The 72,089-nt window shown below is 43.2% G+C and overlaps 4 protein-coding genes across 4 annotated transcripts; 1 reads left to right on the top strand and 3 right to left on the bottom strand.

Moving 5' to 3' along the window:
• Positions 1–29,763: 29,763 nt before the first annotated feature.
• On the bottom strand, positions 29,764–30,735 carry LOC136120386 (olfactory receptor 7G1-like). The gene is given in 1 exon segment (XM_065873800.1): positions 29,764–30,735. A coding segment is annotated over 1 exon segment (972 nt).
• A 3,337-nt stretch (positions 30,736–34,072) lies between these two features.
• Positions 34,073–34,768, bottom strand: LOC136120385 (olfactory receptor 7G3-like). The gene has a single exon (XM_065873799.1). The coding sequence runs from the start codon at positions 34,766–34,768 to the stop codon at positions 34,073–34,075; it is 696 nt and encodes a 231-aa protein (XP_065729871.1).
• Positions 34,769–41,028: 6,260 nt separating this feature from the next.
• Positions 41,029–48,331, bottom strand: LOC136120384 (zinc finger protein 431-like). The gene is made up of 6 exons (XM_065873798.1): positions 48,179–48,331; positions 44,611–44,737; positions 43,214–43,309; positions 42,944–43,023; positions 41,368–42,471; positions 41,029–41,283 (listed from the first exon to the last, which is right to left on the bottom strand). Exons 1-6 carry the CDS (start codon positions 48,329–48,331, stop codon positions 41,029–41,031), a joined length of 1,815 nt encoding a protein of 604 aa, XP_065729870.1.
• A 13,893-nt stretch (positions 48,332–62,224) lies between these two features.
• Positions 62,225–63,163, top strand: LOC136119860 (olfactory receptor 7A10-like). The gene has a single exon (XM_065873115.1). The coding sequence runs from the start codon at positions 62,225–62,227 to the stop codon at positions 63,161–63,163; it is 939 nt and encodes a 312-aa protein (XP_065729187.1).
• The last annotated feature ends 8,926 nt before the right edge of the window (positions 63,164–72,089 follow it).

Raw genomic sequence — 72,089 nt, 5'->3', positions numbered from 1 at the left:
TGCGAAAGCTTTTTTAAAAGAAAAATACCAGTCTGGGGTGGAGTGCTGACATAGAACTGTTTTCAACACTTCCAGGCATTCAGATATGCTTGAGAGACCCTGATTTAAATGCCTTGACTCTTCATCCAATAAACATTTGTTGCATGTCCCTGTGCTGTATTTTGTGACAGGGACAAAATAGGTGCTTGATAGATGGGATAGAAATGTAGAAAATCAGACACCTCACTTTATCTCTCTCTCCCCACCTCCTGCCTCTCTCCGTCCCATCTCTCTCTCTCTCTCTCCCTTTCTTTCTCCATCCATCTCTCTCTTCTTTTTTTTTTTTTTTTTTTTGCGCTACGCGGGCCTTTGTAGTGGTCTCTCCCGTTGCGGAGCACAGGCTCCAGACACGCAGACTCAGCGGCGGCTATGGCTCACGGGCCCAGCCGCTCCGCAGCACGTGGGATCTTCCCGGAACCGGGGCACGAACCTGTCTCCTTTGCATCGGCAAGCGAACTCTCAACCACTGCGCCACCAGGGAAGCCCTCACTCTTCTTTTAAATTTTCCACTCCTCACGTCTGTCACCCCCCAGTGGAAAGTGGGAGGAGGAAGACAAAGAGGACAAGCTCTTGTTTACTCCCATCCTTTTCTCTCTGCATTTTCACTGACATTTGAGGCCTGAAACCGCCCGGAGGCCTGGAGTATATGAATGACTTCCTGGCACGCCTTGGGAAGACTTGAGTAGTTCTCACATTCTTTAATCCTCATCAAACAGGATTGGTCAAGAGGCTTACAACACTGAAGAAAGCCTCCAGATAACTTCCTGCTGTGAGACCACAAAAGCAGCCCTGGGGACAAAACAATAAAGCAGTATGGACTGGGGTGTGGGGAGGTTCCCTCTCCTTTGCATGCAGGGAGCAATCATTTTACTTTCAAAGACTGCAGAGGAGCAAAAAAAAAAACAAAAAAACAACCAAACAAAAAACATTGTGAGCTGGAACAAATAGAAACTTGAAGACAGAAATTTTCTGGCTTTGAGCCAAGGGCTGTGTTCCCCTCGGGCTGCTTAGAGCTGAGTCAGCTGGGGCTCCTTTGAAATGAAACTTGGTGTTAAAGATCCCAACTCTTCAAAGGCAGACATGACCACATTTACTTAGATAATTTCTCTCCCATTGGTTTTATCTGATATTTGAGCTCTGAAGTGGGAGCTTGAAGGCTGGGGGTATAAGCTGAGAAGCCCCTGGCCACCCCCAGCCAGACTTTCTGTTTTGTTATAAGCCATGTCCAGCTCGGAAAGGGCTCAGTACTGCCCTTCTCTGCTCAAAAATCTGCTACCCATCTGCGTATCCATCCAATAAATATGTACTGAGTGTCTCACATAGGCTAAATTCTATGCTAGAACCTAAGGATTATATCATTATTACTATCATAACAGCAAAAACAGCAGACACTTAAACGTATAGTCCCTATTCTGTGTCCCCTACATGTTCTAAGAGTTGTTTATTTAATCCTTATTGAAACTCTTCTATGTTCCTCTCCTTATGGAGGAAGAAACAGAGGTTCAGAGAGGCCCCATGTCACACATCTGAGCTGGGATTCCAGTCTAGGCTGTGGGGCCTCAGATGGGTGCCACTGTCATGGAACATATAAGTCTAGTGAGGGAAGAATAATCATTAAACAAACAAGGTAATTTTAAGTATTTAGGTGCTCTGAGGATTCTAAAACAGAGTATTTCTTTTATTTTTGTAAAAGAAGCCAGTCACACCTTGAATGATGAGAAGGAGCTGGCCCTGGGGGGAGAGAGAGAACACTCAGGCAGAGCAAAATAGCAAGTGCAAAGGCCCTGGTGCCTTGCTCCAAGTTGCAAAATTACCTCCTGGCCCTGTGGTCCAAACCTCTCCAGAAACAGCAAAGGCCAGTGTAGCTGGAGGAAGGGGCTAAGAGGCGGGAGAGCAGAAAGCAGGAGCTGGGCTTCCCTGGTGGCGCAGTGGTTGAGAATCTGGCTGCCAATGCAGGGGACACAGGTTCAAGCCCTGGTCTGGGAAGATCCCACATGCCATGGAGCGACTGGGCCCGTGAGCCACAACTACTGAGCCTGTGTATCTGGAGCCTGTGCTCCGCAACAAGAGAGGCTACGACAGTGAGAGGAGGCCCGTGCATGGCGATGAGTGGCTCCCGCTTGCCGCAACTAGAGAAAGCCCTCGCACAGAAACAAAGACCCAACACAGCCAAAAATATAAATAAATAATTAATTTTTAAAAATTTGCTATCTTAATCATTTTTAAGTACACAGTTCAGTGGCATTAAGTACATTCACACTGTCGTGCACCCATCGCCACCGTCCATCCCCAAAACGTTTTTCATCTTCCCGAACAGAAACTCTGTCCCCATTAAACACTAATTCCCCATCCCCCTCCCCCAGCCCCTGGCAACCCACCAGCCTACTTTTTGTCTCTGTGAATTCGACTCCTCTAGGCACCTCCTATAAATGCAATTGTACGATATTTGTCCTTTTGTGTCTGGCTTATTTCACTTAGCATACTGTCCTCATGTTGAAGCAGGTGTCAGAAATCCCCTCCTTTTTCAGGACTAATATTCCATTCTGTATTTATACATTTTATATACATCCATTCATCTCATCTGTTAACAGACATTTGGGTTGCTTTCACATTTTGCCTATTACGAATAATGCTGCTATGAACATGGGTGTACAAATATCTGTTCATGACCCTGCTTTCAATTCTTTTGGGTATATATCCAGAAGCAGAATTGCAGGATCTTACGGTAATTCTAGTTTTAACTTTTTGAGGAACTGCCATACCATTTTCTGTATTTTACATCCCCACCAACAGTGCACAAAGATTCCAATTTCTCTACATCCTCATGCATACTTGTTTGGGTTTTTTTTTTTGTATTTTATTTATGTATTTATTTTTATAGTAGGCATCTTAATGGGTATGAAGTGGGGGGCTAATTCTTTTCATATCATGTCATTTTGAATAAAGGTGCCCTGGATTCTACCGTTTGAGTCCTGTACTTGATCTTCCTTCCAACACAGACTGCTTTTTACTCATAGCCAATTTAGTCCAACTGTTCCCCAGAGCTGCATCTTTAAGCCTGCTTGACCTTTAGAATCCCCGGAGGATGCTTCCATTGTGAAACTCACAGAGTACCAGGCATTGTTCTGCCAGCCTTTCAGAGCCTTAGCTCAGTGCTTTTCTAAGTGGTCTCCGGACCATCAACATCACTAGAGACGCTGTTAGAAATGTCAGTTCTCCAACCCCACCCCAGACCTGCTGAATTAGAAACGTTGGTGGTGGGGCTCAGCCCTCTGTACTGTAACCCCCTGCCCCGCAGGTGACGCACCTACCATTTGAAATCTACTCTGTTACTTCATCAAATCCCCCAGACAAACTCATTTTAAGGGTGAGAAAACTGAGACTTGCATGGATGGTAAAAGAACTTGCCCAAGGTTCCTTCCCTGGAAATGTTTTTTAACTGATAGATTTACTTTTTTATTTTTTGATTGAAGGGTAGTTGATGCACAACGTTGTGTTAGTTTTAGGTATGCAGCAAAGGGATGCAGTTATATGTACATATATAATATATGTATTCTTTTTCAGATTCTTTTCCCTTGTAGGTTATTACAAAATATTGAGTATAGTTCCCTGTGTTATAGAGTGGGTCCTTGTTGGTTATCTGTTTTATATGTAGTTGTGTGTTTATGTTAATCCCAAACTCCTAATTTATCCCTCTCTTCTCCCTGGAAATTTGAGTTCAGCAAGTGGGAACCAAAAATCTGGATTTCAACACCTCCTTTTCCTCTTCTCCACCCCCTTGTACACAGGGGTGATTCTTATGTGGGCAAGACTGGGGCCCCATATCTCAGAGGAAGGCCTCTATGAGCTTTCTGGATGGCACAGATTCATACAGGTATTGGTTTTCATTTTCTGTTTGTGTGTGTGTGTGTGTGTGTGTGTGTGTGTGTGTGTGTGTTACGCAGGCCTCTCACTGTTGGGGCCTCTCCCGTTGCGGAGCACAGGCTCCGGACGCGCAGGCTCAGCAGCCATGGCTCACGGGCCCAGCTGCTCCGTGGCATGTGGGATCTTCCAGGACCAGGGAACAAACCCGTGTCCCCTGCATCGGCAGGCGGACTCCCAACCACTGCGCCACCAGGGAAGCCCTCATTTTCTGTTTTGTTTGCAGAGTTAAGACTGCCTCTGTTTATAAAGCAGACATGGACCCAGGCTGCAAAACAGTGATTCTTGAAGTGTGGTTCCCTGGATGAGCCTGACCAGCCATATCAGCATCACCTGATAACTTGTTAGAAATGCAAATTCCTGGGCCCCATTCCAGACTTGCTCCCAGAAGCTGTGTTTTAATAAGCCCTGTAGGTGGTACTGATGTGCCCTCCATCTGAGAACCACTGGAGTGAAAGTTCCTTCTTTCTCTCACCTCACATCCCTCTGAAACGTGGGTCATGGGGACCATGAGTGGGCAGACCCCAACCTCCCTCAGTTGTTCTTTGACTTAAACCTCATCACCTGGGGCTGGGATTCCCACCCTTTGTCTCAAGCCAAGCTAGTGCAAGACCCTCTCTGACAACAGGGCTCAACTGTAACCCCACCTTCTTGGAGAAGGTTCCCTCCCACCCCACACCCCTAGCTCAGCTACCTTTACTTTCCCAATGCCTCTGTTATGAGTTTAATTGTCTCCCCTTTGACATATGTCAATTTCATACATTGAAGTCCTAACCCTTAGGACCTCTCACAACTTGACCTTGTTTGGAAATATGGTTGGTGCTGATGTAATTAGTTAAGTCACAATGAAGTCATACTGGGGTAGGGTGGGTGTAACCAAGTAGGACCCTATGAAACCTTCCCAGCATAGACCCCCACCCATGTCCTCCACCTTCCTTTTTTTTTTAAAAACACTTCTTTTTTTTCAAATTTATTTTTATTTATTTATTTTTGGCTGTGTTGGGTCTTCCTTGCGGTGCGTGGGCTTCTCATTGCCGTAGCTTCTCTTGTTGCGGAGCACGGGCTCTAGGTGTGCAGGCTTCAGTAATTGTGGCTCATGGGCTCAGTAGTTGTGGTGCAGGGGCTTAGTTGCTCCATGGCATGTGGAATCTTCCCGGGTCAGGGCTCGAACCCATGTCCCTTGCATTGGCAGGAGAATTCTTAACCACTGCACCACCAGGGAAGACCCCGCCTTCCTTTTGTCTGTAGAAAAACTTTCGTCAAAGAATAAATTTAAAAAAAAAAAAGTAAATTTAATCAGAGAAGAGAGAAAACACAAAAAGAAAGGAAAACTGTCAAGCAAAACAAAATAACAATATTTTAGCCATCAAAGTCAAGGACCTTTATTTCCTCCTCCAGGGCTATAGATAATATTCTGTCCATATCCTTTGAGCTGTTTTGCAGATACTGAAACTCCCACCAGGTGGAAGAGGTTTACTGTATGTTGCCCACAGCACGTAGACTGGTTGCAACCAGAAGGTTGATGATGCTGACTCCCAGTTACCTCACCACCAACCAATCAGAAGAATGTCCATGAGCTGACCACGCCCTGCTCCCTGAACACTATAAGACTCCTCACTACCCCCTCCAGGGTGGGACACACAGTCTTGAGGGCATTAACCCAATGTGGCCCCCTTTGCTTGGCAGAGCGATAAAGCGACTTCTTCCTACTTCACCCAAAACCCTGTCTCCAAGATTTAATCCGGCATCAGTGTACAGAGGCCAAATTTTGGCAACGTGGGTCTCTAATCCAGTATGACTGGTGTCCTTATAGAAAAGAGAAATTTGGACCCAGACAGGCGCACATGGAAAACCATGTGAAGATGAAGACAGAGATGGAGTGAGGCTACCAGAAGCCAGCGAATGCCAAAGGTTGCCAGCAAATCACCAGAAGCTGAGAGGCATGGAACATTCTTCTTCAAAGCACTGAGAAGAAACCAACCTTGCAGACACCTTGCTCTCAGACTTCTGGCCTCCAGAGCTGTGAGACTACATTTCTGTCATTTAGGGCTCCAGTCAGTGGTACTTTGTTATGTCAGCCCCAGGAAAAGAATACAAACCTCTCATCTCTCTGCACTGTGCTTCTACTTTCCCTGTGCCATGGGCCTGCTGTGTCCTCAAAGCCTGCAGGGGTACATGGCAGGGACTCAACAAATAAAAGCCCAATGAGTGACTGAGTGACCCTCCCAGGGGAGGCAGAAAGAAGGTAGGACTGTGTTAAGGAAGAGGAATCTTGGACCTGGACCCACCTCCTCTGCTGTGTGGCTCTGGGAAAATCCTGATCCCCTCTGAACCTCAGTTTTCTCCTCAATAAAATGGGGCCTACAAACAGCTCATGCAGCTCAATATCAAAAAATAAACAATGACCCAATTGAAAAAAGGGCTGAAGATCTAAACAAACAGTTCTCCAAAGAAGACATACAGATGGCCAAAAACACATGAAAAGGTGCTCAACATCACTAATTACTAGAGAAATGCAAATCAGAACTACAATTAGGTATCACTTCACACCGGTCAGAATGGCCATCATCAAAAACTCTACAAAAATAGGGGCTTCCCTGGTGGCGCAGAGTCCGCCTGCCAATGCAGGAGACACGGGTTCATGCCCCAGTCCAGGAAGATCCCACATGCCGTGGAGCAGCTGGGCCCGTGAGCCATGGCCGCTGAGCCTGTGCATCCGGAGCCTGTGCTCTGCAACGGGAGAGGCCACAACAGTGAGAGGCCCGCATACTGCAAAAAAAAAAAAAAAAAAAAAATCTACAAAAATAAATGCTGGAGGAGGTGTGGAGAAAAGGGAACCTTCCTCCACTGTTGGTGGGAATGTAAGATGTTCTCCAGCCGCTATGGAGAACAGTATGGAGGTTCCTTAAAAAACTAAAAATAGAACTACCACATGACCCAGCAATCCCACTCCTGGGCATATACCCTGAGAAAAACATAATTCAAAAAGACACATGCACCCCAATGTTCATTGCGGCATTATTCACAATAGCCAGGACATGGAAGCAACCTAAGTGTCCATTGACAGAGGAATGGAAGAAGATGTGGTACATATATACAATGGAATATTACTCAGCCATAAAAAAGAACGAAATAATGCCATTTGCAGCAACATGGATGGACCTAGAGATTGTCATACTGAGTGAAGTAAGTCAGACACAGAAAGACAAATATATGATATCACTTATATGTGGAATCTGAAACAAAGGGTACAAATGAACTTATTCACAAAACAGAAGTAGAGTCACGGATGTAAAAAACAAAGTTATGGTTTCCAGAGGATAAGCAGGGGAGGGATAAATTGGGAGATTGGGATTGACATATGCACACTACTATATATAAAATAGATAGCTAATAAGGACCTACTGTATAGCACAGGGAACTCTACTCAATACTCTGTAATGACCTATACAGGAATAGAATCTAAAAAAGAGTGGATATATGTATATGTATAACTGATTTACTTTGCTGTACACCTGAAACTAACACAATATTGTACATCAACTATACTCCGATAAAAATTTTTTAAAAAGGGTCCATCAGATAAGCTGGTATCTCTAAGCTCCCTGTGTTATCATAAATCCTACTTGCTGCCTCCCCTGAAGCCCACATGGAAAATGTGGTTTCTTCTGGGTCCCATGCAGAGATGGTCCTATCCGTAACCCTCACCCCACTTGTGTGTGGCCTTCCCACTTCATAACAGTAACAGTCACTGCTCACTGACCTTTCAGGATGCCAGTCATCGTCTCCATGACCCCATCAAATCCTCCCAACCTGCCCTGCAAGCCAAGTGCTGCTGTCATCATCATGTCCGTTTTGCAGATTGGGAAAACCGAGCCTCAGAAGGCCAAGTCAAGTGGCTTCAGGAGTCACAGCGAGTGACTGGTGAAGGTGGGATTCAAACTCAAGTCTTTGGTTGCTGTGTTTTCCACCCCCAGGCAGACTAGACCTAGGTTAAAAGATGAATATTTATGGAGGGCCTATGGTGTGCCAAGCACTGTGAGGGGCACTGAGGGCAAATCAGTGCACAGTTCAAAACAGTTCACTGTCCTCATGGGGCTCATAAGCTAGAGGGGGATATAGACAAATAAGTGAATCAATAACAGTGGAATGTAAAGCCAGGTGGAGAGAAGGAAAGTAAAGGGGAGAAGGGGAAGGAGAGTGGTCTTTGTTGGTGAGATGTTTGGAAACAGGGAAGAAGGGATAGTTGGGTGGAGACCAAGCTGGAAAGGGAAATCCAGTGCAGTTGACACTCAAGGCCATCCAAGAATGAGCCTAGGCCTTTGGGTACCTATATCACCTCTCCCACCAGAGGACCAGCACCAAAGGCCCTTACCAATGGGCAGCAGGTATCTCAGCGCCAGCAGCACCAGGAGCCACTGCCAGCTTCCAGGGGTGCCCTGCCATGGGGCGGCCATTCAAGGCATCAAGAAGATGGGGGGGCCACTCTTGGCCCTTGGTACAGCCCGCCGGCTGAGCCCACAGACTTGTCCGGCACCTCCTCTCCAGGGCCAGGAGGCCAGGTGGCTGAGATCCGGCAGGTTTCAAATGTACCCAGTCATTTTAATCCCTGTGAGGCCAGGCAGGGCTGGGAAAGGCCCCCTTGCCTGTTCCCAGGCCCCGATTGTCTCCCTGGGCCCTTGGTTCAGCCTACCTGGGTTCTCAGGAAGACAGGGACTCATGCGCTTGAGGATTGCCTGCCAGGCTTGACCATGGGTGTCAGGGAAAGACCCCCTGGCATGCAGGCAGTACTTCCTCGGCCTGTTCCCCAAACCCAGGGCCACCTCACAATTTTCATGAGCCCCAGGCACTTTTGCTGCCTTATTGAGCCCCCTCATCCATTAAAAAATATATATATATATTTACAATAGCTTTGGTATAAAGGTAAGCATAATTCACAGTGGAGTTTATTCATTTTTATCCCCTTCTGATTTTAGAAGAAATGAAACATTTTTGTGAGCCCCTGAAAGGATCATGGGCCCCAGGCACTGCATTTTCTGTCCCTAAAGGATGAGTCAGCTCTGCCCAGACCATCAGTCCTGAGAAATGCTTCCTCAGAGGAAAGAAAGGGGTTGGATGCCTTTGAGAAATCCCATGGCCTCTTCTTAGAGGCTCAGAACATATATTAACAGCTCATAAAGGAGTGGACTCCTTAAATCCAGCACTTGCCAAAACTGTTTGACCAAAGACCAGTTTTAAGAACAGAGAGGTTGAGTAAGTTGCTAAGGTCACACAGCCAGTTTGAACATAGGTCTGTTGGGTGCCGCAGAACATGTACTTCATCACTGTCCTGTGCCACTACTTTCTGGCTGGAACAGAGCAGAAGAGTGTAGGCATCCTGTGTGATCTCAGGGCCCCAGGGTTGGAAGGAGAGATCCTGGAGGCAAAAGGGGCCAATAGGGGCAGCGGGCTGCTAGAATGAGTCAGGGAAGCGCAATTTGAGTCATAGTGGTGGGGCAGAGGGACGGGAACAGCCACTTGGTGGGTGGAGCAGAGTGGGCTTGGGGAGTGAGGGATGAGTAGGAGACAGGGGTGGAGCAGGGCTCCAGGATGGGAGTTCTGTTGGGCCGATGGCTGGTGGTAGCCCCCTGCTTCTCCTGGATCCATCCCCACACAACCTTGGATCTGGTCACTTAGTCCAACTTAAAAACTTTCAGTGATTTCTCATGACCCCAGGACAGAGTTTGATTCTTTAATTGGCAAAAAAGATCATGCAGGCATGGTTTAATGCTCTGCTGTCACTGTCTTGTAATTCTTCATCATTTTTGAACAAGGGGTCCCTGTTTTCATTTTGCACTGGGCCCTGTGTATTATGTAGCTGGTGTCTGCAAGAGGTGGTCTCTGCTACCTTGGCAGCCCAAAGTCCCCCTCCAAGCACTATTTCTCTCTCTCTTTTCACACACAGCTTATGCTCCTACAGTTCTGAACCTCTTGTCTTCCCCAAAGCTCAACGTACTAATCCTTTCTATTCCTTCTGCCTCACATGCTGTTCCCTCCACCCACTAAGTAACTGGCTGCTTGTCCTACAAGATCCTATGATACTCCCTTGACCCTCTGAGGAAGTTGCTCAGACTGTCTCTTGTGTCAGCACCTCGCTGCTACTTCCCTCTCTGACCACCTGAGTTCATTTTTGCCACTGATGTGTTCTTAAGACTCCTCTGTTTCAAGCCTATGAGTTCCATCTACCCGTCCATCCATCCGTCCATCCATGTAACATGTAAGTATTGAGCGCCTACTGTGTGGGGGGCATTGTTCCAGGTACAAAAGACACAGCAACCAATGGACAAAACAGACAGACATCCCTGCCTCGTGGGCAAATAAATTTAAGTAAGGTCATTTCAGATATCAATAACTCTTAGGAAGGGGGGAAAAAGGGGGAGAAGACAGTAATTAATCAAAGCAGCAGGTTGCAGAGGGGATACTTCAAGCAGGATACTTCAAAGCAGGAGGTTGCAGAGGGGATACTGAGGATGTGATGTGTACACATGACAAAGATCCAAAATGCCTGGGGAAGAGCATTGTTTGCAGCAGTAAGTGCAAAGGCCCTGCAGTGGGAATGTTCCCGAGGCCAGTGTGGGTATAGAACAGGGAGTAAGGGGGAGAGACACAGAGAAATGGATGGGGGGAGTAAGATCTAATGGACAGGGCTCAGTCCTATTGCTTATATCCAGCACCTATTTATTTATTCATTTGTTTATTTTTATTGAAGTATACTTGAATTACAATGTTGTGTTAATTACTGCTGTACAGCAAAGTGACTCAGTTTTACATGTATATACATTTTTTTTCATATTCTTTTCCATTATGGTTTATCACGAGATATCGAATATAGTTCCCTGTGCTACACAGTAGGATCTTGCTGTTTATCCATCCTATATATGCCAGTTTGCATCTGCCAGTCCCAAACTCCCAACCTGTCCCTCCCCCAACCCCCTCCCCCTTGACAACCACCAGTCTGTTCTCTATATCTGTGAGTCTGTTTCTGTTTCATAGATAGCTTGATTTATGTCATATTTTAGATTCCACATATAAGTGATATCATAAGGTATTTGTCTTTCTCTTTCTGACTTACTTCACTTAGTATGATAATCTCTAGTTGCATCCATGTTGCTGCACATGGCATTCTTTCATTCCTTTTTTATGGCTGAGTAGTATTCCATTGTGTATTTGCACCACATCTTCTTTATCCATTCATCTGTTGACGGACATTTAGGTTGTTTCCATGTCTCGGCTATTGCAGGACCTCACCTAGTGGTTTAGAATATGCTTTTGCTGAATGGATAAATACCCGAATGAATTAGTGGACAGATGGGTGAATGAATGGATGAATGAATGAAAATATTTGCTAACAATGGAGTTGACATGAGTGGGGGGAAATCAGAGAAGGCCACCCAGAGGAGGCACTTGCTTCCTTTTGGCTGCAAATTGTCCCAGAGGCTCCTCTTTTCAAATACAGTACCTGGGGCAGGGGTGACTGGTGTTCCTTAACATGGATGACTTCTTTTAGCTAAAGCAGACCCAGAGCCCGGGGGGTCTGAGCAGAGGTTATGGCTCCTGGGTCCTCCGACTCCCTTGAGCCCACCAGGAAGCTGTACCTCCTCCCCGCCTTGGAAATGCAGAGACCTTGCCCAGAAGTGGAATTAGTAACTGAGCTGTCCCATTGTCCTTGAGAGGCAGCTCCATTTTCTCCTCCCAGGTGACTAAGGAAAATACCCAGGAGGATGGGGGAGGGGGCCTGACACTGCTCAGCTCCTCAAGATATAAATGCAGGATCTGGGTTTAGGTCCAAGAGAAACCAGCACCCCAAGGTCAGGCTAAGAAAGAATGGATTCCCTGGGTTTGGGTCTGTCTCCCCAAATTATGGTTTATTTGCCACACACATCAACCCCAAATAAGCAAGTGGTTATGTGTACGGGCTCTGGAGCCTGATGCCAAAGTTCGAATTTTGACCTGTCTCCCTGCTAGCTGTGTGACTTTGTGCAAGTCACTCAACTTCTCTGAGCCTCCAGTCTCTTCACTTGTCAATGGATATAAAGAAACCACCTCCTAGGGGAGCTGTGTAAAGAGGTTAGGACTGCCTGATGCACAGTAGGCCCGCTCTGTGAGTGAGTTTTAATAAATAAAATCAGTAAATGGGAAACTTGAACCTGCCCTTCCTGTCCTTATTCCGGGGAATACAGTGTGATGCTCATCACACGCAAAGGAATTCAGGGTCTAGTGCAACCTCATTTTGCACATAAGGAAACGAATGCTCGGAGGTCATGGGCACATGGCCAGTGAATGCTGGTGCCTCACGGGGCCAGGCCGGGAGCCCAGAGGAGAACTTGGTGTATGACACTCACCCTGGTGAGTTGCTCTAGCTAAAGCACTGTGGGGGTGCAGCGCCCAGGGCAACCCTCCTTTGTGACCTTGGGTAAGTCACTTAACCCCTCTGAGCCCGTTTCCTATCTGCAAGGTGGAGATAATTCCTACCCCAGAAGTCAAGACTTCAATGAGATAAGGCAGTCAGCTTAGCCTAGCGTAATGGTTCTCAATGGGGTGTATGTGATTCTTGGCAATGTCAGGAGACATTTGGCAATGTCTAGAGGGGATATTTTGCAATGTCTGTAGACATTTCTGGTTGTCACAGCTGGAGGAGAGAGTGTCACTGGCATGGGACACTGTTCAACATCCTATAGTGCATAGGATGGCCCCACAACCAAGGATGATCTGGCCTCAAATGTCAAGAGTGTTGAGGCAGAGTAATTAATGACTCAGTGCATACTCTTATTACTATTATTAATAAATAAAAATATTTTTCCTGATGTGTAGTACATTTTATATGTTCATGACAAATTGACCCCTGTATTTCCAAAACAACAAACCTTCACCAAACAGATCTGGAACATCTGACCCAGTGTTGTCCAATAGAAATATTAATTTTTTTTTTTTTTTTTTTGACCACACAGCTTGCAGGATCTTAGTTCCCTGACCAGGGATTGAACCTGTGCCCTCGGCAGTGAAAGCATGGAGTCCTAACCACTGGACTGCCAGGGAATTCCCTTCCAGTAGAAATATAATGTGAACCATATATGCAATTTAAAATTTTCTAGTAGCTACAGTTTGAAAAGTAAAAAGAAACAGGTAAAATTAAGTTGGATCATGAATTTTATGGAACGCAACCTATCTAAAAATATGGTTGTGTCAATACATAATCAACAAATTATTAATGAGATATTTTTCATACTAAGTTCTTCAAACTTCAGTGTGTATTTTACATGTTCAACACATCTTAATTAAGATGCTAGATTTTCACCAGAGTGTGAGTGAAAAATATTGTCTGCCATATCAGTAATCAAAGGATGTTGTAACCATCAAGCCATCACATTACAGCTGCCCAGATGGTGAGCCCTGAGGGGACTCAGGATGGAGACAAATGCGCTGCCCACTGCCAAGCCCTCAGCCATTGCTGTCCCCCTAACTGTGTACCCTGAGGGGATTCAGGATAGAGAAAAGCAGGATAATGGCCCCAGATAGCTGAGGTGCATTTCAAAGGAATGATTTCAGTGAGCCCATACTCTTGCATGTTCCCATACATAGAAAAACGCCAAATTCCTTAACTTGAGATATCTAGTTTTCTTTAATTAACAGTAATATTTTGATGCTCTGAATACCTGGTCTTTGTTGCAAAAAATCCTATATTTCCTGGCACTCCCTTGCCTCTTCAGAGCAGTCCCTCAGTGTTATCTGAGATGCTATGTCCCGGGCTTGAAGTCCTCAGAATGCCTGCTGAGTAAAATATAATTCTCAACTTTTAGGTTGTGCACTTTTTTTTTCAGTTGACAAGAGTCACTCGATTTGTATTTAAATTTCATAAAATTTACAGTTTAAAAATGTAGATTCCTGGGCTTCCCTGGTGGCGCAGTGGTTGGGAGTCTGCCTGCTGATGCAGGGGACGGGGGTTCGTGCCCCGGTCCGGGAAGATCCCACGTGCCGCAGAGCGGCCGGGCCCGTGAGCCGTGGCTGCTGGGCCTGCGCATCCGGGGCAACAGGAGAGGCCACAACAGTGAGAGGCCCGCGTACCGCAAAAAAAAAAAAAAAAAAGTAGATTCCTACACCCACGTTGTTTCCAAATGTGCTTACGAGTCTTCCAATCACTGAATGGAGACTCAGTTTTCAAATTTAAGTTTAAATTAAACAAAATTATAAACTTAGTTATGCAGGCCTAGTATCCACATTTCAAGGGCCCAGTGGCCACATGTAGCTACTGGCTGCTGTCCTGGACAACAGAACTCTGATCCATTCAGGGAAGATTTTGGAAGGAGCCAATTAGAAGACAGGGTAGCTCTTGATGGGCCAAGAGAACTAATTTCCAGAGTGCATTGTTGAATAAATAAGTAAAAATTTAAAATAAAAATTTAAAAATAGAATTAAAAATAGAATTAGAAAGGGAGAGGAGACTAACACGTTTGATAAGATTCCTTTGAAACAAAAGAAAAACATCTTCCTCTGACCTTTATTTATATGTGTGTGTACAGAAAATATTCAGAAAGACACACAGAAAAGTGTGGTTACCCCAGTATATGAGGAAATAAAAGGAGGGCTTTCACATCTTCCTAAAAATACTTCAATATTGTCTGGATGCTTTCAGCATGCATGTGCTATTTGATAAATTAATTCATCCATTCAACAAGTATTCACTGAATGTCTGCTATGAGCAAGGTCACTGCTGTGCTGCAGACGGCTCATCCCATCTCACAAAAGCCAGTTATCAAATTGTCAGGAGTTCTGTGAGCAAGTTTTTAAACATAGGCATCATTAAAAATTAAATTATATAAACTTAGGATTAAATATATTATATTACAAACAAAGGGAATAAATAAATACGCAAAACTCATCGCTTCCTAATTATGTGCTGCATTTTACCATTATAGGGTCTTGATGTTAAGTCTATTGTATGTTTATGATGAGAATTCTGGGCTACTGCCAATCCCTTCCCAACTTCAAGCTCAACGATGTCACACTGGTTCTTGAAATCAGCCAATGATGGAAATGTTTACACCACGGGAATTGGCAAACACTACAAATCAGGATCTCCACTCCCACCCCAAGAGCTGATTGTTAAACATTTACCAACACACCTGGACTCGGTCCTTCTGTAGATGTTGGTGTCACAGTAGAAAACAAGACACACAAGATCCTGCCCTTTTGAAATCTGGGGAGAGTTTAAAACACACCAATAATTATATTCTTTTTATTTTTAAGCTAAACACTTTATTTTTCTAAGAAAACTTTAAGTCATCTGCCTTGTAGACCCTGTTGGTGCTTTTAACCAACTTCCCAGACAATACAATTGTAATTTCTGGCCTCCATATGCACTTCTACCTGGAACGCTCTTTTTGCTTACCCACCCCCCACCCCCACCCCCCACTTTACCTGGCTAACTCAGCTCAGGGGATAATCTTCCAGAAAACCTTCTCTGTTTCCCCCACCCCCACATCTGGGCTGGGTTGAGAGGACCTACTGTGCAGGACCTGCCCTGAGCACAACTCCAATCAGGGCCTTATTCATCTTTGGCACTTTCTCTGGGACCTCAAAGATGCTCCGTAAAAGAATGAATGAGGCTTATGACAGGGAAAGCAGTTACCAGAGTATACATCATACTCTCCGTTTGCTCTGGCCCAGGCAGACATCACCAATCAATCTTGCTGATTTTGTTCCCACAGGAGGAAAAAATTTATTAACCACATGGTATTTGCTGGGGACTTCAGGCCTCCAAAGCCCTTTGACCAAGGGGCCCCCAGAACTGCTTCCCCCACCAGTGAGTTGTTCAGAGGTCTCCTCCTTCCCCAATAACCCCCTGCCCTGGTCCCCAAAGCCCACAGTTACCTTTCCTGCTGCCACCAAGGCTCAGACACCTGGTGTCCTTAACTTCCTGCTTTGAGACATTTAAAGCAACACCTTTTGGATTTACCTCTGGTCTCTGTGGGAATCAGCCTTGAGACTGAAGGATGGAAAAAACACAGATTCTCAAGATTGCCTTCTCCTCCTACTTACCATCCAGCCCTGGCTGCTGAGAAATGGAATATTTCCTGCCACATCAGGAAACAAAGGATGTTACAGTTGTCAACGAATGCAGCTACCGCAGATGGTGAGCTGGTGAGCCCTGAGGGAACTCAGGAAGGAAAGAATACCTGCCATCTACCAGCCGTCAGACTGCAACCATTCCGTACAGTGAGCCCTGAGAAAACTCAGGATGTAAAAATACAGGATACTGGCCCCAGATAGCTGAGGTGCATATCAAAGGAATGATTTCTCTAATGATTAATGATGTTGAGCATCCTTTCATGTGTTTGTTAGCAGTCTGTATATCTTCTTTGGAGAAATGTCTATTTAGGTCTTCTGCCCATTTTTGGATTGTGTTGTTTGTTTCTTCTTTATTGAGCTGCATGAGCTGCTTGTAAATTTTGGAGATTAATCCTTTGTCAGTTGATTCATTTGCAAATATTTTCTCCCATTCTGAGGGCTGTCTTTTGGTCTTGTTTATGGTTTCCGTTGCTGTGCAAAAGCTTTAAAGTTTCATTAGGTCCCACTTGTTTATTTTTGTTTTTATTTCCATTTCTCTAGGAGCTGGGTCAAAAAGGATCTTGCTGTGATTTATGTCATAGAGTGTTCTGCCTATGTTTCCCTCTAAGAGTTTGATAGTTTCTGGCCTTACATGTATGTCTTTAATCCATTTTGAGCTTATTTTTGTGTATGGTGTTAGGGAGTGCTCTAATCTCATACTTTTACATGTACCTGTCCAGGTTTCCCAGCACCACTATTGAAGAGGCTGTCTTTTCTCCACTGTATATTCTTGCCTCCTTTATCAAAGATAAGGTGACCGTATGTGCGTGGGTTTATCTCTGGGCTTTCTATCCTGTTCCATTGATCTATATTTCTGTTTTTGTGCCAATACCATACTGTCTTGATTACTGTAGATTTGTAGTATAGTCTGAAGTCAGGGAGCCTGATTCCTCCAGCTCCATTTTTCATTCTCAAACTACAATGAGATATCATCTCACCCCGGTCAGAATGGCCATCATCAAAAAATCTAAAAGCAGTAAATGCTGGAGAGGGTGTGGAGAAAAGGGAACACTCTTGCACTGTTGGTGGGAATGTAAATTGATACAGCCACTATGGAGAACAGTATGGAGGTTCCTTAGAAAACTAAATATAGAGCTACCATACGACCCAGCATTCCCACTACTGGGCATATACCCTGAGCAAACCATAATTCAAAAAGAGTCATGGGCTTCCCTGGTGGCGCAGTGGTTGAGAGTCTGCCTGCCAATGCAGCGGACATGGGTTCGTGCCCTGGTCCGGGAAGATCCCACATGCCGCGGAACGGCTGGGCCCATGAACCATGGCCACTGAGCCTGCGTGTCCGGAGCCTGTGCTCCACAACGGGAGAGGCCACAACAGTGAGAGGCCCGCGTACCGCAAAAAAAAAAAAAAAAAAGTCATGTACCAAAATGTTCATTGCAGCTCTATTTACAATAGCCAGGACATGGAAGCAACCTAAGTGTCCATCAACAGATGAATGGATAAAGAAGGCACATATATACAATGGAATATTACTCAGTCATAAAAAGAAACGAAATTGAGTTATTTGTAGTGAGGTGGATGGACCTAGAGTCTGTCATACAGAGTGAAGTAAGTCAGAAAGAGAAAAACAAATGCCGTATGCTAATACATATATATGGAATCTAAGAAAAAAAAAAAGGTCACGAAGAACCTAGGGGTAAGACGGGAATAAAGACACAGACCTACTAGAGAATGGACTTGAGGATATGGGGAGGGGGAAGGGTAAGCCGTGACAAAGTTAGAGAGGGGCATGTTTGGTATACACTACCAAACATAAAATAGATAGCTAGTGGGAAGTAGCCGCATAGCACAGGGAGATCAGCTCGGTGGTTTGTGACCACCTAGAGGGGTGGGATAGGGAGGGTGGGAGAGAGAGAGACGCAAGGGGGAAGAGATATGGGAACATATGTATATGTATAACTGATTCCCTTTGTTATAAAGTAGAAACTAACACACCATTGTAAAGCAATTATACTCCAATAAAGATGTTAAAAAAGAAATGACACAGGAAAAAAAAAAGGAATGATTTCAATGAGCCCAGACTCTTGCATCTTCCTATACGCAGAAAAGTGCTTAGTTCCTTAACTTGAGTGAGTTATCTGGTTTTCTTTAATTAACAATAGTCTTTTGATGTTCCCAACCACCTGCCCTTTGTTACAAAACGCCTATATAACCTGGCTTAGCATGCTTGCCTCCTTGGAGCAGTTCTCTCAGGATTACTTGAGATGCTGCCTCCTGGGCTTGAAGTCCTAAAAATTCCCACCAAATAAAACATAACTCTCAACTTTTAGGTTGTGAATACATTTTTAGGTCCACACTGCAAATTTGTGCATCTTCCTCCCGACCCTAAAACAGGATATAAACAGCTCCATGTGCCCCTAGGAAACCAACAATGGGGTTCATCAGTAATAATAATAGTTATTATTTGCCGCATGTGGTCCGAAACTCTCCACCACCTTATCCTGTTTAATCATCCAATAATCTAACCAAGTGGGTATGATTATTATTATTATTTTAAAGATGTTTTTGATGTGGACCATTTTAAGTCTTCATTGAATTTGTTACAATACTGCTTCTGTTTTATATTTTGGTCTTTTGGCCACGAGGCATGTGGGATCTTAGCTCCCTGACCAGGGATCGAACCCGCACCCTCTGCATTGGAAGTTGAGGTTTATTATTACAATTGCCCTCATTTTACAGAGAAAAAACTGAGGTATAGAGGAGATTAGGGCTTTACCTAAGCTGACCCGCTAGCGGTAGATCCAGGATTTCAGACCAGGCAGCCTAACCCCAGAGTCTGTGCTCTGAATCACTAAAACCACTGCAATTATGGGAGTGGCCACGAATGTGCATTTCTCCAGGGAGGAGGCTCCCAGTTCCTGTCTGATTCTCAGTAGGGTCTGGGACACCCCCCCCAAGAGGGTATGGGCACCTGCTTTAAGATGTCTTATTTCTCAAGAGGACCTACCATGTCCTTCTCTCTCAAAGACTGGAGAGGGGGCTACACATCTTACTGCTAGTCAGCTCAGCTGGCACCCTCTGCACTGTGTCCTAGGGACCCCCCTTGTTAATGCAAGTTCCTGTACCCGATGCACAGCAAGGCCAAACAAACCAAAAAGTCAGAGTTTGGAGCAGAGAAAGTTTTACTGTAGGAGCTGGGTGGCTCATGCCCCAGAAAACCCCAAGCTCCCTGAAGGGTTTCAGCAAAGCATTTTTTAAAAAAATGCTTATTTATTTGGTTGCACTGGGTCTTAGTTGTGGCAGGTGGGCTCTTTAGTTGAGGGATGAATGCGGGATCTCTGGCCAGGGATCGAACCTGGGCCCCCTGCATTAGGAGCACAGAGTCCCAACCACTGCACCACTAGAGAAGTCCCCAGCAAAGAATTTTTAAAAGCCAGGTGAGGACAGGGGTTCGTAGGGTCTGTGATCAGCTCGTGCACAATTCTCTGATTGGCTGATGGTGAGGTAACAGGGCGGTGTCGCAGGGGTTAACATTATCCATCCTTAGGCTCCAAGAGGCCTTGGGGACTATGTGCTCTTGGTCATCAAGTAGTTAACATCTTCCACTTGGTGGGGGATTTTTACATCTGTAAAACAACTCAGGAAATGTACATCAGATACTGTTATCCAGGTGGTTCAGAGAGGAGCTAAAGCAGAGGATCTAGGGGAAGGGCCTGTCCCAGGAAGGCCCCATAGGGTCCTGCTCGGATACACCCTCTCTATCCTAAAGGGAAATGCTTCTTCTCTTTCCCCTCACTTTGTTTTTGGGTACTCCCTGGAGTACCTTAGTCCTTAGATTTGCTGAAACCTGATAGTTCAGACTTATTCCTGGACTCTTTGGACTCTCCCAGTTCCTTCCCTGCCCCACGGTGCTGAGAGAGAAAGCCTGTCCATAGTGAACCCTGACTGTTCTCTAGTTTTTGTGGGCACTGGGAACAAAAAAATGAGCAGGACAGACTGTGGGGTTCATGTCTTAAGGATATTGGATCTAGCAGGGAAATCTGACATCTTTCAGCAAATCCTCAGGTGGTTTGTTAATGACACCTGAGACCTGCCTTCTGCCCAGATGGGGTTAGGGCATTGTCAGGGATACAGACTTTTCAGCTCAGGTCTGAGTTGCTAGAGACTTTGAGGAGGAGGGTGGGTGGGATTCCAACTCACCAGGGGGAGTTCCAGGCCTTTGCAGCACTGGTGTCAGTTTCTAAAGCCCAGGTCTGCCCTTTTCATGGGCTCTGACCCCAGGGTAACACCTCCACCTGGCCATTTACCCTCCGATTGCTGAAGACTCACACTTCCTTCATCTCCAGCCCCTTTCATTTTTCTCCATCCCTCTGCTCTCCACACCCTCCCCTGCACTTTTTCTTCATCATCTCTGGGAACTGCTCTAATTGTCTTACAGTAACAAAAACAAAAACAACTGTTCGTGGAATAGAGACACAGACGTAGGGAATGGCCATACGGATACAAGCGTGGGTGGGGAAGGGGGGGTGGGACGAATTGGGAGATTGGGATTGACGTATATACACTACTATGTATAAAATAGATAACTAATGAGAACCTACTGTATAGCACAGGGAACTCTACTAGATGCTCTGTGGTGACCTAAATGGGAAGGAAATACAAAAAAGAGGGGATATATGTATACATATAGCTGATTCACTTTGAAACTGAAACTAACACAGCATTGTAAAGCAACTATACTCCAATAAAAATTAATTAAAAAAATAAGACCAAAGACCCCTGCTCATTATTTAGCTCTATTAATATGACCCAATCTTATTCTCAGAGTGATTCCTTCTTCATGCCAGTGTGCTCACTCTCACCTCAGGGCCTTTGCACTGGTTGTTCTCTGTGTCCTCCTTCTCCTTTTTTAAAAAATTAAATTAAAAAAATTTTAAACATCTTTATTGGAGTATAATTTCTTTACAATGGTATGTTAGTTTCTGCTTTATAACAAAGTGAATCAGCTATACATATAAACATATCCCCATATCTCCTCCCTCTTGCGTCTCCCTCCCACCCTCCCTATCCCACCCCCCTAGGTGGTTACAAAGCACCGAGCTGATCTCCCTGTGCTAAGTGACTGCTTCCCACTAGCTACCTATTTTACATCTGGTAGTATTATTAGTCCATGCCACTCTCTCACTTTGTCCCAACTTACCCTTCTACCTCCCCATGTCCTCAAGTCCATTCTCTACATCTACATCTTTATTCCTGTCCTGCCCCTAGCTTATTCATAACCTGATTTAATTTTAAAAATATTTTATTGGAATATAGTTGAATTACAATGCTGTGTTAGTTTCTGCTGTACAGCAAAGTGAGTCAGTTATACATATACATATATCCACTCTTTTTTAGATTCTTTTCCCATATAGGTCATTACAGAGTATTGAGTAGAGTTCCCTGTACTATACGGTAGGTCCTTATTCGTTATCTACTTTATATTGGAATGGATAAAGAAGATGTAGTACATATACACAATGGAATATTACTCGGCCACAAAAAAGAAAAGAACAAAATAATGCCATTTGCAGCAACATGGATGGACCTAGAGCTTGTCATAATGAGTGAAGTGAGACACAGAAAGACAAATATGATATTGCTTATATGTGGAATCTAAAAAAATGGTACAAATGAACTTATTTACAAAACAGAGAGTCACAGATGTAAAAAACAAACTTATGTTTACCATGGGGGAAAGGGAGGGGGAGGGATAAATTATGAGACTGGGATTAACATATACACCTCCTTCACTTTTTAAGGTCCTTAAACCAAATGTCCCCTTCTCAGAGAGATCTTCCCTAACTACTTAATTTAAAACTGCCGTCCTATATACAGCACAGTGACTATAGTTAACCATACACTATTGCATATTTGAAAGTTGCTTAGAAGTTCTCATCACAAGAAAAAAAATTTTGCAACTATGTATGGTGACAGATGTGAACTAGACTTACTATGATCCTTTTGCAGTGTATTCAAACATTGAATCATTATGTTGTATCCTTGAAACTAATATAATGTTATAATATAGTCAATTATACCTAAATAAAGATAATAATAATATAAATCGAAAATCTTGTTTGTACAAAAACTTGTATGTAAATGTTCATAGCGGCATTATTCATGACATCCAGAAAGTGGAAACAATCCAAATGTCCATCAACTGATGAATGGATAAACAAAACGTGCTATCTAGACACATATATCCAAAATACAATGGAGTATTATTTGGTTATATAAAGGAATGAAGTATAAACCTTGAAAACATTATGCTAGGTGAAAAAGGCCAGTCACAAAGACCATATATTGTGTATTCCACTTATGAAAAATGCCCAGAATCAGCAAATCTATAGAGACAGAAAATAGATTAGTGGTTGCCCAGGGCAGGGGGTTGTGGAGTTTGGGTGAAATTGGGTCTAAGGATTGTCATTGAGTATGGGGTTTCTTTTTGGGGTAATGGAAATGCTTTAAATTTGATTGTGGTGATGTGGAGATTCACAGCTCTGTGAATAGATTAAAAACCATTGAATTGTATACTTTAAATGAGTGAATGTTATATGAATTATATCTCAATAAAGCTGTTAAAAAGAAAACTAGAATATACCCCTCCACCTTCATCCCTACTTCGTTCCTCAAAAGTGGGATCTTATATCTTTCTTAATTTGCTTATTGAGGGAATTTCTGATGGTCTAGTGGTCAGTACTCCGAGCTTTCACTGCTGAGGTCACTGTAGGGGAACTAAGATCCCGCATGCCCTGCAGCGCAGCCAAAAAAGAAAAAAATTTTTTGCTTACTGATTATATTCATGGACTCTGACACTAGAATGTTAGCTCCTGGAGGACAGATTTTTTTGGGTTGTTTCACCAATTAGTCCATTGATTTCCCGGGCATAAGACTTAGGAACATCATAGGCGCCCAATGAATATGTGCTGTGGGAATGCTGAGTGTCCCAAAAGTCTAATTACTCTGTCAGTCTTGTCTCTCCACCTTCACCCTGGCCTCCTTCTCCAAATCCTGCCTTGAACCCGCCGCTCAGATGAAGTGGACACGACAACCTATCTTGTTCCAAGTTGGCCTCTGGGCTCCATTCACGTTTGTTGTTGTATTTTTGATCAGGATTGCAGTATCTTCCCCTCTCTCTCTCTCTCTCTCTCTCTCTCTCTCTCTCTCTCTCTCTCTCTCCCTCTGTCTCTTTCTCTCTCTCTCTGTCTCTCTGTCTCTCTCTCTCTACCTCAGAAAGAACAAGAACCCTCTGTGCCTTCCCTGTTTGGACCCCAGACAGTGCTGGTCCTGGGTGTGGTGGGGAAGAGGGGGCAGAGATTTGGTAAATCCTGAGGATGGGATGGTTGGGAAACTCAGAACACTTAAGGCCACTTTCCTAATGTGCCCCAATTTGGGAAGCCTTTGGGAAGCTGAGTCTGTGGCTCCCCTGTGGTGAACGGGCTGAGGTGGGGGTGCGGTAAGGAACCAAGATCAGCAAGTCTGTGCCTGGTACCACTGAGACCCTTCCTGGAAACTTCGGTTCCAAGGACTTGAGGGGCACGAGACATCCTAGCTATGTGTTTCTGCTGCCCCCGTGTGTCTCGACTTGGAACTGCATGAATTCAGAGTGTCAATACCAGCACCTAAGCCCTGCTTTGAGAATGCCGCCCTCAATCTCCCCTGACACTGAGGGTCAATCCGCCTGAAAAGATGCCTCTAGGAGGATGTCGGTGCATCAGACAGCCTCTAAGGTGGCTAAGATCCCAAAGATCCCTGCCCGCTGGTATTTACTCCGTGTGTAATGGCATCTCCTTGAATATGGGCGGGACATGTGACTTTTTTCCAACAAATGGAATACAGCAAAAATGATAAAAACTCATTCTGATATTGGATTATAAAGATTGTGATTTCATCTTGTTGTACCTCCTCCTTCTCATCTTCGCTCATCCCTTCCTCCCTCCCCCTCCTCCCTTTTCCCCTCCCTCCCTACCTCTCTCTCTGTGTCTCAGTCTCTTTCCCTTTCTGTCTCTGTCTTTCTGCCCTACAAAAAGGTCCATATGTCCAGGAACTGTCACCAGTCAGCAGAGAACTGAGATCTGAGGTTAGAAACGGATCTCCTATCGTTGGTCAAGATATTAGATGACCACAGTCTCTGCTAGCATCTTTTTTTTTTTAACTTTTTATTTTATATTGGAGTATAGCCGATTAACAATGTTGTGATATTTTCAGGTACACAGCAAAGCGACTCAGCCATACATATACATGTATCCATTCTCCCCCAAACTCCCTTCCCATCTAGGCTGTCACATGACATTGAGCAGAGTTCCCTGTGCGATACAGTAGGTCCTTGTTGGTTATCCATTTTAAATATAGCAGTGTGTACATGTCATTCCCAAACTCCCTAACTATCCCTTCCCCCCAGCCTTTCTCCCTGGTAACTATTATAAGTTTGTTCTCTAAGTCTGTGAGTCTGTTTCTGTTTGTAAATAAGTTCCTTTGTATCATTTCTTTTTAGATTCTGCATATAAGTGATATCATAGGATATTTCTCTTTCTCTGTCTGACTTACTTCACTCAATATGACAATTTTTAGGTCCATCCATGTTGCTGCAAATGGCATTATTTCATTCTTTTTCATGGCTGAGTCATAATCCATTGTATATATGCACCACATCTTTATCCATTTCTCTGTTGATGGACATTTAGGTTGCTTCCTTGTCTTGGCTATTGTAAACAGTGCTACAATGAATATTGGGGTGCATGTATCCTTTTGGACCATGTTTTTCTCTGGATATATGCCCAGGAGCGGGATTGCTGGGTCATATGGTAGCTCTATTTTTAGTTTTTTAGGGAACCTCCATACTGTTCTCCACAGTGGCTGTACCAGTTTACATTCCCACCAACAGTGTAAGAGGGTTCCCTTCTCTCCACACTGTCTCCAGCATTTGTTGTTTGTGGATTTTTTTTTTTTTTTTTTTTTTGCAGTACGCAGGCCTCTCACTGTTGTGGCCTCTCCCGTTGTGGAGCAGAGGCTCCGGACGCGCAGGCTCTGGACGCGCAGGCTCCTCAGCGGCCATGGCTCACGGGCCTAGCATCTCCGTGGCATGTGGGATCTTCCCGGACCGGGGCACGAACCCGCGTCCCCTGCATCGGCAGGCGGACTCTCAACCACTGCGCCACCAGGAAAGCCCCACTATAACCACTTTTATTCAACATAGTTTTGGAAGTCCTAGCTATGGCAATCAGAGAAGAAAAAGAAATAAAGGGAATCCAAATTGTCAAAGGAGTTAAACTGTCACCGTTTGCAGATGACATGATACTATACATAGAAAATCCTAAAGATGCTACCAGAAAACTACTAGAGATCATCAATGAATTTGGTAAAGTGAGCCATGGCCTCTGAGCCTGCGCGTCCGGAGCCTGTGCTCCGCGACGAGAGAGGCCACACGGTGAGAGGCCCGCGTACCACAAAAAAAAGAAAAAAAAAATTTTGAAAAGAGGAAAATCTATTAATTGCAGAGACCTAAATACAGGAGTGATAAGACATGACATTTAATCCTATTACCAGTTTTACAGTGCAAATGTGACCAAATAATGACAAATTCATAGGAGTTAAACGAATAGAAGAACATCAAAGAAAAGGATCAGTAAAAAAAATTCAGGATTCTCTTTGTCCCTGGAGGGGAGGGGGTGATGCAAGTGGGAGAACAGTTGCATTCTATAATGTCGGCATTGCTTTAACTTCAGGATAGGTATGTGCATGTTTATTATGTTACTATTCCTGCAGAACTACACATAGGTGTTAAGCTCTCCTTTGTATTTGATATTTTAACAAGTAAAATTGAGGAAAGGCCCTTCCATATTCTTAATTCTAAATATATTTCCCATGTTCTTCTAATATGGGTCATGCAGCTTAGAATTTAGAGGTCATCAGAATCTCCAAAAGTAGTCATTAAGAGTTCTATAATCCCTTACATGTCTCCCCAGAGGTTCAAAGTCAGTGGTTCTTGCTGGAGGTCAGGGAAACCTCAGTACGAACGAAGGTCTCAGGTGATTCATCTCTGCAGCTGTTCTGTGGACATCAATGGAGGAAGCTCTGCACTAGAGTGAACAGGAATGCCGGGCAGGGAGCTGTTTCCCAGGTTGGTGCTGAAAATAAAACCACCCCTCAACCACCAGTGCACAGAAAGTTCTTCACCCACTCTCTTGACTCTCCCTTGACAGCTCCACTGTTTTCACCTCACCCACAGAGATGATTCTGACTGGTGGCCTCTTGTTTCTGTGCTTCTGGGGAAAGTGATCCAGCTTATTTTGCCAGCTTCCCTTTCTCCTCTTCCTAAGGAACGGCACCAAGAAACGGGGAGAGCTTAAACAAGCTTTATTTGGGAACGCTCCCGGGCGAGGTTCACAGGTCCGAGAGAAAGGGGCCAGAGAAGTCGCGCCCGGGAGAGGGTTTGGGCAGAATTTATAGGGGAAGAAGGGAAAGGGGTGTGGTGAATCCGGGAGGGCGCAGGGTATTCCTTATTTGGTGGTCTTTTCGGGTATCGTGGCAGTATCTGGTGCCGGTCGCATCAGTCTTGGGACCGTTAGTCCCGCCCCTCGAAAGGCGGGAAGGCTGGGCCGGGTGGAAAGTCCCCAGGTCAGTTCCTGGAACTGGGTGGTCCGGAAAGTCTCCAGATCAGTTTCTGGAACTGGGTGGTCCGGAGAGTTTTGGTCTGATGCAACCTGTGAGTCTGATTGCGTTCCCCTGCCTCGGGCCAGTTGGCCTTACACTCTTGTCTTATTCTCAACATCTCCTTGTCAAAGGAAAGTAGTTCTCCATAGAATAAGACACATTTAATAATTTTCCATGAAGGCCCTAAGTCTGCACCCAATCTGCTAAGACATCAATGATACAATTAATTTTATTCAAGGATGTTTCTTTATGTGGACTCCACTAGAGGTGTGTAAGAAACAAAGCAATAGGGATTTCCCTGGTGGTGCAGTGGTTAAGAATCTGCCTGCAAGTGCAGGCGACACGGGTTCGAGCCCTGATCCGGGAAGATCCCACATGCCGTGGAGCAACTAAGCCCGTGGGCCACAACTACTGAGCCTGCGCTCTAGAGTCCAGAAGCCACAACTACTGAGCCCACATGTCACAACTACTGAAGCCCACGTGCCTAGAGCCCATGCTCCACAATAAGGCAAGCCTCTGCCCTCCACAACTAGAGAAAGCCCACGCAGCAACAAAGACCCAATGCAGCCAAAAAATAAATTAATTTTTTTTAATGCTTAACTTAAATTAAAAAAAAAGAAACAAAGCAATATAAGATGACTGAGGAGGGACTTCCCTGGTGGTGCAGTGGATAAGACTACGTGCTCCCAATGCAGGGGGCCTGGGTTTGAACCCTGATCAGAGAACTAGATCCCACATGCGTGCCACAACTCAGGAGCCCATGTGTTGCAACTAAGACCCAGTGCAACTAAATAAATATAAAAAAAAAAGTTGAGGAAAAAAATATGATTAAGGAGAGAAGTAAAAGCTCAGGTACAGTCTTACAAATAAGCCAATGAAGCCCATCAACAGACAAATGGATAAAGAGGATGTGGTACATATATACAATGGAATATTACTCAGCCATAAAAAGGAACGAAATTGGGTCATTTGTAGAGACTTGAATGGACCTAGAGGCTGTCATACAGAGTGAAGTAAGTCAGAGAGAGAAAAACAAATACTGTATGCTAACACATATATATGGAATCTAAAACAAAACAAAACAAAAAGGTTATGAAGAACCTAGGGGCAGGACAGGAATAAAGACACAGACGTAGAGAATGGACTTGAGGACACCGGGAGGGGGAAGGGTAAGCTGGGACAAAGTGAGAGAGTGGCATGGACTTATATATACACTACCAAATGTAAAATAGATAGGAGTGGGAAACCACCGCATAGCACAGGGAGATCAGCTCGGTGCTTTGTGACCACCTAGAGGGGTGGGATAGGGAGGGTGGGAGGGAGATGCAAGAGGGAGGAGATATGGGGATATATGTATATGTATAGCTGATTCACTTTGTTATACAGCAGAAACTAACACACCATTGTAAAGCAATTATGCTCCAATAAAGATGTTAAAAAAAAGAATGAGAAAAACAAATATCGTATAGTAACGTGTATATGTGGAATCTAGAAAACTGGTTTGCAAGGCAGAAATAGAGACACAGATGTAGAGAACCAACATATGGACACCAAGGGGGGAAAGTGGGGGTGGTGATGGCGGTGGTGGGATGAATTGGAGATTGGGATTGATTTATATACACTAATATGTATAAAATAGATAACGAATAAGAACCTGCTGTATAAAAAAGATAAAATAAAATTCAAAAAAAAAAGCCAATGAGAAGATTTCAAAGGAAAAACAATGCCAGAAGATTACCAAACTTTGCCCTGCTTACCTAACAAATATTTATTTTATCATATTATTCACACCAAGGGAAAAGGCTGATAAACATAACAATAAATGAAAACAAATCTAACTGCTGAAGCAAGTGATAAAGTTATGTGAAGACAATAGGATTATAAGAGTTAAGAAGATATGCAAGATACGGAACACAGCAATACTAGTTAAATTTTATTGAAGCATTGTCCTGTTTTTGTCCAGTAATTACACTACATATGATAAGAGCAAGGTTCTCATAGTGATCATTTCCCCTATACCAGGAATTAGATTAAGTAGGTGGCATATGATCCTATTCCCAGTGATAAGATTGAAGGTAATACCTTATGGATGATGCCACGGAAATATCCATTATAAATAGTCCCTCAATTAACCTCAGACCCAGGGAAGGTCAGTCAGGGTTTTTTGTTATTTGGGTTTTTTCCCTCTGGGAATCATGTCTAGATATGATACCTGCATCTGTGAAGCCATCTGGGTCCATGAGGGGAATCAGCCCCAGCATGAAGCCACTTCATGGAGGCATGAACTGTGCATTTTCCTGTGCATTTTCTACTTTCCTGTGCATTTTCTACCTCTGAGATCCTTGTAATGAAGATATCTTTATTGTTTGCACATATTAGACTCAGGATTAATTTCTCTTATTAGGAAGAAAGTCTTCCTCACTGATCAATTTCAAACATCACACAATCATTTCAAACTACTGAGATAATCTAATCACAAAAACTTGTATACAAAATAAAGCTGAGCGTTCTGGTTGCTAATGTTGCCCCACACATGTACAATTTACCAGTGACCAGTCTCAAGGACTCCTGATCTGGGGTATGAAAGATCAACCACTACGTCCCACAGTAGGCTTAACTCTGGGGTGCACTTCACACGGTGCTACCCAGAGAATCAAGCAGAATCTACTTCTGCATGACCACAGACTTCTTTAAATCATTTCCTTGACCTATCCACCTTTTCCCACTTCCCTTGTGCTCAGAACATTCCCCACAAAATTACTATACCATGAACCTCTGCCTCAGATTCAGCTTCCATAGACCTTAACTGAAGAAACTTTTCTTAGAGAATGGAAATCATGTGTCAAAAATCACAGTGCTAAAGAAAAAAAAAAAAAAAAAAGAGCACTTCAGGTTTTAACCCTAAGTTAAAATGCACTTAGCCATCATGTTATCTATTTATCAAAGAACCTACTGATGAAAGAGTCAGGCGTGCTAGCTCATCAGTATTCCTTTTACTTTGATTCATTCTAGTGAACCCATCCCAAATCGGATGACACAATCACAGAAAAGAAATACTCTACCAATAAGTTTCCTCAAAACTCCCTTCACGTCTCTGTTCCTCAGGCTGTAGACGAAGGGGTGCATCATACGAGTGACCACACTGTACATCAGTGAAGCCACTGCAGTCTTCCTGGAAGAGTCAGTAACTGCCGAACTAATGCACACCCCCAAAGCTGTCCCATAGAAAAAGGAAACAACTGAGAGGTGAGACCCACAGGTAGAAAAAGCTTTCTACTTTCTGCCTGATGATGGCATTTTCAAAATGGAGGAAACAATTTGAATCTAAGAGAAAATGATTCCAGAAAGAGGAACACTAGCAAATATGCTAGCTGCAAAATATATCAGGATGTTATTGATGAGGGTATCAGAACATGCAAGTTTGATGACCTGAACAATTTCACAGAAGAGGGAGATTTCCAGGTCTGTGCAAAAGGACAGTTGTAGCACCGTCAGACTATGGAGCAGGACATCTGCAATGCTAATGAACAAGGAGAGTAGAATCAGTTGAACACAGAGGCAGGGGTTCAAGCTGACTGTGTATCTTAGTGGGTGACAAATAGCCACATAACGATCGTAGGCCATAACTAAAAGGAGAAAGTTTTCCCAACAAACAAAAGTCGGAACAAAGCTGATCTGGGTGAGGCAGCCTCTACAAGTGATGCTCTGATTCTGTGCTTGGATGTTCTCCAGGATCTTTGGGATCATGGTGGTGCTGAAACAGACGTCAGTAAAGGACAGACTGGAGAGAAAGAAGTACATGGGAGTGTGGAGTTGGAAGTCAGAGATGACAGCCTAGATGATGAGAAGGTTTCCCAGGATGGTGATCACGTACACGGACAGGAACAGTTTGGAGAAAGTGGTCTTCAGTTCTGGATCCTCTGTCAGTCTCACGAGAAGAAATTCTGAAACATCTGTTTGGTTTCTGGGTTCCATATTGTTGATAGATCTGATGGAAAAGATGTGGTCCCTAGTCCAGCAGCAGGAGTATCACCAGAGGCAAACACCAGTTTGGGAAGGGAAGTAATGGAATGGAGGGATGCTTTCCATACGCTTGTTATTTTGTTATTTTGAAAAAAGACCTGAAGTTAATAAAGCAGTGTGTCAACATTTGTTCATTCTCGAAAGGATCTAGGAATGGTCATTTTAAAAATTACACTATGATGTTCTGATTATTTATAACATTTGGTAACTTTATTAGGAGAAACAGGTGGTCAGGCTGATGAATCTAACTGGATTGCCACCTCCTTTCTCAGAGACCTCACAGCTTGGCAACAGAGATAACACCGAGCTGTGTTAAAAACACAGAACTGGAAGATACAGTAAAACTGCCCAAGCCTCCTCCCCGAAACCACTACAGAAATGAAGTTAAATGCCCGCCAAGTTGAAAACAATCACCATGTTTGTAAATGAACATGTTCTTTGCCATTGTGGAGAGAGAGTAGGAGACTGACAGAATGAGAGCTCTTTGAGGATTTCGGGAAAGGTACGAGGGAACACGTCAAGATGGGAGACAGGCATGAGGTAAATGAATGCCTTGGTTCTAATCATTTTATGCATGTCCTTTCCTCACAGTTTCCCCTGGATAAACTTGTAGTAAAACACCTGCCCTGATTTCCAAACATTAACAAAGGGACATTTTGCTACCTGGATGACTTCACTGTGCAATGATGGAATCTCTCCTAGAGATGCAATGATGCATCTCTGCTAGATGTTCAGTGATGGAGACTAAAGTTCTATAAGAGGAGAGGGACTGAGTGAAGCTCCAGGCTCCTGGGCAAGAAGGCTTATCTCCAGGAGGAGGTACAGGTGTGCTGTTTCTTTACCGGGGAAATGCTGTTGAGTGCGGTTTTCACAATTTGTAGTCTCTGTACCTCTGGAGGACCAATATCCAAAGCTCCTCATTAGCCAAACAATTTCATCATCATTCTGATGCCAGTGCAGTGCAAATCCTTAAAGGCCAAGAAGGTATAATGGAAAAATTCAGGGTGGTTGATTCCCTGATGCTGTGAAGCCAGGTGTTCATCATTCACTGCTCCACCTCTTTCTGTTCACATGTATTTCACATACAATGCAAATGTGGACAAACCATTCTTCTCTAACTGGACTCTAGTATTCTTTTTTTAGATACAACCAGTGGCATATCTATGCAATCAATGATATCAGGAAGCCTGGTTATAATTGTAGGTTATGAAGTTATTTATTTACTCATTCATTTCAGCCATATAAGAAGGAATGAAATTCTGACACATTACAACATGTATAAACCCTAAAAACATTATGCTCTGTGAAATAAGCCAGACAAAAAAGGACAAATATTGTATGATTTCAGTTATAAGGTACATAGAATAGGCAACTTCATAAGGGCAGAAAGTAGACTGGGGGCTACAGGGGAGAGGGTGAGAAGGATTGATTTTTGAGAGTGCCGGAATATATTAAAAGTTGTTTATTTCCGTACTGAGTAATCAAAGCACGTTGATATTGATGGAGTGAATAAGGTCACATGTGGAGATATTTCATTGGAAGTTTATTTGCCCTGCTTTTTTCTTCATTATATTGAAAGAATAATTCTGAATTTTCATTCTCGAAAATTGTTTGTGGCTTTTTTTTTTCTGTATTAACTTTTTTATTAGTGGCTTTTTTTTTTTTTTTTTTTTTGCATTACGGGGGCCTCTCACTGTTGTGGCCTCTCCCGTTGCGGAGCAACAGGCTCTGGATGCGCAGGCTCAGCGGCCATGGCTCACGGGCCCAGCCGCTCCGCGGCATGTGGGATCTTCCCGGACCAGGGTACGAACCCGTGTCCCCTGCATCGGCAGGCGGACTCTCAACCACTGCGCCACCAGGGAAGCCCTAGTGGCTTATTTTTAAAGTGCTTAAATTCCTCTGTCTTTACCTTTTGGATTGTATTAGTCTCCCAGGTGCTCAACTCCTCTGAGGTCATAAAAATATCTTTGCATATTGTCTTCCAAAATATTTAATCACTTTGACTTTTGCTTAACATTGGAATGATTTTTGTTCATTTTTGTCCAGAGAGAATGATGTTATTTATCAGTTTCAATTCCCTTTTTTTGATTTTTTTAAATTGTGGTGAAATAGATATAAAATTTATCATTTCAGCCATTTAAAGTGTTCAATTCCATGGCACTAAGAACATTCACAATGTTGTGGGACCACCACCATTAACCATCTCCTGAACTTTTTCATCACCCTGAACAGAAATTCTTTACGCATTCAACAGTAACTCCGGGGAATGCCCTGGCAGTCCAGTGATTAGGACTCAGCGCTTTCACTGCCTTGGCCTGGGTTCAATCCCTGGTCACAGAATTAAAATCCCACAAGCCATGATGTGCACAGCCAAAAACAAACAAACAAACGAAAAACAATAACTCCACATTTCATTCTTTTCTTAGAGCTTTCAAAAGGAGCCCAACACTTTGACCAGTGTAGCTGATTTCAGGCTTCTGAGTTCCAGGACTGCAAGAGAATACATTTGTGTTGTTTTAGGATACCAAACTTGTGGTAATGTGGTAATGTGTCACAATGACAATAGGAAACTAATACAGGACATATGTCCCAAATCAGGCTGATAATAAAAACAATGTCTTTTGGGTGTCTCCTTGGAAAGATTCTTTCTGCATTGCAAAGAGACCTAAGGAGAGGCAGCCAGTCTTCTGTTTCTGGTTATTGTGTCTGTAGTGTCCCTGCACAGCTATAGGCATTGATGACCATCATGGGAGCAGCCTTAGGAGGAAGGCTTAGGCAGAATGAAATGCAGCCCTGTGTTTTTGTGCCTAGACCTATCTGACCTCTAAAGTCATTGTTAGAAAAGATGATAAAGTGATCGTTTATCATTTCCCTATGAGAGTCGAGACTTTTGCCTTATTATTGCTGAAAGCACGCATGTATTCTCACTGAGAGAATCGAAGTGTCTCAAATCTTCCAAAATTGTAAATACAATTATGCCAATTTTGTAGATGAGGAAACTGAGCTTAGAGGGTTCAAGTAAACTGTCACAGGTCGCATAGCTACTGTTTAGCAGAGGTAGGATTCAAATCCAGGTGGTCTGATTCCAAAATTCTCACCCCCCAGAAATATAAAAATAAAATAAAAAAGAAACACCAAAAATTTTCTTTAATTAAAAACAAATTCTCACCCTTAACCATCTGATATCTGTCTTAAGTATTTCAAGAAGGTGGTCAGACTTGCTGGACCTCTCCTTAATTTATTTCTCTGTGTTATATTCCAGCAGTGTTAAGCCTAAAGCAAGTGGAAATCAATGGAAAGATGATATTCTAGAGATGAGTTTCCTCAAAGCCCCCATCATAGCCTTGCTCCTCAGACTACAGATAAAGGGGTTCATCATAGGGGTGACCACAGTGTACATCACTGATACTACTGCACTCTTCTTGGAGGAGTGAGTGGCTGCAGAGCTAAAGTACACCCCAAAACCTGTCCCGTAAAACAAGGAAACGACTATTATGTGTGACCCACAGATGGAAAATGCCTTATCCTTTCCACCAGCTGACGGGATTTTCAGGACAGAGGAGACAATTCGAGTATAAGAGAAAATTATCCCAGAGAGAGGAATAACGCCCAACAGGCTGGTCACTAAATACACGAGGACATTATTGATGAGGACATCAGAACAGGCGAGATTGAGAATATGAGCTAGTTCACAGAAAAAGAAGGGAATTTTTAGTTCTGTGCAAAAGGACAGCCGCAGTGCCATCAAAGTGTGGAGCAGGGCATCCACAACACTAACAAAGGAGATCAGAACCAGCAGCCTGCAGAGCTTGAGCTTCATGATGACACTGTACCTCAGTGGGTGACAGATGGCCACAAATCGATCATAGGCCATCATGACCAGAATTCCAGTTTTCAGTCCAGCAAAAGTCAAGACAAAGCAGATTTGGGTGAGGAATCCTGTGTAACTGGCAGATTTGCTCTGTGTCTGGATGTTCACTAGCATCTTTGGGATTGTGGTGGTGGTGAAACAGATGTCAACGAAAGACAGATTAGAGAGGAAGAAGTACATGGGAGTGTGCAGGTGGGATGATGAGCAAGTTACCAAGCACAGTGACCACGTATATGGACAGGAAGAGGCAGAATAGGAGGGGCTGCAGTTCTGGATCCCCTGACAGTCCCAGGAGGAGGAATTCTGCAGTATCAGAGAGGTTTCAGGGTTTCACGTTGTCAATGGGTCTGTTAGAAAGATGGTGACAAGAAAACAAAACTTCAGAGAAACTTCCTTAATCTTGTCCATATTTTGAAACCAATCAGTTACAGGTCTTTTCTCCTGCTTCCTTCTCTCCCCTCTTCTTTCCTCTCCTTTTCTTGCTTTACATTCCCATAAAGCTTCGCCCCACATCACCCCCTGTCCCAAGCTTTTTTTTTTTTTTTTTTTGATGGTACGCGGGCCTCTCACTGTTGCGGCCTCTCCCGTTGCGGAGCACAGGCTCCGGACGCGCAGGCCCAGCGGCCATGGTTCACGGGCCCAGCCGCTCCGCGGCACGTGGGATCCTCCCGGACCGGGGCACGAACCCGTATCCCCTGCATCGGCAGGCGGACTCCCAACCACTGCGCCACCAGGGAAGCCCTGTCCCAAGCTTTTATAGTCCATCTATTCTTTGTCAAGTAGGGTTATGTACTCACAGGAAAATAGTCATGGAATGTTGTTTTCTCCCTTAAGATGCCTCCAAGCAAATACCTCCAGAATAAAATTATTAAGACTGTATTCTAGAATACAGTTTGGGAAAATGCAGTCTGTGGACAAAATTCTGCCTGCTGCTTGTTTCAGTAAATAAAGGTTTACTGAAACACAGCCATTCGTTTATTTATGGTCCACGGCAGCTTCCCCGCTACAACGTCTGAGCTGCGAATACTTGTGACAGAGACCGTATAGCCCACACAACCTAAAACATTTACTATTTAGCTCTTTACTGAAAAAAATGTGCCTACTTCTAGTCTAGAATCTTGATTAAATTTAGGTTCAATTTTTGGCATCCTTAAATATATTAATGAGGAAGAACATATTGCCTATTTGTCTTCTTGTAATAATTATTGCCTGGATCTATTAATTCACCAGGAGTTACAAAATGCTGACATTTTAATTCTTTTTTCAGTTATTGGCTGAAATACTTCCATAAAGATGAAATTTCCCGAATTAAATAGGTGGATTTCTGGGAGTTCCCTGGTCGTCTTAGTGGCTAAGACTCCACTCTCCCAACACAGGATGCCCGGGTTCAATCCCTGGTCAGGAAACTAGATCCCACATGCCGCAGCTAAAGATCCCGCACTGACAATGAAGATCCCTCGTGCTGTATCTAAGACCTGGCGTAGCCAAATAACTAAATAAATATTTTGTAAAAAATAGATTTATTTCTTATAAGAAATTGAGTTCTTATAAGAAAGACTACTTCTTGATTCCTGTGTTCATCACTTTTTAAAATAATTGGTTTTCAGCATTATCCAACGATAAATGTTGTCATCATGAACTCCTGGATTTTAAATGCATTTGATATATTTCAATACACTGCAGTTATTATTTATATTAATTCTCAAATTGTCTTTTGGCCAGTGAAAGTCTCCTCAGCTTGCCTCTGCAGTCCTTCTGAAATGAACTCAGCAGCCTCATATCTCCCTCAACTTTGACATGAAAGCTGTTCTTTGCCCATCATCTTGCAATAGATACATAAATCATTATATTGTAACCTAAAACTAATACAATGTTCTATGTCAATTATATCTCAATTTTTAAAAAAAGAAAGAAAATGTCAAGAGTAAGCTACTGGGACTTCCCTGGTGGTGCAGTGGTTAAGAATCCGCCTTCCAATGCAGGGGACAAGGGTTCGAGCCCTGGTCCGGGAAGATTCCACATGCCGCGGGAGCAACTAAGCCCGTGCACCACAACTAGTGAGCCCGCACGCCGCAGCTACTGAAGTCCGCGTGCCTAGAAGCCGTGCTCTGCAGCGAGAAGCCACCACAATGAGAAGCCTGCGCAGTGCAACAGAGTAGCCCCCGCGTGCCACAACTAGAGAAAGCCCACGCGCAGCTAAAAAGACCCAACGCAGCCAAAAGAAAAATACTTGACCTACACCTACATTTCATACAACTTATAGTTGAAAAGGCAGGTTCACATGCCCATGTGCTCCAACACACATGTAAGTTTTCCTGTGACTGCACTGAGACCCTGCTTACTCTGTAAGCTCATGGCTCTGGACTTCTGTCCTGGTGGTTTTCTTCTGAGCACCGAGCATGCTCTGTAATGATGTCTGCCTTCGTCACAATCTTTTAAAGGTGGCTGAAGCTAATATGGCAAAAGCTTGGCATTAATTCTGGAAGGTGGTTGCATGGCTGTTTATTTTACTGCTTGCTGTGCAGTTCTCATGGTTTAAAATATTTTGTAATGTTTTGTTTGGAGGTTTTCAAAGAAAGACTAAACAGTAGACTCAACGTCCTCTCCCAGAGTCCTCAGAAGCAAGAGATAAGGACAAGACTTGATTGAGTTCTCTAAAGGTGAAATCTGGAATGAGGACTGGGAAAATTGAGAAGCCAAACTCACGTCACTCCAGCCCCACTCACTACCAAATAAATGAGGGAAACCAGAGAATTGTAAAAACATCTGCCAGATTTCTGAAGAGGCTAATTCATACTCAGCTGGGGAAGGAGTCCCTTGGATTTAGAAGACAGAATAGGAGCCAGAAATGATGAAAGCTGATTGCAAATAGGATGAATGTGGAAAAGTAAATATACCAAGAACGTCAAAAACTTGTCATCTCACTTGTAATTCCACTGAACTTTATCTTACCTCTTGGATGTCCTCCAGATAGGCTGGTTAAAAAAATAAACTGTTCGATTTCTCACTGCATTTATTGGGCACTTCAGATTACCTTGCAGCCATCAATGTACTCATTCACCTTTCCTCTGGATATTGAAGGATGGGGATGGAAAATCTGTCCCCAGGAAGGGCAGATGCACCAAGTAAGGCAACTGAATGCTGGGCAAAAGGGATCATCTCAGGAGACTCCAGTATGCTCTTTCCTGACCTGAGTAGGGCTGTTGAGTGGTCACAGATAGACTATATGCAGTCTCTATGGCCTGGGGGCTCAGTTTCCAAAGCTCCTCATTAGCCAAATGTGTACTGTCATTACTTCCCCCAGGCAGCTTATAGCCTTAAGGAACACAGATGCTAGAAGGGAGAGCTCCTGCATTGCTGACTTCCTGACCCTGAGAGGACAGACAGGTATATGTCATTTTCTTCCCATGTTTCCTCTCACATCCAGGGTATCGCATTATTGGATTCTCAGGTCTAACCTTAAGGGACCTGATGGCCTCCTCCTAAGACCAACTCCCAGCCTTCTCTGAGCCAGAGATTATCACTAAAGGACTAGGGAAGAGTGGTTTAAGTCCCCATAGGGACAGAGACTCAGGGATGCAGGGAATGTATCATGGGATCATTGTCACACAGTAACTTAAGAAAATTTTCTCCTTTCTTAATTAAAGTTCCTACATGAATAAAGTTAGTAGGAAAGAGGTAGCAAGGAAACCAATTTCCTAGTTACTTGGGCAGGCTTTTCGAGGTTGCCTGAAAAATAGACATAAACCAACAATCTTAAAGAAAGCACAAAAAAGGGGCTTCCCTGGTGGCGCAGTGGTTGAGAGTCCGCCTGCCGATGCAGGGGACGTGGGTTCGTGCCCCGGTCCGGGAGGATCCCACATGCTGCGGAGCGGCGGGCCCGTGAGCCATGGCCGCTGGGCCTGCGCGTCCGGAGCCTGTGCTCCACGCGGGGGGGGGAGGCCACGGCAGTGGGAGGTCCGCGTGCCGCGAGAAAAAAAAAAAAAAAAGCACAAAAAACACTAATCATAAAGGAAGTGACTGATAAACTGATTGCATCAATACTGAGAAACCCTGAGGGATATACAGCAACTCCCTATTATTGCAACTTTTCTCTAAGTGTAAAAGTAGTTCAATATAAAATTTTAAAAATCAAAATATGGCACTCCACACTCATTAAAATGGCCAAACTGAAAAGACAATGTGGAATATTGGCAAGAGACTGGGAATGTAAATTGGTGCAACTACTTTGGAAAATTGTTTGGTAGTTTTGAATAAATACGCACTCCTTAACACATACCCAACAAAATTATGTACAATTGTGAATCAAAAAACATGTACAATAATGTTTGTGGCAGAGCCATTTGTAAAATATCCCAGCTATAAACAGATAAAATGTTCAAAACAGTTGAATGATAAAGTGTGCATATTCATTCTATAGAAAACTATGCAACAATGAAAATAAACTCCTGCTAAATGCAACAGCAAAAATCAATCTCGAAAATGTAACGTTGAGCAGAAGAAGCCAGGCACAAATGAGACCATACGGTATCAGGCACAGAGTGCACATAACCTTAAATACACTAAAAATCACTGAATTTTACACTTCGAATGGGTGAACTTTTGTGGTATGTGAATTATATCTCAATAAAGTTGTTTTAAAATACATGACTCCAGGGAATTCCCTGGCAGTCCAGTGGTTAGGACTCAGCACTCACTGCCAGGGCCCAGGTTCGATCCCTGGTCGGGGAACTAAGATTCTGCAAGCCTCGCAGCGTGGCCAAAAAAAAAAGACACAAATGAACTTATTTAGGTAACATAAACGGACTCACAGACATAGAAAACAAACTCATGGTTACCAAAGGGAAAAGGGGTGAGGAAGGGATAAATTAGGAGTTTGGGATTAGCAGATACAAACTACTATATATAAAATAGATAAACAACAAAGTCCCACATCCTACTGTACAGCACAGGGAACTATATTCAATATCCTATAATAAACCATAATGGAAAAGAATATGAAAAAGAATATGTGTATATACCTATAACTGAATCACTTTACTGTACACCAGAAACGAACACAACGTTGTAAATCAACTATAGTTTGACTTAAAAAATTAAAGACATGATTCCATAGAGTACCTACATTCTGGTGGTAGGAATCAGAGTGATTAGTAATGGAAAGAGCATTAAAGAATGATTCTCAGGTGCCTATAATATTCTATATCTTTTTTTTGTTGTTGTTGTACGCGGACCTCTCACTATCATGGCCTCTCCCCTTGCGGAGCACAGGCTCCGGACGTACAGGCTCAGCGGCCATGGCTCACGGGCCCAGCTGCTCTGCGGCATGTGGGATCTTCCTGGACCGGGGCACGAACCCGTGTCCCCTGCATCAGCAGGCAGACTCTCAACCACTGCGCCACCAGGGAAGCCCTAATATTCTATATCTTAACCAGAGTGTAGTTAATATAGAAGTGTTCTACCTTGTAAAAATTCATGCAATTGTACATTCTTCTACATGTTAAATGTAAACAAAATGTGTTGGAGAAAGTTCAGAATTCCAAGGAGAATTTCACCATCTGCAATCTTCATGGGAAGGTACAGACTTTGTGCAGGCAATGGTAGGTTAGGACACATGAAATATAGAGGTACACAGATAATTTGTAAGCACAACTTAAGAGCTTTATCCAATAGGTAAACTTCTATTAAACATACATCCCTATACCAAATAATTTTTCACTTTTGTTACCATATATAAAACTTTATTTTTAAAAACTGACCATCTGTGGACTCTGTTGTTTAGTGACTAGTCAATTAGGAGTGAAAAAAGAAAAACAAAAAACCTCCCTACCACCACCACACACACAAAACAAAGGAACAAACACACGGAAAACATGTTGGCTTAAAACATTAGGTGTTTATTTTTCTCAAGTAACAAGTCTCTTTTTTTTTTTGGCGGTACTCGGGCCTCTCACTGTTGTAGCCTCTCCCGTTGCGGAGCACACGCTCCGGACGCGCAGGCTCAGCGGCCATGGCTCACTGGCCCAGCCGCTCCACAGCATGTGGGATCCTCCAGGACTGGGGCATGAACCTGTGTCCCCTGCATCGGTAGGCGGACTCTCAACCACTGCGCCACCAGGGAAGTCCAAGTAACAAGTCTTGAAGATATTAAAACATTTTCCCTTCAGCGTTATCACATATCTTCTAAGGGATAATGAATGAATAAAGGATTTCTCACAGTCATTGCATAACTTAGGTTTCTTCCATATATGCATTACTTAGAGGCTTTCTCACATTCTTCACAACCAGTTCTTTTCACTTAGCATTTGGTTGTATGCCTTAAAGATTGAGAGTTCACTGAAAGCTACTTTACATGGATGTCATTAAAAGGGGATTTACTGAGCATGAGTTCTCTCATGACGCCGAAGGGGTAAGGATTTACTGAAACCTTGCCCACAGACACTGCATTTATAGGGTTTTTCTTTAGTATGTATTCTTTTGTGCACATTGAGATTACACTTTACACTAAAGGATTTTCCACAATGATTACACTCGTAGGGTTTCTCTCCAGTGTGAGTTCTCATGTGTACTGTAAGGGACACATGCCTGCTAAAAGCTTTTCCACACTCACTGCACTTAAAAGGTTTCTCGTCCCTGGTATGGATTTTCATATGCCTCCTATAAGATAAGAGACCAGGGAAGGTTTTCCCACATTCCTTACATTCATGTTTCATTTTCATGTGAATTTTCTTGTGCAAAATAAGGAAAGATTTCACTCTGAAGTCTTTTCCACACTGATTACATGTAAAGGGTTTTTCTCCAGTGTGAATTCTCACATGTTCTTTAAGACATGAACGATCCCTGAAAGCCTTCCCACAGTCATTGCACTTACAGGGTTTCTCTCCAGTATGAATTTTCTTGTGCGTGATAAGGTTGGAGCTCAGCCTAAAAGCTTTCCCACACTGATCACACTTGAAAGGTTTCTCTCCAGTATGTATCCGCAGGTGTACCTTAAGAGATGACTTACTACTCAGGGCTTTACCACAATGGCTACATTCAATGGATTTCTCTCCAGTGTGGATTCTCTCATGTCTTTTAAAATATGGAAGAATACTGAAAGTTTTCCCACAGTCATTGCACGTATAGGGTTTCTCTCCAGTATGTGTTATCTGGTGTATGGCAAGCCTATAGCTTCTGCTGAAGGTTTTGGTGCATTGATCACATTTGTAGGGTTTTTCTCCTGAATGAGTCCCTGAGTGTTGTCTGAGAAGTGAGCTATCTCGGAAGGTTTTTCCACAGTCACGGCACTCATAGGGCTTCTCCCCGGTATGAATTCTCTTGTGACGCGTAAGGTAAGAGCTTGAGCTGTAGGCTTTCCCACACTGATCACACTTAAACGGTTTTTCTCCAGTGTGGATTCTCATGTGCAACTTGACGGATGAATGGCTCTGTAATACTTTACCACACTGATTACACTCAAAAGGCTTCTCTCTAGAGTGAGTTTTTTCATCCTTCTTAAGGTGTGAGATTGAATTTACGACTTTCCCCAAGTCACTGCGTTCATGGGATGTCTCTTCTGTATGTTGTCTCTTGTGCCCAGCTAAGTTAGAACTCCTGAGGAAGGCATTCTCGTCCTTTTTACATTCATAAGATTTTTCCCGAGGAAGAATTCCCTCAGATGGCTTAAGACGTGAAGAATCTCTAAGGGCTTTTGCAGAGTCAAGGTATCGATGGGGTTTCTTGCTAGGGTAAATTTTATTCTGAGTAATGTTAAATTTCACACTCAAGGCTTCAACAATTTCACTGCATTGAATGGGACTGCCTCCAAGAGTTTGTTCCTATTGATTAAAATATGAGTTACAATCACAGGATTTATCATGTTCATGACTGAGAATCTCCCCCGACAGAAATTCTGATACATCTCATGAGCACTTTATTAGCATGAGAGTTTCACATTTTCTTAGTGCATATGCAGTTTCTGACTGAGTTTATCAGCTTGAATAAGCTGATTGCTCTACCAAATGGCTTCACTGGAGTCTCTTCAACAGATTTAAGATAAAATTGCCTTAAGTGAGTATCTTAAACATTTAACAACTAATTCCATTATGCAATTATTTACCTTGGAGATTCTCTGTAACCATTTTTGGAACTAAGTTATGAGTTTCCTTCAAATGAATACTTAGAGAATCTTCTGCTTTCTGTTGGTGAAATGAGTGTGATATCACTCATATTACCCTCTAGTCCTTTTCTATCTTATAGAATTCTGGACTTCTAATGTGAGGACAAGAAATTATCCCATGTGACTCTTACCTTCTTGCCATTGAGCGTATATTTCTCCAAAATACCTCGTTTTTGCTGTTGTTGTTTGGTTTTAAGGAGAATCAGCTCATCTGAACAAAGTGGGAAAAAGTTTTGTAAAAGACATGGTGACAGTATGCTGACAAAAAGCAGGTAATGCCCCAACCCAATCTGAAACAAATGGGAAACATAACCTCAAGTTCCTAGAGTATAAAATGGTGGGATGTTTAGCACAGGGAACAGATCTTGTAGGTAAGACATTCATATATGCCTGGTGCTCACCCGAACAGGTGTCTTGGTGAATTCTTCTCTCTACTATCTCCATTTCATCTTCCTGCTCCATCTGGGTGATGAGAGGAGGCTTGCTGAGTTGATGTCCTATTATGGGGAAAGATACATATGAGAGGACCATGCAGTATACAACAAAAACTACCATCAAACTGTGACAACAACTTTGTTCTCTGAGGTTCTGAAGATAGGCAGTTGTGACTTTATAAGCAGCAAAAGGACAAAATTCTGACAGAGAAAGCAAAAGTAAAGCATTTCAGAGATCAACTTTCCATAAATGAAAAATTGTCTTTCCAAGAGAAATTACTGAACCTTGGTAAGAGAACAGGATCTGTGACATTTTAATTTAAGAATATTCCCATCCCAGGCTTCCCTGGTGGCGCAGTGGTTGAGAGTCCGCCTGCCAATGCAGGGGACACGGGTTCGTGCCCCGGTCCGGGAAGATCCCACATGCCGCGGAGTGGCTGGGCCCGTGAGCCATGGCCGCCAAGCCTGCGCGTCTGGAGCCTGTGCATCCGAAGCCTGCGCGTCCAGAGCCTGTGCTCCGCAACTGGAGGCCACAACAGTGAGAGGCCTGCGTACCGCAAAAAAACAAAAAGACAGGAAATAAGTGTTGGTAAGAATGTGGAGAATTTGGAACCTGCATACATTGCTGAAGGGAATGTAAAATGATACAGCCAGTTTGGAAAACAGTTTGGCAGTTCCTCAAAATGTTAAGTATAAAGTTACCAAATGACCCAGCAATTTTACTCTTAGGCATATACCCAAGATAAGGGACAACATATGTCCACACAAAAACTTGTATGTGAGTGTTTGTAGCAGCATTATTCACAACAGCAAGTGTCAAAAGCCAAATGTCCATCAACTGATGAATGGCTGAACAAAATGTTGTATATCTGTGCTAGAGAATATTATTCAGCAGTGAACAGGATGTAAGTACTGACATATGCTACAACAAGGATGAACCTTGAAAACATTATGCTAAGTGAAAAGATAAGTCACAAAAGACCACATTTGGTATGATTCCATTAATATGAAATGCTGAATAGGGAAACCTGTAGAAAAGGAAAGTAGATTAGTTGTTGCCAGGGGCTGCAGGCAGGGAGGAATGAAACACCCTGTAGGTGGAGCAACAAAAATGTTATGGAATTAGACAGTGGTGACGGTTGCACAGCTATATGAATATACTAGAAAAAAACCCCATGGTTTTGTACACTTCAAATGAGTAAATTATGGTATGTGAATTATGTCTCAATATGGCAATTTTTCTTAAAAGTAAAAGCCTACAAAAAAACTCCTATAGGCTGTATCACAAGTTGATTGGGTCTTACTCACCCAAGAAATCCATGCTCAAATTCAGTAAATAAATCAAGGGATTCTGTTAGTCTTACCCAGTGAAACCAAGTTTCTATAGTTCTCTAGCATCACATCTCTGTACAGTTTTCTCTGAGATGAATTCAGCAATGCCCACTCCTCCTGGGTGAAGTCCATGGCCACATCCTCAAAGGTTATTGAGTTCTAAAATGACAACACATTCTGTCTCAACCAGCCACCAACCCCACCAATGTTCCTGGGGAGAGGATCATGCATAATAGTACTGGAAATGAAAGACCTGTTTCACAGTAAATTCAAGATTCTGATGAGGGCTCTTCATTTAACCCAGGATTCAGTTCTCAGAATCCTTCCTTCTCTACTCATGCTCACGCCTTAAGGAATTTCAACCAGCCTCAAGAATTTAAGGCCTCTCTAACACATGATGAAATGTATCTCTCCACTCCTAGCCTGAAAGCTTTCATAATCGCACTCTCTTCTATCTGCAGGGTTAATCAGAGACCTGAACACATTGCAAGAATGAGAGAAATACTTCCTAAATGAAAAAATTATTTCCCACAGAGTGGCCATACATTTTTGAGGCTAAGACAGTCTTATATCCTTCTTTTACATTTTACTTCTTTTACTAACAGCACTAAGCAGGAGAGATGCCTGAAAAAACCCTGTAAGTAGTAAGGTAGTAGAAGAATTTTTTTTTGTAAGCCCCTTAACCACCATCAGAAGTTTCAAAATGCAGGATGGGTTATGAGGTTCCAGAGTACTGGAAGGAGATGCATTCACCCCAGGGGACAGGAATGTATTTTAGGAGAAAGAAAAAAAATTATGACTCACTTGTAACCCAGAGTGGAAGTTTTCCATCTCTGTGATCCTCTCATGGGCACAGGAAGGGTCTAGGGCAGGCAGAGCTAGAGGAGAGGGTGACATGAGTTTCTAGGCACATACATAGTCTCAACTTTCCTAGCAAGGGAAGTTGAAAGTCAGAAAGGTTGAGTTGTTACCTTTCCCAGCTTTATAAAACAAATGGATGGGATAAGGAGGTGCCACCCCGAAATTTTCTTCCCTCTCCCCACCACGCACATATGCCCTTCCTCTAAAATCCCAAAGGGCACTGAATCCCACATGAGCAAATTCTGGGGCACCAAGTGTTCATAGAGCTCCATACCCACCTCCTTTCATTTCAGCTCCTTCTTCCCAGTCCCCTGTGGCTACTCAACTCCCTTATTCTGTGCCCACTTAATCCTGGTAAAGTGAATCTACCCTAGGAACTCACCACATATAGTGGGCAGATGTGGGGCTGCCATTCTGCAAGTCTGTAAGTAGTAAATATGATCAGACAGCAACCAGGAGAACAAGGATGCTCCTCTTACTGCTTCTATGATCCACTCCAGGCAGGGCTCTGAAATAAAGAAGTACTGACAAGAGAATTCACAAGCTTTCTATTTCTCCTTTGCACTTAGGACAGTTGCATCACCATGCATCCAATACGTGTTCCTTTCAGATTCAAGCTGTCTGTGATCCTGAGTCATTGTTTTGCATGCCATGTACAACCTCAAAGCAATATAGTGGGTATTCTTGACCATCTCCATTCCTAATGTACATTCTCCACATTATGAAACCACACTACCCACCACTCATCAAAAATTCCATCTCCACTGAGGCACTTCACTGGCTTCCCCTGAATTAGCACCAACATATAGACCTGACCCGTTAGAGTCACTGTCACCTGACTCCCATTCTTCATTTTTAACTCCCATCCCTGCTCTGATTCAAGATGATTCCATGTTCTTGGGCGTAAACTAGCAAACGTCCATGGCTTCCACATCTCAACCAAACACCTTAAATTTCTCTACGAAGGCAAAAAGTCAGACATCCCACTTTCTGAACACAGCAGGTATACTTCCATCTTGTTCACTTTTTTGCCTGTATTGCGTCTGCTTTCCTACCTCAAAGAAGCTTCCAAGCCATCCATACTTCCACCGTATTGCTATTTATAATCCTCATTTCCTTGGCACTACATATGAAATGCCATGGCCCATCACTTCAATAATATATTTTCTAAAACCTCAAATTCCTCTCTTGAGGAATCGTAACACCTGCCTTAGATAATTCCAACCATCTGTCTACCCTGCCTGGGTAATTCCTATCCAATAAGTTATACGGGAAGCACTAAAAATTTGAGTCCACATACTCTAAATGGGGCTTCAACACTAAAGGAAAAGCCCAACAGGCAATTTAACCTCCTGGTTATCCAAAGACCTTTTCACAATTCCTCCAAGATTTTGAATCTCATATGGTCTCAACCTTATCTCTTCAATAACAAATGATCTTACATCTTACTTTGCAGAGAAACTCTAACAATGAAAGAAGGATTCCTCATTCTCTTGCCACTAGTACAAAAGTAGTTCCACAGCATCATGGTTTCTTTCACTTTGCAAACAAGATATGTCTGCCTTCTTATCTAAAGTCAGTATCTGCTACTTTGCTATGTCATGTTTCCCACCTTTGGCACATTTTGAGCTGGATACTTCTTTGTTATGGGGGTACCATCCTATCATTGTAGGATGCTTAGTAGCATCCCTGGACTCTATCCAGTAGTATCCCCCTCTAGTTGTGAAAGGGATATTGCCAAATGTCCCCTAGAGGGCAAAATTTCCCCTTTAAGAACCACTGGTCTAATCCCTTCCTACCTTCTCAGAAAGCTTGCTTTATTAATTATTCCTTTGCTCTTTTCCATCACCATCAACTTCTACTCCAGTGTACTCATACTTCTAACATTGAAACATAATCAAAGATGTCCCATCTTACAACAAGGTCCTACTGTACAGCACAGAGAACTGTCTTCAATATCCTATGATAAACCATAATGGAAAAGATTTTTAAAAAAAGAATGTTAAAAAAAAATGAAGAGCAAGTGCATGGCCTTGGAGACAGGTATTTTCCTTACTCATTTTTTTTCCTTTTTCCTTTGTAATTTTTCTAAAGTTTGAGAGTTACCTTAAGTGATTGCATATTCTTACATCTTCTAAATATTGCCTTGTATTTTCTAATACATATTGCCTTGCATCTCTTCTTTGTAAATAAATGTTCTTGTTGATCTGAAAAAAATTAAAAATCTCCCATCTTGAAACAAATTCATGCCTTTGGGTCCCACTTAGCCCTACAGTTACTGCTCAGTCCCTCTTCCTTTTCTCCATCCAGCTTCTGGAAAGACTGGTCTACCCTCTCATTCTCCCCATTTCCTCACCTCCCTTAATTACACTCCAAACTGGTTTCTGTCTCACCACCACCTCACTGACACTGCTCTGCCAAGACTGCCAAGGATTTAAGAGGACTAATCCAGTGAATGCCATTCTGTCTTTGACTTAGTTCGTTCATCAGAAAAATTCTATCGCTACTTTCTTCTATAAATCAGCCTCTGTTCGGGGCTTTTGTTACCATAATCTCCTGGTTGGCATCTGTAAGGCCAGCAGGTCCGGGGAAGGGCCCAGGGAGTCAGACGGAACCCCCGCCAGGGTGGTTAACGCAGCCGGACCCACGAGCGGCATCAGCCCGGGACTTTCCACTCGGCCCCGGTCTTCCCGCTCCCCGAGGGGCGGAACCAACGGCTCCGAGGCTGACGCAACCAACCGCTCCCCGAGGGGCGGAACCAATGGCTCTGAGGCTGACGCAACCGCCCGCTCCCCGAGGGGCGGAACCAATGGCTCTGAGGCTGACGCAACCGCCCGCTCCCCGAGGGGCGGAACCAACGGCTCTGAAGCTGATGCAACCGACACCCGACATTGCCACAACATCCAAAAGATTACCGAAAAGGGGGGCTGCTTCACACAGCAAGCGTCTCCCCTGCGTCCACCCCTATAAATTTTGTTCGCGCCCGCACCCAGGCGCGACTTCTCTGGCCCCTTTCTCTCGGACCAGTGAACCTCGCCCGGGAGCGTTCCCAAATAAAGCTTGTTTAAGCTCTCCTCCGTTTTTGGTGCCGTTCCTTACAGCATCTAATTTCTCTGGCCACTGTCTTTCAGGATCATTGGCCAGCTCCTCTCCCACTGTTGACTGTCCTCAAGGCTCAGTCCTGGCCCTTATCTCTCACCTTATTCTGTGTATTCCACAGCGATGCATTCCCTTGAAATTAAATTCCATCTCGGGACTTCCTTGGTGGCGCAGCGGAAGACTCCGCTCCCAATGCAGAGGGCCCGGCTTAGATTCCCTGGTCAGGGAACTAGATCCCAAATGCATGCCACAACTAAGAGTTCGTCTGCTACAACTAAGGAGCCCAGGTGCCGCAACTAAGACCCGGTGCAACCAAATAAATATTAAAAATAAATCAATTCCATCTCTATGCTCATAACACCCAAATCTCCAGTTTGAGAACTCAAATCTGAGCTTAAGACCCATGTATCCTGCTGCCTTTTCAACTATGGCCATCTAAACGTTTTGCAGGCACCTTGGATGAAGCTTATCAGACTGAACTTATCTCTTGCCGAAAACTTTTCACTTCAAGCATCTGCGCTCTCAGTAAGGAGTACTAATGCTCTAGGTATTCAGAGCAGGCAGAAAGCATCGCTGGTATCACACCCTTTACCCCACCCCACAGCTGTAATTAATTAAAAGTAAAGATTAATTATTTGATAAGCACTTCTCCCCTCCTGTGGGCTGGATTCAACTAAAACCCACAGAATCCTTGACTCCTCTCCCCTCAGCCCACAACAGCCATTGAAATTTTAAAATATGGGCACACTTCCTCCCCCATCCCCCAAAGGCAGCAATCATCTGAAACCTAAAACTATTCCTTTGTAGACTTCACCCTACCCCACAGCAAAAACTGACAGACTAATCCAAGCCACACCCTCTCTCCACCCAACTCCAATCATTTCAATGGTGCTCTCTCCAGAGAAAATCTCAACTATTAAATTCTTCCCCGTTCCCTGCCACACATGGATAATTTTTCCTTTGTCATTTTTCTGTCCATTTAAATGTCATTTCCTCAGAATCACCTTTATTGTGAGCCCCATATTTAATATAAATCCAGTCTTATTGTCTGAGTCTCCCTATGTAGCCCTCAGAATTTGTAATTATATATTTAGTTCTTTGCTTACTTATATTTTCTCTTCCACTAGATTATAATGTCCAAGAGAATGGCCTTTTCTTATTAAAACCCTATACCCAGCCACTAGCACATCACTAGCCACATCGTAAAGTGTACAGCATTCTGGGTGCAGAAATGAATGAGTATGGATTCCACCTTCAATCTATCCCCCCAAATCATCACTTTGTTCTACTTTGTAGCCACCAAGAGTCTAGATTACCATCACTCATTCCTAAATCCTACTACTAACCCTTAATCTCTTCTCCACCAGTCAAGCTTGTCCTCTGTACTCCATCCTCACCCAGCATCCTCATGGTGCAGCTAGCTCTGCTAAACACAAATCTAACTGTTGATGCCCCGGCTCACAATGGCTTCCCACCAGCATTAAATTAAATTAAACCCTGAACTTGCTTTCCCGATTACAGGTCATGTGGCTGAGACTCTTGCAATCTAGTTCACTTTCCTCCTCTCTTGCTTCTTTTTTCAGCCATGTCCTGTCTTGCTCACATCCTGGTACAATCCAGGGATTTTAGCTGCTTCAGGGATTTTACATGTGCAGAGTCCTCCTGCCAAAATGTTCTCCCCATTCCTGGCCCCATCACAGCCTAGCCCACTGCCTGTCTGTATCCTAGTCATTTCTACTGTGGATTTTGGCTTCAATACCTTTTTTTTTTCCAAGAGCCTTTATGAGCCCTTAGATTGAGTCCTCCATTGACGTGCTCCCATTTAAAATAACTCAGGGATTTCTCTGGTGGCCCAATGGTTAACACTCTCTGCTCCCAATGCAGGGGGCATGGATTCCACCCCTGGTCAGGGAACTACGATCCCACATGCCGTGGGCAGGGCCAAACAATAATTTAAAAAATAAAATAACTCAAAACCAGCTATCATTTACAAGTAGGCTTGATGGTTGGACTGTAAACTCCAGGGGACCTAACCCTTATAAATTTTGTTTGCCATTGTACCCGTGGGCCTGAGCAAACAGGAACAGGCTCGATGCAGACATGTAATAAATATTTGTGGACCACTGACAGGAGACAAAAACTCACCCGGGGAATTTTTCAGTGTGCACACACTAAATTATAAGAATAGGGGACTTCCCTGCTGGCGCAGTGGTTAAGAGTCCGCCTGCCAATGCAGGGGACACAGGTTCAAGCACTGGTCCAGGAAGATCCCACGTGCGGCAGAGCAACTAAGCCTGTGCGCCACAACTACTGAGCCTGTGCTCTAGAGAGCCCATGAGCCACAACTACTGAAGCCTGTGCACTTAGAGCCCAGCTCTGCAACAAGAGAAGCCACCACAATGAGAAGGCTGCACACCGCCACGAAGATCCAACGCAGCCAAAAAAAATAATAATAAATTTTAAAAAATAAATAATAAATGATAATCACTAAAATATATGTAATACATGATAAAAAACAAGAAGCTTGGGCTTCCCTGGTGGCGCAGTGGTTGAGAGTCCTCCTGCCGATGCAGGGGACACGGGTTCGTGCCCCGGTCCGGGAAGATCCCACATGCCGCGGAGCGGCTGGGCCTGTGAGCCATGGCCGCTGAGCCTGCGCGTTCGGAGACTGTGCTCCACAACGGAAGAGGCCACAACAGTGAGAGGCCCGCGTACCGCAAAAACAAAAAAAAAACCAAGAAGCTTGTTAGTGAGTTTTTAAAATAATGTGAATTCTATTTAAGTAAAGGAAGCATCAAATTCTGTAAGAGAATACTCTTTTATAGCCAAATTACCTGCACTTAAAAGTTGATGAAAATTTGCTTTTATTATGTTTTATATGGTTTGGGAAAAAACAAATATTTAATTAACACAGCACGAGGTAAAACTCATTCCATACAAAGTCAATTGAACTCTCATTTCAGGTAGTACCTTAATGAAATTTGCATCACTTTTTAAAGAATGTCTTGACTTTCAAGGGTTGGGGGTTGTCAGGTTAGCTGAGCTCGCTTGAAAAGAACAAAGCTGACCTTAATAGTAGCACTCATAATTAAAAGGTAATAAATTGCCCATCCTGACACCCTGTGAACAAAGCCCTTGTGGATGAAAAACTGCAGTCTGCCTCTACAAGGATGAAGTAACTAGCCACTGCAGTGGCTGACCTTCAATACACCCTGAAAGGAGTTCGGGGCAGAGCTGAGGAATGAGCGCTCTGTGCTCTGGGAAAAACAGGCAGAACAGGTCTTCAGACAGTTAGATATTCTTCAGGAGAAGATTTTATGAGACCAATTCCTTGCATCTTCTTATATCTAGAAAAGGACTCAAATCATTGACAGAGACATCTGTTCCTCATGACTAGTAGCAACCCTCTGCCAACATGTGTGCTTCATTGCACGTGTCCCCCTTCACCCAAATCACATGTATACTGACCTCTCCCTTACCTTTATGGGACCAGTTCCTCAGAGCTATCTGAGAGTCTGTCTCCTAGGCTATAGTCCTCATTTTACCCCAAATAAAACCTAACTCACAACTCACACGTTGTGCACTTTTTTCAGTCGACGCTTACCCAACATAAATAACTGAAAATTTTCATTTCACAAGATACCTCAATCTCAAATGCACCCGGATGCCCACAGTCAAGAGAAAATGTTCTGCAGGGTAAAAATTACCTTACAAAGTGAAGGGCAGTGGGGAGCCCCTGCCACAAGCTCTTATTCGTTACTCACCGAAAGACACAGAAATCCAGTCAGTGAGGTAAGAGCTTGGGCCAGGCTGATGTCCACATACTTCTCAGCTACAGCAAGCTTTCTGTCTGGAGAAATGCACAAGGTCACTGACTTATCTATGATAACTATGACAACTGAAAGGACTAAAGGCTTAAAAGACACACCCTATTCTCCCTGACTAGATTTACACAGTCATCAAGCCCAAACAGTAACAGGCTCAGTGTTACTGATTTATATAGGATTATTGTTGAACCAAAGAATACACACCCTGTTTACACTAGTTCCTTTTAATTGTACAAGTAAAGATACAAGTTCAGTCGTCCCTCAGTATCTGCGGAGGATTGGTTCCAGGACCACCGCCCCACGCATACCAAAAGCCAAAGATGTTCAAGTCCCTTGTGTAACATGGTACAGTATTACATTCTGCCCTCCCATTCAGCGGGTCCCGCATCTGCGGATTCAGCCAATCGCGGATCTACCGACCCCCAGGGTCGACTGTATTCAGCGGTATCAATAGAGTGGTTCGCTGCCTACGGAAGTCTAAATCGTTGCGTATTTTTACAGGGTAATTATTCATTCATTGAATTGATGTTTATTGAGTACTTACTGTATACCATGCACTATTCTAAATACTAGGAATGTAAAATAAACAACACAACATATACACAGAAAAATCAAATAAGGAAGAAAGCAAATGACGGGACTTCCCTGGTGGTCCAGTGGCTAAGACTCCACGCTTCCAATGCAGGGAGCCCAGGTTGCATCGCTGGTCAGGAAACTAGATCCCACATGACGCGAGGAAGATCCCGCACGTGGCAACGAAGATCCGGCGCAGCCAAATAAATAAATATTAAAAACAAAAAAGAGGGCTTCCCTGGTGGCGCAGTGGCTGAGAGTCCGCTTGCCGATGCAGGGGACACGGGTTCGTGCCCCGGTCCGGGAGGATCCCACATGCCGCGGAGCGGCTGGGCCCGTGAGCCATGGCCGCTGGGCCTGCGCGTCCGGAGCCTGTGCTCCGCAACGGGAGAGGCCACAGCAGTGAGAGGCCCGCGTACGGCCAAAAAAAAAGAAAGAAAGAAAGGAAGAAAAAGCAAATGGCAAATGCTAGAAGAAAAGTAAATGGTAATGGGGTACCTGAATGACTAGTAGTAGTTGAACACAGGCACTCTTTGGGGAGCTGATGTTCCAGCGGAGACCTTGACAAGACTGATTAAAACGTTGCTTGACATAACCGAGGCTGGATGGACTTGAGCGAGACAGTTTATTTGTGAGAACTTCCAGCCCTATAACTTTTTAGCTCTGCGTCAGTCCCAGATCCCCACCCCTCCTCCACGTGCCTGACAACAAACATTTCCTGCCTCCTCTTTTCCTGTTGTTGCAATTATTTAAAGCACTTTGTTAAGTTTCAAGACACTTCCCCACGCCTCTGACATCCTGCACTTTACCCCCAGTCCCCGCTCACCTTCACCCCCACTATCATCCCAGCCCCGCCCACAAAGCAGTTTTTAATGAGGCCCTCCTTCCCTCTCCAGCCGCTGGCCTCCGCATATTAAAGCTTTGTTCCTACATACCCACTCTGAAACGATTCTGGCTAACAATAGGCGTTTCTGCCTGCTGCAATAGTCCCTCTTAATACAGTTATTCCTTACTGACATTCGAAGTGGCATTTTTCTTTTTTTTAATTTGACAATCTGAATTACAAAGGCCAACTGTAGGAAGATCTGGGAGAGGACATTTCAAAGGAGAGAAATGCCTGAAATGCTTATATAAAAGCCTTGAGACATGAATAAAGCTTGGGGAGTTTGAAGAATAGAGAATTCCTCTCAGCGGTGCGCTGAAAGTCCACACTGCAGAGCTGATCATACAGCTCTTTCCAACTCTGCCTTCAATGACTGAGAGCTCGAATTTGTGGTGGGAGAATTTACACCTCAGAAATCGACCAGTGCTACAAATCAGATCTTTTTCCTGACTTCCCAGCAAACCATTGCCTCTAATCATTGGTTCCCATTATGGGTATAATAATGGCACCTAACTCGTGGGTTGCCTCTAATCATTGGTTCCCATTATGGGTATAATAATGGCACCTAACTCATGGGTTGCCACGATTTCCTGGCTCACATAGTAATATTTTATCAGCTCCTATTTGGGTCGGGCACTGTGTTAAGCCATGGTGAGCAAAAACTGTTCTCTTGTAGTTGCATTTTACAGGGCCTTTCATCAGATAATTTTCAGAGTCTTGGATCTCAGTACAGTCATAGGTGAGTGCCGTCAATGACTAGATCCCCAAATTAAGAACCCTGGCCGAGGGGGAGAGTCAGAGGAGGCTACCTGAGCAGGCCCTCCTGATGCAAAAAATCTAGAAGCTATAGAGGTGCACTCGTTAGTGTTTCCAAATTGGGATGCAGACAGTATTTTAAAGACTGTGTATTTTAATATGTATTAGAAAATATCACCAGCACCGAAAAACAAACAAACTTTGCTGAGTTTAAAAGAAGAGCCAGGGGCTTCCCTGGTGGCGCAGTGGTTGAGAGTCCGCCTGCCCATGCAGGGGACGCGGGTTCGTGCCCCGGTCCGGGAGGATCCCGCGAGCCGCGGAGCGGCTGGGCCCGTGGGCCATGGCCGCTGAGCCTGTTGGGCATCTTGATCATCCCAGACTGTGAGCTTTGGTACAAAGAGGCAGGAGAAAGGAAAGGCCACATGCTTACCCCGGCTCAGGGAATTAGCAAGCCAGTAGTTTCCTTCCCTCTGCTGCAGGATTGGAGTGAAGATAGAACACTTTGGCTAACGAGGAGCTTCGGAGACAAGGCCCCTAGGGCCAGAGAAAAACCGTAAATATACCAAGTGTCCCCTATCAACACAATCTCACACCAACCAACTGGAAAGCTTTGCTACCTTGTTGCTTCTTAGAGAATGTGTATTGTCCAGAAACTGCACACATGACTGTCTCCTTGAAATTCTCAAGCATCGATTTATCAACATCTACATCCTGGGGAGAAACTCAGCCCCTGCCGTCTCCTGTGGGGCCATCCTGGAGATACAGAAATCCTTGTAAGTTCTAGAGGAAAGGGGGCAACATTATTATTATCATTATTATTCCTATTTGGAGGTAGTCCTAGGTTAATTAAGTAGGAAGTCTAAACCAGTTGTTCTCACAATGTGTCCCTAGACCGGCAGCCAGGGCTGGGTTCATGGGTGTGCAACCAGAAGAGCCACAGAGGACCCCACTCTTGGTTGAATGCTCTGCTATCACTGTCTTGACATTTTTTCAACATGGGGTCCCACATTTTCATTTTGCACTGGGACCCCAAAAATTATGCAGCAGGTTCTACCAGCCATATCGGCATTACCTGGGGAGTTCTCTGAAATGCAATTTCTCAGACTTCATCTAGACATGCTGAAAGTCTGGGGTGGTACCCAGCAACCTGTGTTTTAAGAAACCCTTTAGGTGACTCTGACGCCTGGTCAAGAGTGAGAATCACTGTCTAACTGCCCTCCCGATTTTTCTGGCCTATTTCCAAGTCCCTTGGCACTAGATTTGCAATTGCTTGTGGCTCCGCTGACCCCTTTCTCTCACCTTAAAATTGCATGGGCCAATTCACTACTCAAAGGAATCAATACTTCTCAAAATTTTCTGAGAATTCCAGGCTGCTCCAATGCATCCCTTTATGTCCCGGGAAGGGAAGGAGGAGAACTGTGCTGTTGAATCCTCACACTGCTGGTTTTGGATCCAACCCTTTAAGGAAGACACTGAGATTCAAGGAAAGGGGGTCAGTCTCCCCAGACAACTTGCTCCTTGCTGTGATTAAGGATCCTCATGGAATTTTCAAGATGGTCCTCTTTCTTCACAACTCATAAGTGTTGTCCCTGGATGTTCTCTCTCTTCTGCCTCTTCCTCTTCCTCTTCCTCCTTTACATTCCTGTCCTTTCCGCCCTAAACCCTCTAACACACGCCACTCAAAGGGAGGAATCAGGTCGGGATCTCCTCAAGTCCTGGTAATCGTAATATAAATAATATGAATAATTGCGGCAACATGGATGGACCTAGAAATTATCATAATAAGTCAAGTAAGTCAGACAGAGAAAGATAAATACCATATGATATGACTCATATGTGGAATCTATTTTTTTTAATGATATAAATAAATTTATTTACAAAACAGAAACAGACTCAGATTTCAAAAACAAACCTATGGTTACCAAAGGGGAAATGTGGTGGGGAGGGGTAAATTAGGAGCTTGAGATTAACATACACACAGTACTATATATAAAATAGGTAAACAACAAGGACCTACTGTATGGCACAGGGAACTCTACTCAGTATTAGGTAATAACCTATATGGGTAAAGAATCTGAAAAAAAATGAATATACGTATATGTATAATTGAATCATTTTGCTGTACACCTGAAACTAAAACATTGTAAATCAACTATACTCCAATAAAATTTTAAAATAATAAGAATATGAATAATGAACGTGTTGGGAAGGGGAAATATCCCCTCCTCCTTCTTGAGTTCTTCTGGGTGATCTAATAATGAAATTGACACAAGACAGATAAAAAGGAGAAACAAAAATTAAGTCATACATACAGAAGTCTCATAGAAATAGGACCTAAGAAGTGACCAAGGCAGGCAGCTTTTATAATTTTTAGACAAAAGAACAATAAATTTGTGAGAAGTTGACCATACAAAGAAAAATAGGCTTGGATGGCTAATTGATGAAGTAACAAGATCTGTTTATATAGCCTTCTTGGCCCTGGGCTCCCTGTCTCTGGTGATAAGGATTTTTCCATCCTCCTGGTACAGGGAGGGTACCTTTTCACATGGGAGATTTATTTTCTGCTTTCAAGGAGACAGAGGGGAGGGTCAAAGTGTCCCTCTCGCAGTGGACATTTTTGTGAAGTGTTTTTTTTTTTTTTGGCTGGGCTGTGTGGCTTGCAGGATCTTAGTTCCCTGACCAGGGATTGAACCCAGGCCCCCTGCATTGGAAGCGTAGACTCTTAACCACTGGACCACCAGGGAAGTCCCTAAAGTAACTTTAATTCAAAATAATCATTATGACACTTTGGCATATTTGGGGGTGGCCTGCTCTGAGCCCCAGTAAATGCATACTCTGCTGTGGGCTTTATTTTTTTCCTTTTCATATGTACTCCTGGAACGTAGGGTAGTCCTACATCCTCACTCCCATTATCCAGATGGGAAACAAAAGCTCAAACATGTTCAAGGATTTTCCTCCTTGGCTTTATACAGAATTTGAATCCAGATGTGGCTGATTCCACACCACGCTTTAGGAATTTCTACAGCAGTAAATCTTGAAGTGTGACCCCCTGACCAGCAGTATCAGCATCAACATCACCTGGGGACTTGTTAGAAATGCAAATTCTTGGACTCCGCCCCAGACCTAGTCAATCAGAAACTCTAGGGTAGGACCCAGAGATCTGTTTAGCAAGCACTTTGGGTGATTCTGATACACACTAAAGTTTAAAAACCATAGTGCCATCGTAAGTACTATCTTCCTTGAGAATAACCAACTTATCAGTGTCCTTATTTTGTCCCCTGGTAGGTGGAGCATGGAGGCTGGCTGTTGAAAGCTCTGTAATTCTTATTATCCTTTTAGTCTCTGATCCCTGGGGACTCATTATGGATGGCTCCTTCCCCCTCATTCCTAAGAACAATTGGTAGACACTTGGAGAACCGCCTAGTCAGTCCTTTCTTGCCTCTTTGGAAAGGTCCAAAGATCCTGAAGTAGACTGAGGGGACAGAGTTGGTAAGGATCTAAGTCTGTCTCCTGCCGTGGATTCTTCCAGGAGACAGCACTCACCCAGTTATTTCTAAGCCGGACTTGGATGTGACCCTACCAAGAGCAGGAGGAGGTAAGATCTGAGCCTCCATGAATGGTGTTAAATATTCCCTGATCTGCAGGATTCTCTGGCTGAGGGAGAAGCATAAAACAGAAGCGAGGGTGGGGTTTTGTTCCCTAAGAACATCTATGAAGTTCGAGAAATGAGGGGCAACTGATTTCTCAAAGCTCAGTGGGCCGGAGCATGAGTAAAGCAAACCAGAAAGAGTTCCTTCGGGATTTTTTATTAATTCATTTATTTTTTTAATCATGACAAAATAATATCAAATAAAATGTACCCTTTAAGCTATTTTAAGTATGCAGTTCAGTAGCATCAAATTCAATCCCATTGTTGTGCAACCATCACCACCATCCATCTCCAGAACAGTTTTCATGTTGCAAAACTGAAACTCTGTCCTCATGAAACACTACCCCTCCCCATTCTGCCATCCCCCCAGCCCCTGGCAACCACCCTTCTGCCTTCTACTCTCTGTATGAATTTGACTCCTCTAAGTACTTCATATAAGTGGAATCTTACCGCATTTTTCTTTCTGTGACTGGTTTTATTCACTTAGCATCATGTCCTCAAGGTTCATCCATGTTGTAGCATGTGTCAGAATGCCCTTCCTTTTTAAGGCTGAATAATATTCCGCTGTATGTATATTCCACATTCTGCTTATTCATTCATCTGTCACTGGAGACATGGGCTGCTTCCACCTTTCGGTTATTGTAAATAATGCTGCTAAGAACATGGGTGTATAAATAGCTCTTGGAGATCTTACTGTTAGATCTTTTGGATGCAGACCCAGAAGTGGAATTGCTGGATCATACGGTAATCCTATTTTTAATTTTTTGAGAAGCTCTTCAACATTTTCTTTAAGAAAAACAGAAAACAACAAGGTCCTACTGTATAGCACAAAGAACTATATTCAATATCCTATGATAAACCATAAGGGAAAAGAATGTGAAAAGTATATATATATATTATATATATAATATATAACATATATATTATATATAACGGTGACTTTGCTGTTCAGCAGACATTGGCACAACATTGTACATCAACTGTACTTCAATAAAAAATTAAATTAAATTAAAAAACATAAATAATCAATAGCAGAAAGGAAACCTAAATACACTGAAAAAATATGAAAAGGATTATGCCAATATATGTGTTATGGTCTAAAAGTTTGTGTACCCCCAGAATATATATGCTGAAATCCTAACCCCCAAATATGATGGTATTATGAAGTGGGGCCTTTGGGAGGTGCTTAAGTCATGAAGGTAGAGCCCTCATGAATGGGATTAGTGTCTGATAAAAGAGATCCCTCACCCCTTCTGCCAGGTAAGGATGTAAGAAGTCTCTAGCCTCCAGGCCGAACCTCCCTCCATCACCCAACATGCTCGCACCCTGATCTCAGACTTTCGTTCCAGCCTCCAGAATTATGAGAAATAAACTCCTTATTGTTTATAAGCTAAAAAAAAAAAAAAAAGAACGAAAAAGAAAAACAGAAAAATTACAAAATCTCTTTCTTGCCTTTTTAAACTTTCCAAATGTTGAAATTTCATTCATGTTTCTGGAATTGTGACAGTTAAACAGATCAGTCTGTGTGTCAGAAAATTAAGGGGAAGAGGAACATCCTTAAGTAAGCTCAATATTTTCTCTTCCATAAAGACTAATATAACAATAACTATTCTGTTATTAATAAAAAACAATAATGGCAATGAAAGCCAATATTTCTGGAGTATTCCCTATGTCCCTAGTACTCAGAACGTTTCCTATCTAATGCATATGTCTTATTAATTTGAAGGACACAAATGTCCTTTGAACTTTGCTCAACTTCTTTTCCTTTGTGACTAGACACCTGTCCTTCCTCCTTTGCTTCATAAACCATTGCCTGGGTTCTGATCCTGTCAAGGGGTCTGGATGTTAGCCTTGGCTAGTTCATGAGTTCCCTCCCACATGCCAGCCAGTGTGAAGGCAGAGCTTAAAAATGCTCACTTGTTTCCTTTGCTCTCTCAAGACTCTATGCATTCCATCCTCCCTTCACTTCTGTTACAAATATGTGTCCTTCCAAAGCTCATATTCTGAGATGAATAATTTGCTTTTGATTAGAGCAGGAAATGACACATCTTCATCAATTATGTGTCCTGCTGGTATTTGCACACCAGCTCCTAGAATTATTCACTCTTGAAGCTTTCTCAGTGAAACCACATGGAGTGTCAGTTTTACAAGGTAAATTCATTGCTGAGAGTACCTTGCCCCATGTGTAATTATTACAGGGCCCAGATGTTGGAAGAACTTGAATGCCAAAGTGAAGACTTGGGGGTTTATTGGATAGAATGCCATTGAAGTGTTCCAGAAGGATGTGCTGGACCTTCCTTGGCACGCTTGAGAGGAAGATTGCTCTGCAAAAATGCACAGGGTTAAATGCATTCAAGAGTACTTGGAGGGGCTTCCCTGGTGGCGCAGTGGTTAAGAATCCGCCTGCCAATGCAGGTAACAAGAGTTCGAGCCCTGGTCCAGGAAGATACCACACGCCACGGAGCAACTAAGTCCATGCACCACAACTACTGAGACTGCGCTCTAGAGCCCACGAGCCACAACTACTGAGCCCACGTGCCACAACTACTGAAGCCTGTGCGCCTAGAGCCCGTGCTCCGCAACGAGAAGTCACTGCAATGAGAAGCTCGCGCCCCGCAACGAAGAGTAGCCGCCACTTGCCGCCGCTAGAGAAAGCCTGCAAGCAGAAACGAAGACCCAACGCAGTCAAAAATAAATAAATAAATTTTTAAAAGAAAGAGTACTTGGAGGGTAGGGGATAATTACAAAGCCATTGCCATATAGACATGTCCAAAAAGGTAGCTACCAAGGAACAACTAGTTGAAAGAAATATGCTATAAAATGACTCTGAGTTTCTAGACTTGCAGGATCTCAGTTCCCTGACCAGGGACTGAACCTGGGGCCACAGCAGTGAAAGCGCCGAGTTCTAACTACTGGACTGCCAGGGAACTCCCTAAATCAGTTTTTCAGAAAAAGTATTAACTATTCTTGTTTTAAGGGCCAGACAGGAATTTCCCCTACAGGTATGACACTTCCACAATAGACAAGATGTAGATTCATTTAAACTTTTCTTATAAATGTCCCTCACTGTAGGCTGATGGCAAATGACAGATTGCAGCAAAACAATTCTTTCTATATAGACAGGTTCCAATAGAGTGGTTTGATCCAATTTGTAAAAAGTAGAATATTTAAAGGAATGGATTAATGATATTATTTCTCACATTGAGACAGTAAAGAATCTGAGCTTATAATTTCCAGCAATACCTGAGATTTGCCATTCTGAGCAGACTCAGTATAAAGTTAACTACAGAGTTAAAATTCTCTGAGAAAGTACAGTCATCCAACCAGGTTTGACCCTATGTGAAGAAAACGATGAGAATTTAATCACAGATTTTATTTATTTATTTAATAAATTTATTTTGTTTATTTATTTTTGGCTGTGTTGGGTCTTCACTGCTGTGCATGGGATTTCTCTAGTTGCAGTGAGCGGGGGGTACTCTTTCTTGCAGTGTGCAGGCTTCTCATTGCGGTGGCTTCTCTTGTTGCAGAACACGGGCTCTAGGTGCGTGGGCTTCAGTAGTTGTGGCTTGCAGGCCCATTAGTTGTGGCTCTCAGGCTCTAGAGCACAGGCTCAGTAGTTGTGGCACATAGGCTTAGTCACTGCGGCATGTGGGATCTTCCTGGACCAGGGCTTGAACCCGTGCCCCTGCGTTAGCAGGCGATTCCTAACCGCTGCACCACCAGGGAAGCCCTAATCGTAGATTTTAAAATGCCATGCAGGCATGATAGTTCCTAAAAAAATTAAATATTTTAATTTTTAATAAAAGGTTTTAATTTTTAGTATTAGAACAAAACGTATGGTACTTAGAAGTCATTAAATAATTACTTGGTGAAGGAAGAAATGAGTAGAGCAACCAGAAGGGAATAATTGTTTAAATGACTTCTCTCAAACAAGTGATGTCTGTGTGTCTGTTTCATGGTAAGTCATGTCTCTATTTTCCAGTAGACTCATCAACAACATGGAATCAGAAAACCAGACTGGTGTCTCAGAATTCCTCCTCCTGGGCCTCTCAGAGGATCCAGAACTGCAGCCCCTTCTCTTTGGGCTCTTCCTGTCCATGTACCTGGTCACTGTGCTGGGGAATCTGCTCATCATCCTGGCCATCAGCTCAGACTCCCACCTCCACACCCCCATGCACTTCTTCCTCTCCCACCTGTCCTTTGTTGACATCTGTTTCACCTCCACTATAGTCCCCAAGATGTTGGTGAACATCCAGACAGGGAACAAAGTCATCACCGATGCAGGCTGCCTCATTCAGGTGTATTTTTTCATGGTTTTCATATGTATGGACAATTTGCTCCTGACCATCATGGCTTATGACCGCTACGTGGCCATCTGCCACCCTCTGTATTATGCAATCATCATGGACCCCCGTCTCTGTGGTCTGATGATTCTTTGCTCCTTGTTCATTAGCATCATGGACACCTTGCTCCACAGTCTGACGGTGTTGCATCTGTCCTTCTGCACAGACTTGAAAGTCCCCCACTTCTTCTATGAACTTGCTCAGATCCTCAGACTCGCCTGTTCTGATACTCTTATCAACGACATCCTGATGCATCTAGTGACTAGCCTGTTAGGTGTCGGTCCCCTCTCAGGGATAATTTTCTCTTACACTCGCATTGTCTTGTCCATCCTGAGGATCCCATCAACTGGTGGGAAGTGTGAAGCTTTTTCCACCTTTGGGTCTCACCTGTCTGTCGTTTTCTTATTCTATAGGACCTGTGTTGGAGTTTACCTTAGTTCTGCAGCTACTCTCTCCCCCAGGAGGAGGGCAGTGGCCTCAGTGATGAACACTGTGGTCACTCCTATGGTGAACCCCTCCATCTACAGCCTAAGGAACGGAGCCGTAAAGGGAGACTTGAGGACACTGATCTCTGGAACATTTTCTTTTTCATGATTCTGTCATCTGCCTTGGGTGTGGGCTTCTAGAAAGAGTCAAAGGGAATGAAATACTGGGTATGCAAGAATTCCTGACTCTTCCAAAATTCAGTTCTCCTAGCAACGTGATTAATCATGGGTTTTCAAATCAGATATCTTTGTATTAAATCCTTCTATACTGGGAATTCCCCGGAGGTCCAGTGGTTAGGACTCTGAGCTTCCACTGCAGGGAACATAGGTTCGATCCCTGGTCGGGGAACTAAGATCCTGCAGGCTGCCATGCAGCAGCAGCAGCAGCAAAAAAAAAAAAAAAAAATCCTTCTATCCTGTGTTTTACTACCTGTCACTTATCAGCTACCTTAACTCTCTGAGTTCAGTTGACATCTATAAAATAAGCAAAATGTTACATATTTAATAGTGATATAGGGACTATATCTCATATATGGCAATATATATGTGTACAGTAAAATCACATGTGTAATTATCAGGTGTTAACCAAAGTCAATTAATCTCAATAAAGCTGGAGGAAAAAATTATCATCAGATGTGCAGACCATGTGTTTGTAAACTTGTAGTGAACACTCATTTGCTTTCACATTATACTTAGATAAACCAGTTCTCGTTTCGTTTCTCCCTTCTGAGTCATCCTGATTTTCCTCATTTCTGCTGCAATCTATGCAGAGAAATTGATTTGAATAAAGTCAATTGAGAGTTTTTATTTAATCCATGAGTTATATAGAAGTGCATTTTTTAGTATCCAGTTATATGGAGGACCTCTTTTCCTTCTTTTGTCATTGGTTTTTAGTATCATTGCGTTGTGGCTAAAGAACACACTGTATATAATTTTAATTCTTTGAAATTTATTGAGATTTGCTCTCATGCACTTGTGGTTAAACTTAGTAGGTGACCTGTTGACGCTGAAAGATCAATGTGGACAACGATTGAGTGCATTTTCTATATAGGGCCAATAGGTCAAGTTGGTTAATCACGTTGAAATCTTATTTTTACTGAATTTTTTTTTTTTTTTGGGGTACGTGGGCCTCTCGCTGTTGTGGCCTCTCCCGTTGCAGAGCACAGGCTCCGGACGCGCAGGCTCAGCGGCCATGGCTCACGGGCCCAGCCGCCCCGCGGCATGTGGGCTCTTCCCGGACCGGGGCACGAACCCATGTCCCCTGCATCGGCAGGCGGACTCTCAACCACTGTGCCACCAGGGAAGCCCTACTGATTTTTTTTTTTGTCTCCTTGTTGTATCAATTATGGAGTGATATATGCTAAAATCACCCAGTGTGATATAGAATTTGACTATCTCTGCTTGCAGTTCAATCAATAGACTATTGAGGGGCTTCCCTGGTGGTGCAGTGGTTAAGAATCCACCTGCCAACGCTGGGGACACGGGTTCGAGCCCTGGTCTGGGAAGATCCCACGTGCCGTGGAACAGGGAAGCCCGCGAGCCACAACTACGAAAGCCTGCACACCTAGAGCCTGTGCTCTGCCGCAACAAGAGAAACCACTGCAACAAGAAGCCCGCGTACCACAACGAAGGGTATCCCCCGCTCACCTCAACTAGAGAAAGCCCATGTGCAGCAACGAAGACCCAACGCAGCCAAAAATAAAATAAATAAAGTTATATATGTATAAAAAATCAATAGACTATTGAATACAAATTCAGAATTATTATGTTTTCATGGTGGATCCAATCTTCTATCTTTATGAAGTTACCTTTGTTATCTCTGGGTGTAACAAATGTTTTTGCATTAAAATCTACTTTGTCTGATAGTAATGCACTGTAGTTACACAACCTTTTTCTGGCATCTACCAGGTGATGGGAAACCTGGCTGCAGTCCATACTGGTTTGCTTCCAGTTCCCCTCTATTACCCAGAGACATTCCTTTGGGAAGCCAGCCCAAGGAGGGGAGACCCTTTACTCTCACTCTTTATCCCTGGTCTTGTAGAGATCTAAAGCTCACTTGGTCCCTTAGCTGCCTCTTGTAGACCACCTCAAGGGTAAAACCAGCCCCAGTGTCTGCCTCACCTCTCTGGAACCCTGTCCTCTCCTAGTCTCCATGCAGTGATTTCTTTTCTGTATGAGTTTAAGGTGTACAATGTACTGATTTGTAAAATGCTTATACTTTGAAAAATGCTTGCCACCATAGTGTTAGCTACCCCCTCTATCACATAATTACCATTTGTTTTTTGTAGTAAGAACACTTGATTGATTTTCTTAGCAACTTTCAAGTATACAATACAGCATTGTTAACTAGAGTCACCATGCTGTGCATTAGATCCCCAGAACTTATTCATCTTATAACTGGAAGTTTGCACCTTTTAACCAACATCTCCCAATTCCCACCCCCTCCTCCCAGAGCGCCTGGCAAGCACATTCTATTCTCTATTTTAATGGGTTCAGCTTTTTGAGATTCCACTGCAGTGATTTCTTACTAGTATTTAGATCTTTGTTGCTTTTTAGATTTTTTTTTTAATGTACACTACATGCATACTTTTCATTGTCTTCAGTTGGAGAGTTGGTCTAAATTTCCCAGCCTTCAATTACCAGCAGCAGAAGTCCTGTATACAGATTATTAAATCAATACTATCTTAGGTTTGAAGCTAAATTTCTGTACCAGCTAAATCAGACTTATGGAGGACACAGTCTTCTAAAGCAGAAGTACCTTTTTTGTTTTTTTTTTTTGGCCTGCGCCTGCCAGTACTTGGAATCTTAGTTCCCTGAACATGATTGAACCCGTGACCCCTACGGTGGAAGCATGGAGTCCTAACCACTGGACCCCCAGGGAATTCCCCAGAAGTACCTATTTTCTGAGGTGAGTTCTGTGTACTTTCTGAGAGTGGGGTAGGGGGGATGCTTGTATGAATGGAGGGCTGGTTTTTGTCCCTATGATGTAATAAAAAATATTTGGTCTTTGTTCCCAGTTTCTGACACAGACTCCTAAAACCCTTGGAACCTCCAGAGTGAAAAGAGTGTCTTTGGCATGTTAATGAGATAACTCTTGGCTAAGCGGCTTCTAGAGAGCTTCTGGGCTTGTTGCCAGAAAGACTGAACTTTGATTAGAGGGTTGGAACTTTTCAGCCTCAAACCCCCACCTGTGGAGGTATTGAAGGCTGAACCAATCACCAATGACCAATGATTTAATCCACCTTGTCTATGTAATGAAACCAACATGAAAACCTAAAATGACAGAGTTCAGAGAGCTTCCAGGTTGGTGAGCCAGAATGCATCTATAGGGAATTCCCTGGCACTCCAGTGGTTAAGAGTCCTCGCTTTCACTGCCAAGGGCTCTGGTTTGATCCTTGGTTGGGGAACTAAGATCCTGCAAGCCCGTGTGACACAGCCAAAAAAAAGAAAAGAAAAGAAAAGTTTGCTCCCTACCCTATCCTTGTTCTTAGCTAAAATCTGAGACTCTTCCATGAATTTTTATAAGTAAAGTTTTACAAACTTCATATAAAAATTATACAAGTTGAGCTGCAGTGTTTCAAATAAAATGTAACAGACAGATGAATAATGATCAACAACTCCAAGGGAAATTCAAGATGCATTTGAAAATCCTTTGAGTCTGCTTGTTTTCTGCATCTCAGGAGGAATTTAGTTTTTCAGACGTTTTTGCCCAGCCGCTAAAGCCCTGGTTCCCAAAGGGAAGTATTGAGCAATTTTACCAGTACTCCCCTAAATCCCCCCAACCCTCCCACCCCGCCTCCAACCTCAGCACTATTCTCCTTTGGAGCCAAATAAGTCTGTTTCGGGAGGCCATCCTGTGCACTTTGAGGTGTTTAGCTGCATCCCCTGCTTCCACCACTAGATGCCAGTAGCACCCCACCCAAACCAAGTTGTGCTACCCAACACCAATCTCCAAGCATTGCCAAATCATTTCCCATTGTGAACCATCGCTAGGGGGGAAAAATAGTTTAACTGAAGACAGGTAAGTTCTCTTAGCGTAAAGTAGGCATTTATATGCATGGTTCAATTATTAATACATAAAGGCGAGCGACAATATTGAGCTTTACCTGTGCTGCTGGAAAACCCAGACAGTTAATCCCCCCACCTCCCGCCATTTTGTGTTCTAGAAACCAGTACTGCAAAGAACCTCTCTTCCCCATAGGAGGAGGATAGGACTCTTTAGTGACCTCCTTGTTTCCTATGACAGGGCCAGACACACACTCTCCAATTCCCATTCTTTTGTCTCATAAATGAGTAGGGGAACTGTTTGTCCCCCTCCCTGACAAACTAGCTAGACATAGAGATTAAGCATTTCTTGCTCAACTAACAGAGTCCCCTGGTTACAATAACAATCCCAAGTGTAAAATCCCTCCACCTATAATTTGCTTATTCCTCCCTATGAAAGTCTAAGGCAAAACCATTCTGCAGAGACACTCTGATGTTTGGATTGGGGGTGTTTTCCTTATTGCGTTAGCCTGAATAAAACCAATCTCCCTACTAGCTCACTTTTTATTGTTTGTCTTTGACAAAAAGTAACAAAAAAAAAAAAATGAGGTGGAAGAATGAGTGAACTTGATTGGAAAAGGGCACAAACTTCCAGTTATAGGATTAACAAGGTTGGGGATCCGAGGTGGAGCACAGGTGATTATAGCTAATAATGCTGTATCCTATACTCGGATGTTGCTAAGAGAGTAGATCTCATATGTTCTCACAGCAAAAAAAGAAATGGCCACTATGTGATGGGATGGAGGTGGTAGCTAACACTCTGGTGGTAACCGGTTTGCAATTTACAAATGTATCAAAGCAACACATTGTACACCTGAAACTTACACAATGTTATTTGTCAATTATAGCTCAATAAAGTTGGAAAAAGGAAAGCAAAAGAAAAGAAAAGATTTGGGAACCTCAGCAGAGCACTAATGAAAAGCTCACCCTCCCAGTATTGACCAGGGGACTTTCGGATAACTCTGCACTCTTTAAGAGGTACAAAGGTGAAAAAAAAAAAAAAAAAAAAAAAAAAAGAGGTACAAAGGTGGAAGCAAAACATGGCAAAGGGAAAAAAAAAAAAAAAAAAAGCCGGGAACGAAGAGGTTCTTGTTGCCTCAGCCCACTACCAGCATCATTCTAACTGCTGATCCCATGTAGAAAAACTATGGCATTGATAATTCATTTAAAAGAATCATTCTTATCCATTTGCAGCAACATGGATGGACCTAGAGCATATTATACTAAGTGAAGTAAGCCAGACAGAGAAAGACAAATATAAGATATTGCTTATTATTGCTTATATGTGGAATCTTAAAAAAAAAAAAAAGATACAAATGAACCTGTATACAAAACAGAAATAGACCCACAGACATAGAAAACAAACTTATGGTTACCAAAGGGGAAAGGGGGGGGGGATAAATTAGGAGTTTGGGATTAACATATACACATTACTATGTATAAAATAGATAACCATCAAGGACCTACTGTACAGCACTGGGAACTATACCTAATATTTTGTAATAACCTATAAAGGAAAATAATTTGAAAAAACATATATGTATGTATAACTGAATCGCTTTGCTGTACACATGAAACTAACACAACATTGTAAATCAACTACACTTTAATAATAAATTTAAAAAAAATTTTAAAGAATAATTCTTGTCAGTAAAGTGCCAAACACGTGAAAACCATAAGAAAACTTTATTTTCCTGAAGCTAGTTATTTTAGAAAGACTAACAGAAATCCAACCTGGCACACCAGAGTTTTAGATAAACAGAGCTGGCTGGGGAATGTAGTCCTAAACTTTAACTGTGTCACTAGTATCAATTTATTTAAAGTAGTATTTGAAGGGGTGTGATAGGGAGGGTGGCAGGGAGATGCAAGAGGGAGGAGATATGGGGATATATGTATGTGTATAGCTGATTCACTTTGTTATAAAGCAGAAACTAACACACCATTGTAAAACAATTATACTCCAATAAAGATGTGAAAAAAAATAAAGTAATATTTGAAATCAATATGTTCTCCTCAGGTCTCTCTATATAGAGCAGGCAGGATCTGAAGTTTTACATGAATGGCACTTGTGGAAGTTGCAAAAGTGTGGGCCCTGGAGATAGAGCTATATTTCTAGAGAAAAAGGAGAGAATTTCTACAGTCACAGACTGGGGGGGTGGGGATGAGGAAGCTGTAGCACCACAGAGCATAGTTCAGACCCTTTTATATACAGTTAGTAGGAATTTATAAAATAAATAAATGCTCCATTGACAATTTTTAGAGGCTTCGATTTCTTTTTCTTTTTTCTTTTTTTCTCAGTGCAGAAAGAATTCAGCAAGAGGCAAAGTGATAGGTAAGAAGTAGACTTATTGAGAGAGATGCACACTCCAGAGACAGTGTGGGCTATCTCAGAAGGCAACCAAGGCTTCAATGTTTTTTTGGGTTTTTTTGGCCTTGCCATGTGGCTTGTGGGATCTCAGTTCCCTGACCAGGGATTGAACCCGGGCCACAGCAGAGAAAGCCATGAATCCTAACCACTAGGCCACCAGGGAACTCCCTTCAATTTCTAATGTTACAGTTTATAAAACATTTTTGTTGAATTCTGCTACTCTACTCAGAAGTTTCAAGCAGTTCTTCTTTCATTGGAGATAACTTTCCATGTGTGGTCTCAACTGTATATTCACAGATTTTCATTTCTCTCTTTGCCTGTGCCTCTCTCAAGGGATATCCTTAAGAAGCAGGGAACTCTACAAACTTTATCATCATTATTGTCACAGCAGTGAAGTAGGTGTCACACCACTTAATTTCCCAATTTTTTTTTTTTTTTGGCTGTGCCATGAAGCTTGTGGGATCTTAGTTCCCTGACCAAGGATTGAACCTTGGCCTTTTTCATAGCCATTCTGTTAGTTAAGTAGTGGTATCTCATTGTGGTTTAAATTAATTAGCCTTTCCTTAATAAAGTTGAGCACTTTTTCATATATTTATTGGCCATTTGAATATCTTGTTTTGTGATATGACCAGATTTATTTTTGGCCTATTTTTAAATTGAGTTGTCTATTTCTTATTGAGTGGGAAAATTTCTTTACATATTCTGCACATGAATTATTATTATTTTAAAAAATTTTATTGGAGTATAGTTGATTTACAATGTGTGTTAGTTTCAGGTATACAGTAAAGTAGTTCAGTTATACATATACATGTATATGTATATTTATTCCTTTTCAGATTCTTTTCTCATATAGGTTATCACAGAATATTGAGTGGATTTCCCTGTGCTATACAGTAGGTCCTTGTTGGTTATCTATCTATCTTATATATGTCTATCTTATATATAGTAGATATATACACATATACATATAGATGTATATGTTTTTCTTCTGCTTTGTGGGTTACTTTTTCACCATCAGTGGTGTTTTTTGATGAGCAGTTCTTAATTTGGTCACACTATGTGGCTTGCAGGATCTTAGTTCCCCAACCAGGGACTGAACCTGGGGCCACAGTGAAAGCACTGAGTGCTAACCACTGGACCGCCAGGGAATTCCCAAGCAGTTCTTAATTTTAATGTATTCCAGCTTCTCAAATTTTTCCCCCCTTTTGTCTCCTATTTAAGAAGTTTCTGCCTACTCCAAGCCATAAAATCATGGATTTTTTGGTTTGTTTTTTTTTTTTTTTTGTGGTACGCGGGCCTCTCACTGTTGTGGCCTCTCCCGTTGCGGAGCACAGGCTCTGGACACGCAGGCTCGGCGGCCATGGCTCACGGGCCCAGCCGCTCCGCGGCAAGTGGGATCTTCCCAGACCAGGGCACGAACCCGTGTCCCCTGCATCGGCAGGCGGACTCTCAACCACTGCGCCACCAGGGAAGCCCCAATCATGTTTTTCTCTATAATTTTTGTTTTACTTTTCACATTTAGTTCTGCCATCATTTTAGAATCATGGGGATCAATTTTCATTTTTTTCCATGTGAATATCCAATGGACCCAGCTTTATTGGAAAGACTGTCCTTGTCCCACTGTAGTCATTGCTGTCATACTAGGCGGTCCTGTGTGTGTGGTTCTGTCCTCTTGCACTGGTCAGTTTTCTACTCTTTTTTTTTTTTTAAATAAATTTATTTACTTATTTTTGGCTGCTTTGGGTCTTTGTTGCTGGGCATGGGCTTTCTCTAGTTGCGGCGAGCAGGGGCTACTCTTCGTTGTGGTGCTTGGGCCTCTCATTGCAGTGGTTTCTCTTGTTGTGGTGCATGGGCTCCAGGCATGTGGGCTTCAGCAGTTGTGGCTCACGGGCTTAGTTGCTCCGTGGCATGCGGGATCTTCCTGGACCAGGGCTCGAACCCGTGTCCCCCGCATTGGCAGGCAGATTCTTAACCACTGTGCCACCAGGGAAGTCCCAAGTTTTCTACTCTTGCACCAATCCCAAAGGAGAGAGGCTTGATTCTACTTACATAAAGTTCAAGAAACAGGCAAAACCCTTCTATGATGTGTAAGAGAGGAAAAATCCCAAAACTTTTCTTCTACATTTATAGGTTCTTGGCTGGGGCTCTGTAGCAAAAGTAACGAGAGAAAAGCATACAAATCTGTTTTACATGACCCTAAAACCTTCATAAGGAAATGACAACACACAAAAAAGTGGTTAAATCTGAGCACTTTTTTATGCTAGGTTTGATGCAGACTGGAAAGCCATAGAAAAATGTGATTGAACAAAAGGATATGAGCTAAGGGTAGTAAACTGAAGGAAATTTAGCAATCTTGTCCAGTTGGATTCCTTTATGTGTCCCTCCATCTTCAGAGATAAGGACACTCCTTTCCTCTTGTGTAGGAAGGACAGCTATCACAGGAGGGTCTTATGACCTGCTTCAGGGGAAGGTCAAAGAATCCTCCCTGAGTCATTTCTCTGATTCCCTCAGCTTAAAATATTCAATATGCTAAGATGCCATATTTTAGGGTAGTTGTGTCCTGAATCATGTCAGATATTACTGTTTTTAAAATTTTTTTGGCTGTGCCACGCGGCATGCAGGA

Source organism: Phocoena phocoena, chromosome 3 (assembly GCF_963924675.1).
Source record: "Phocoena phocoena chromosome 3, mPhoPho1.1, whole genome shotgun sequence".
Lineage (NCBI taxonomy): Eukaryota > Metazoa > Chordata > Mammalia > Artiodactyla > Phocoenidae > Phocoena > Phocoena phocoena.
The sequence above is the reverse complement of the archived record's forward strand: the minus strand, read 5'-3'. Positions and strand labels throughout refer to the sequence as shown.

Bases quoted from the DNA above. Each gene is read 5' to 3' on its own strand.
- LOC136120384 (XM_065873798.1), bottom strand. From the start codon at position 48,331: ATGTCGGGTGTCGGTTGCATCAGCTTCAGAGCCGTTGGTTCCGCCCCT. The intron at 44,738-48,178 runs GTTGGTTGCGTC...TTGTCATTTTAG, and splicing joins GTTCCGCCCCTCGGGGAGCG to AACTCAATAACCTTTGAGGA. The intron at 41,284-41,367 runs ATGAAACATGAA...CATACCAGGGAC, and splicing joins ACAAGAAAATTCACATGAAA to GAGAAACCTTTTAAGTGCAG.
- LOC136119860 (XM_065873115.1), top strand. From the start codon at position 62,225: ATGGAATCAGAAAACCAGACTGGTGTCTCAGAATTCCTCCTCCTGGGC.
- LOC136120385 (XM_065873799.1), bottom strand. From the start codon at position 34,768: ATGCTAGTGAACATCCAGACACAGAGCAAATCTGCCAGTTACACAGGA.